We start from the raw sequence: 72,089 nt of genomic DNA, 5'->3' as shown, positions 1-72,089 counted from the left end.
TTCTACTTTCATCTCTGCTATTAATTCTGATAATATTGAAACATCTGAACCATTTGAATATCAATCTACTGAAACCCATGACCACCAAATTTCCAAACCTTGTCCATCTCAAACACTTGAACCAATCTCGCCTCAACAAACTTCTGATCACCAAGATCAAAACATTACACAACTGCTATCAGACATAGATAATTTTGAACCAACATCAGAACCAACTGAACCATCTCGATCACAAGAAACCAACACCATCACTCAGCAACAAGAAACCCCAATTCCAGCTTCCCATCTTCCAAATTCAACCACCTCAGAAATCATAGCTGAAACAGACCTTCAAAATCCCACACAGAGGGAATCCTCACCCGTACCATCTGATGAAACTCAAACAATAATTAAACCAGAAAATCAACCTGAAAATCCTGTCCTTGTTTCCACACCAACAAATCAAAATACATCAGAACTCTCACCCCCAATAGAAAAACAAATTTAACCCCCAAAAGAACAAGCAAATCCTCCACCAAAATAGAAAGTATCTCCTATTCCTTCAAAACCACAGACAACACCTTCACCAGAAAAAGTTCAACCAACTCTTGTTGAAAAAGCCTATCCAGAAACCTCTAAGATCAGACCAACACTTTCAAACCAAATCCCAAAACCTTATGAATGGCGTCAAGGTTCATGGAACATCCCTGGCATCACCAGTCCCCTAGCTATGATAATGCCTAATATTCCAATACATAACACATCTGTTATCCCTGAATCAATAACACACTTACAACCACACCCAACTGAAACTACCTCACCTCACTCCCCACAAATATCTCCATTCCATTATCATCTAAAGTACAAATTATCTCATCCTCACCATCACCACAAAATTCACCAGTCAATACAACATACTCACACTTGATCACAGCAGAAGTCTTCGCTCCAGAACCCCAATCAACTGAATTGCCTGAAGCTCATCAAGAAAAATCCGTTGAACCTGAACTAGAGCAATCTCTTGGACTAGAACCAGAACAATCCCCTGAACCTGAACCAATACAACCCACTGAACCCCAACATCCTGAACCTACCCCAATAGATGTTGACATATTATTTAAGAATTTTGAAACAAAGATACAGGGTTGGATTGCAAGACTAAAAGCTGATTGTGCAACAAACGAGAGCCCAACGGCCTCAGAAGCCCTTTGGGATGCGTTCAAAAGGAGATTCAACTCTGAATCTCTCAAACTCAAGGAAGTATGCCATACTCATGCTAATGAGAAATTTGCTTAGTGTCGGAATGATGTCATCACACTAGTGATGGATCTCTAGGCGTTAAAGCCTCCTCTAGTGATCAGCAATGCTCCCTGTTGCGCATCTTTTGAACACATGGATATCGATGATGATCAAGCAAATCCTTTGGCCATAGAAAAACAAAATTCTAGTCGAAGTGCCTAAAGATATCTGTGAAGAAAGAATACCAACTTGGTTGATAGATGCAGATCGTTTGTCTCCTAAGATTCTCACTATCTCCTATGTTCTTGCAACTACTGACAGTGTCTCAACTTCCGATCCATCTGCTCAAATGCTAAGCATGCTTAATGAGCTAAAAAAGGAAAATGCAGCAGTGAAGGAACGTCTAGACAGGCAGGACAAGGCCAACAAGAAATTCAAAAGTTGGATGAAGAGACAAGAAGAATCCACAAATGAAATAAAAAACCTTTTGCTCTCTCTGATCCCTAAAAATCCTTAGTTCATGCCGTGTGCTTTGGATCTTCTAATTATGATCTTCTTACTGTTTTTAATATTTTGTTTACCTTGTGAATTGTTTTGAACTTGGTATTTTGGATATTTTGTTTTTATATTTTGTATGATCATTCTTGTGTGCTTTATTGATTGTTTTATTCTTTACTACATCTTTTTGATTATGACAAATTAATTAACCTAAAAAGGTTTTCGAAATTTTGAAGTACTCATCATTGAAAAGGAAAAAATTGATATTCTAATTATTGAAAAAGCTTAACATGTCTGAACAAAATACTATTCTAAATGATCTGAATATTGCTAACAAGTACAAAGTACAAAAAGTTTCTTTCTGAAAGTCTACAGATAAACTCTAAAAAGAAAGAACTTCTTAAGAAGTGCACGAACTCATTGTGAATGAAATATCTTCCGAAACAAAAAGTGTTCTATGAGACATCTGAAAGAAAGATACTTTAGAACTTCTGGACGATGTAGAAATTACTTAGGGAAGTTATCATTTACATTTCTCTTCAAGTATTTATTTCAGGAGGGATTATACATCTCAGGGGGAGACCATTTCTCTTATATACAAAATTTCTAAACAAAACGTAAATGTTTTGTCATCATAAAAAAGGGGAGATTGTTAGAACATAACTTGGTTCTAATCATATTTGTGGTGTTTTGATGATAACAAGCAAATAAATTTTGTATAAGCAAATGCAGTACTCTAATTTTATGTTTCTGATTTCAGAAGATGACCCAATACAAGTACCATCAGAACTTGATGTGCAGAGATGAACAAATGCAAAGATAATAAAGTCTGATTCAAAAAGGAAGATACTGTTAAAAACACAATCATTAGCAAGGCGGCTGCAACACTAAAAAGTGCAACTCCCAAGGTTGATTAAGAAATTATCCCAAACCAGCCTGTTCAAAGTCACCATGAAACTGAATTTGGACAAAATAATCTAGGCCAAGCTTATCTTGACCAAACTATATCTGAACCATAACCCAAACCTTTTCAAGATCCTTGTTCAGCAGAAACTGGACATGGAACTAAAACAACTCTAGTTTCTTTATTTGAAGAAAGAGTCTCACTTAACCCTTATCAAGTATCATGTGGAAGTATATATAATTGTTCTTTTTGATAAAATGCAACAACTAATTGCTAAGAGACTCAAATCATCTGGCTATATGGCTTATGTTGCTAAGTGGGATTCTCTTACAACCTCCATGGTCTCAATTATGCAGAATTTGAAAAATCTATCTTCTAATTTTGTAGTCTTTACCAATCAGAAGGAAGATTAATTAGAAGTTAAACTTACTTCTATTACTGGCATCCAAGAAGACATGGCTACGAAGCAAGAAGAGATAGATGTTCAACTAAAGTTTCTGATGGGAAGACAAGATGCTATGGGGTTTGACATCAAAGCTATCCTGGATATTTTGAAGCAAAAACCCTAGGCTTTAGGATTCTAGTTAACTTTTTTTTTTGTATTTTCAAATGTTTTTGAATTTGAGCTTATTGCTAAATCTAGATTTTTTTTTGGTTAATGGAAGTTTATTATTTAGTATCTTTTATGTTTTTTTTTTATCTTTTTGTTGATGACAAAAGGAGGGAGAAAAAGGATAAGTATATAAGTATCTGAATCTAATTGATTTAATTTTGTTTATGCTTAACTTCTGAAGAATTGTTTATTGTATTTTAATGTTATATTTAATTAACTTTTCTAGGACTTCGGGGAAGCTTACAAACCTTTCCCTTAGGATTTTCTGACTTAGAAGGAACTTACATACCCCACCTTTAAGACTATCAGACTCAGATCCTAAAGTCAGAATCTTAATTAAATCAACAATCATTATTCTTAAATACTTGTGTTTGTCATCGTAAAAAAAAGGGAGATTGTAGGAACAAAATTGACTTATATCATATCTCATGGGTTTTGATGATAACAATATATTTAAAGAACAATTGGGTAGACTAATGTGTGTTCAAATGTGCAGGTATCAATATACTGATTGAAAGCCAGTTTTGAAACTGCATTGAACATTGAAAAAAAAGCTCTTAAGAGGCAGATTCAGAAGATCAGACTCTCAAGAATCAACTTCTGATCAAGTTGATCAAAACCTAAAGTCTCCAGACTCTGAACAAGCCATTCTCTAAAGAGTTAGAGTCTAAGGACCAGAAGCTAAGATTCAGACTTAGAAGGATCAAAATCCAGTCAAAGCTCAAGAACCAAGGATTTTCTGACACTTCACTATTAGACTCTGAGGTCATTTTTTTCTATTCTGGTCACATGATAACTCAATGGAAAGTTGCATAAGCCTAAAGGTTTATAACTGATAATTCCTTTTATAGCAAAGGAAGTTCAAATGAGTTTGCAATGATATTAACCATTTGAGAAAGCTTTGCAATAGATCCGTTGATATATCTCTTCAACGAATCTCTTGTGCTTGAAATTCTCTCCAACGACTCTTTCATGGAACTCCATAAAAGAAGCGAAAGATTTGGAGAAACATACAACACCGTGCCTTGACAAGAAAACGATAAGTTACTCTCTCAAAACAAAGAGAACAAGCTAACTTAGAACTTCTTATCAATTGTACATTCTTAGAAGTTCTTAAGTCTTAGAGTTTTTTGTGTTGTAATCTATTTACACTTCTGATTGTACATCAAGTGTAATTATCACTCTATCACTATCATTTATTTGTTAGATAGATTGTTAGAAGTCTCTTACTTGTGTGATTAAGCACTCAAAAGTCTCTTGCTTGTGTGCTTGAACGTTCTCCTTTCAACAAAACACACACTTGGAACCAAACTCCAAACATAAAAAGTAGAAATCACAAGTCACAAAAACATGCTCTAACCAAACTGTTGATCTCGCCGCCCGCCACTGTTATTGCTCTTTCTACTATTATTCTATTATATTATGACCGACGTCTCCGTGTTCAAATTCTCTTTGTTATTGGTTAAACTTTCAAATCTCGTCCAAACTATCTGATGCCAAAATTTGAAGATTAAAAGAAAAAAAAGTTTAAACTTAAATTAACTTATAATTTGTGACTTCATTGGTATCTTGTTTTTGAGTTTTAAAAATCATTAGTAAACTCTGCCTCTTTGAATACTACTCCTCTTACCGGACGTTGGGGAGACAAACAGAACACATGAAGACTCTAAATTTATGTTCTTACCCTAATCCTATGATTCTACCTCGCCGTTCATCATCTTCCACAACTCACAACAACGCTGTCTATGCTATTCCTCCATCTCCTTCTCTTCTAACTCAACAACACCCTCTCAGGTAATAGCTTCTTTCTTCCTTTACTCATTTCATCAATAACCAACCCCTCTACACTAACTACTTCTCTATTCCAGGTTCGCCGTCCTCGGTGCCGGTTTCGCCGGCCTTTCTGTGGTCTGGCATTTGTTCAAGGTACTCTCATCTTTCATCTCTACCATGAATGCTGTGTGTTGTGGTGTATAAACCCTAATGTTGGTGAGAATTAACCTTGCAGCATAGTCCTAAGGAGTTGAACCTAAAAATTGATGTATATGATGAAGTGGGTATTGGGGGCGGTGCTTCTGGAATCTCTGGAGGTCTTCTTCACCCTTATTCCCCAAAAGGTATAACATTTCTCATTTTTCATCTTCAACTACTGTCTATGGATGTAACGGTTTATTGTCATATTGTCATTGTTTTGAATATCCTGAATGATATAGTTAAGCCTCTCTGGGAGGGTGCTCAGTGTTGGAAAGAAAGCATCAAGCTTTTGAGTATTGCCGAAGAAGCTAGTCTTTCCAAAGACTGCATAATTCAAGACATGAAAGCTTTTGCGGTTAATAAAAGGTATTTTAGTTTGTTTTCCACTGTCTCGTCTTTGAAAAAGTTTTCCTTTTTAGTTTGAAAACTCCGTATACCGTTGGAATCTTAGAGTTTCTTTACAATGCTGATGATCAGCTGACTTCAGGGGTATCTTACGACCGGCAATGGATATGAAGAACATGGCCAAATTGAATGATGTAATCTCTCTGATTTCATACATCGCGGAAATATTGGTTATATTAGACTTGAGTTTCGTACTGATAATGGTCCGTTATGTTGTTTTTAGAATGCCAAGACTTGTTTTCCTTGCTGCAGAGTAGAAACGCTTAGTAATGAAGAGGCTCAAGGTCTCTTACCTGGTATATTATTACCATTTAACACAGCTTTCTTTATGCCTCAAGCGCTAAATATCAATCCTCAACACTACCTCGAGGTTTGCGTGACTAGTTCTAAATTTTTCTGCTGTGTGGATTCTTTCTTTTCTTTTTTCAGGTTACCTTACCGCTGACTTTCATTCATTTTGCTAATATACTATTAGGCACTTTTTCGAGCATGTGAGAATTTAGTGAAAGATTCATCTTGTCAAGGCTCTGGGGAGAAGCAGCTCAGTTTACACAAAAAATCTGTCCATGGACTTTCTGAGTTTGAAGGTAATAATGCTTTGTAATTCTTTTAGGTTTTCGTTCTTTACTCACTGTGTTGTTCTCTGAGTGTAAACATGATAACTACTTTTGGTTTTCCCTCTAAATTAGGTGGATGCAACAATTTGAATTTGGTATTTTTATGCAAGAGCAAGACGAATTAAATACTATGACGAATGAGTAGGGGGGATTGGGTAGTTAATCTCATATCGTATTGCGTAGCACTGACCCCCTAAAATGCTATAGATGTATAGCGGATTGGGATCTGTGTACAAAGTAAACATAAATGCTAAAAAATTGAAAAATACACAAGATTAAAGAGAACATCATACTTAATAGTGAAAGAACCGAAAGTATAGAGCAATAAAACTTAATCAATGAAGAAGAATATAACAAAACAGAGCTAAAAGTTAGATGAAGAACAAAACGATTGTTTGTAAGCAAGCAAATAACAGGATGAAGAATAGAACATCACCTTTAAAAGAGTTGGTTGGGACATGGGATTGAAATTTATGCCCTTAAAAAAAAGAGAACGATTTTTAATAAAGAGCGTGGGGAATTTACCCTCCGAAACCCTAATAGCAGACGTGTTAGCACTTTGGAACGGCATTAGCAACCACAAAAACCGTGCTGACGGCTTGCAGGCCAAAAGCGTCACGCCGAACCGGTAGACTATTACGCTATAGTGCACTAGTGACAACTGACAATATAGGTTTGAGCTAAGGTTAAAAGGAGTTGAAGGAGAAAATACTAACCTAACAACTAATGTCTGCGCCTACCTGAAAAACAAATCTATAAAGAATAGGTAATCATATTTAGATGGCATTGGATAGAGAAGCTCACCTCTGGTGGTTTTCTTGGAGCGAATCAACCAGAATGATAAATTCATCACCTTTGACTAGAAATTGATTGGAATGAAAAGAAGCATGATAAATTCATCACCTTTGACTAGAAATTGATTGGAATGAAAGGAAGCATGATTGAACATTGAGCACAGTTTGCAAAGAGTAAAGACTATTTTATGGGAAACAAAGGAACACTCATGTTAAAGTGGAGACAATCCTTACAAGCTGGTTTTGTAAAGATGAGTTAGACACAACCACAATTCTAAGATGCGATCCAAGCCTTGTTTAAGATTTGTTAGCTTTTTTATGATAACTTTTTCCTAGTCAGATCATACATTTAACCCGAGCTTTACATTCTCAAGACTGATTAAATATGTTTCATGTCTCAGGGGAATACGATGCAGTCATCATATGCCTTGGTGCAAAGGCGAACACCCTTCCTGAGATTTCTGGGAGGCTTCCTTTGAGGACATGTAGGGGTGTAATTTTAAACCTGGAACCACCTGACATTACGAGGTAAAGTTAAATGTTTAGCATGCTTTCAATCTGAAAAAGTCTTTAGTTTGGTACAATTGGCGTTTCATGAAACAACTATTAGGCCGTATTACTTCAAGGGTATTGTTTTCTCGGAAGGAATCTTTATTGAATACAACTTGCTAGTGATTGCTCTTAAGTTAATATCCCATTTAAGAATTATCTAGCCTTGTCTTCCAGGTATTATCCTGAGCACGGACCTTCCATATTATCAGATGCATGGATAGCCGTTGAGAGCTCTCGGAGTCTAAAAGTGGGCTCAACTTGGGAGTGGAAATCTATAAATTCATCACCGGATGTTTCAATTGACGAAGCTTCAAAAGCTCTTCACGAGCTCTTGCCGAAGGCATCTACTATATATCCTGGAATAAAGGATTGGGTTTTCACTGGAGCAAAAGCTGGTCTGAGGGCAATGCCTCCACTCACTCCCCTAGGATCGCTTCCACTTTTGGGTTGTATTAATGATTTGATAGGCAGAAATCATAGATGTAAGTATTGGTTATTTGGAGGGTTAGGTTCAAGAGGATTGTTATACCATGGTTGGCTAGGTAATTTGATGGCACATGCCGCACTTTCCTGTAATGAAGGAGTAATTCCATCTGAGTTGACTTCTTGGAAAAACATTAACCCCAAATTTTAGCATTCAACTGTCACTATTCAGAGGACATCATAGTTTTGCAGTATATTGAAAATATATTTTCCTTGGTGCCTTTCTGTTAAAAATATGGTTAATTCAACTATATGCATTAACCAAATTTATCATGTAAATCGAACTAATTATCCGCTCAATTAAATTAACCACATTTTTGCACATGATTAATCAGGTGTCACATGGGTGTATGAAAAAAGGGCAGCCACAAACATTTTTCTAAAATAAAATAGGATCAGGCATCTAAATTGTGACTTTATTAAGTCGAATCGACGCACTGAATCGTGATGAACAAAAATAGCATGTAAAAACTGCATAAAATTTTATTGCTTTATAAAGCTTAAACATAGTGTTTTCTAACCTTTCGATTTTATTTACAGCATTTCCTTTGCTTCTGCAAATAGCCATCTATGTTATTACAAAACCTAATTAACCTATGCTAAGTGTCAATGTGATTATCACATCCTTGTAAAAATGGGATTGGGAGTATATAAGATCTATCATATTTTTACTCAAATTTCGGAAGAACAAAAAATGTTGGACAACAAAAAAGAGGATAAATTAATTTCAAGCCAGAGGTATCCGACCACATCTTCATGAGCAGCCTAAGCTAGCCAGTTGTTTATACAAATATGAATCGGCTCTTTTCTTCCACTGTTAAAATATTTTTTTAGACTGTGTAGTGTTGTTGCATGGTTTCAACGTCAAGACCCTTCAACTTGACAACTGATTCAACGTGTCCCTTGAGTGTGTGTAGCTCTCTTAGCCTGCAAAATTCAATAAAACGACGAAACATCAGTGCATGCTCTTGTAAAAATGTTTGCAGAAACTCTCTAAGTAGCCTCTTTCCAACACCAAAGAAATTGCTAGTTAGTTTTGGAGTTGTTTCTGCAATAGGTTATGGTATAGATGCATTATTTTGAAGCCAACTTGTCAATACTCACCTAGCATTCTCAGCACGTCTCTTAGCTTGTTCAGCCATTTCAGAGTGGTCATGGTGGTGCCCGTGCTTCGGGGCCTCGTGGGATTGAAGGCCGTGCATTGTGCGTTGAGCTGTTGCCCACTGAGCCTCCCTCTCATCTTTCCCGTAGTCCTTCTTTGTTGTAAATGCAGTCTGCATCACCACACCAACAATATATGGTAAGTAAAATAGCATAATGATATTTGTTGCCAGAGTGTATCAAGAAATCATAACGAAATCTCTCATCGGCTATTTCACACAGCATACCATCTTCGTATTTATAAAATGTGGCTGGTTATTTCATATTCTTTTAAATGTGTGACATCTGAGCATTCACTATGTTTGTGAATACAACGTTATTGCTCGTAAAATAAAGGCTACAGACACATAAATAGAATAAAAAAGAAAGCTTCAATCTTTATGTAATGGTAATATTTGTTTTAGACCTTGTTTTGGAGCATGTTGTCCCAGGCACTGCCTGTGAGTCCCATGCGGATAAGAAACTTGAGGATGTCGAGAGGAATGTACGTAATGATGCTGTAGATCCAGATAACTCCAGCCCATTCCCACCCAACTCCATTGATTCTAGCAAAGTCCCAGTGGGCATACACAGCAATGACAGTTGCCACCTAGGTTGATAGCATTTGAATGCCAAAGTTAAAAACAAATGTGTGATGGAAACATTTTGGTTAAGAAAATAACAGTGTTTGATGGAAAGAAATGTTAGCTAACCAATTGTGCAGCAATGAAGGCTCCAAGAAGCATCAAACCGGGACGCTCGACAAATGACCAGCTCCTTGACCTAGTAACAAAGATAAGTGCCTGACTAATGATACTCACTTGGAGGTAGAGAGCTGAGTTAAGATGTTCCTCACTGTCCGCAATTGAGCGGACACCGAAAGTTTCCTGAAAAGAGAACATGTTTATTAGTTTCATTTTGTTATCGAAGTTGTTTCCTTTAGTGTTGGGTTTTCATGAGCTACTTACTGTGAAGAAATTGGTGTCATGAACTATAAAGAAGAAAGCTGCACTCATGATGGCCATATATGTTCCAAGAACGACTCCGGTGGCGAAGATTTCCTTAAGCTTCCATGAGTCAGGAACAGGAGATGGCTTCACCCTGTCCTTGGAGATGGTCATGATGGTTCCGTCATTCAAAATGGCGATGATCAAAACCATGAAAGGAGAAAAGTCAAATTGCCATATTAGAGCAATGAGCAAGAACCCAAGAACGATACGGATTGTGATGGAAACTGCATAGATTGTGTAGTTCTTCATCCTTTGGAAGATGGCCCTACTTGTCAACACAGCACTCACGATCACACTCAATCCTGGCTCAGTCAAGACAATATCTGAGGCACTCCTTGCGGCATCAGTTGCATCAGCGACTGCAATACCAATGTCTGCCTTCTTCAATGCTGGTGCGTCATTTACACCATCTCCGGTCATACCACAAATGTGCTTCCTATCCTGTAACCTCTTGACAATCTCGTACTTGTGCTCTGCATGCCACATGTCAAAGGTTTTTGTTAGCCAATTTTCATGTTTTTTAAAAAAGGTTTGTGAATCGTGACCACAAATTTGGTCCCAACATAATTTTTTTGATGTTTTTGCAATGTGAATGACTGCAATTTAAAACTTCACTTATTTTTCTGAGTTAGAGTGCTCGGTATCGGTTTAAATTAATGTCATTACCAGGGAAGACTCCAGCAAATCCATCAGCTTTTTCAATGAGCTCATCAATTGGAATTGTTGCAATAGATGCATCCTTGCATTGGCCAAGAAGGGAGGATGAAGGGTACATGTTGGTTCCCATTCCAAGTCTGCGACCGGTTTCTATTCCAATGGCAAGTTGGTCACCAGTGATCATCTTAACATTAACACCGAGGTCAAGAGCACGGCGAATAGTCTCAGCACTGTCATGCCTTGGAGGGTCAAAGAGGGGTAAGAGACCCAAGAACACCCATGGTTCTCCTGCACTCTCCTTGGTCTTTTCTGAAACAGTCTGCAAAAAGAAAAAGGTAATCATGTGCATTTGTTGGAAAATTTATTAATTATGCTTAGAAATAGAATCACAACCAGTCATATTTAGACTCTTTATTCACCTGGAAACCAACAGCCAAGGAACGTAGCCCACGCTCAGCATACCCATCGATGGTTTTGTGTGCCCTTTTCAAAGTCTCTCCCTTAAGTTCACAGAGCTCAATAATCTGATACATATAAATAAGTAGTTAAATATATTATGATATGCACTGTTATGTTATTATTTTTCAAGGAATAATTTGAATGCTATAATCAGGACATTTGATCCATTCGCTTACTTGCTCAGGAGCACCTTTGCTGCTTCTGTGCCAGTTCCCATTTTGGTCGATGAAGGTAATAGCTGTGCGCTTGTCCACAGGATTAAAGGGCAAGAAATGCACCTCGGTAATTCCCGCTCTCGCCTAACATGTCATAGTAATAAGCCAATTACAATGATATTTCATACAAGAATGTAAATCATAATAAATAACAAGTACCTCCTTGGGATCACCCAACATATTCACAATTGACGCATCAATGGCATCCTGGTTTTCAATTCTTGAAGCTCTTGCAGCATATAGGACAACACTGTCCTTGTCCATGTTAGCTGGAAAAACCTGCATTGATAAACAATTATGTAAGTTCTTGTTTGTCGATATTATCTTTTACGCGAGTCACAAACCTCAATCAAGTTCTTGTCCACGGAAAGCTTGTTAAGAGTGAGAGTTCCAGTTTTGTCACTGCAGAGAACATCCATTCCTGCCATTTCTTCAATGGCTGTCATTCTCTTGGTGATAGCTCCTTGCTGAGAAAGGCGGTGAGATCCAATAGCCATGGTCACAGACAAGACAGTTGGCATGGCAATTGGGATACCTCCAATGAGAAGCACCAACAAGTTGTCAATACCATCTCTGTAAGCTCTATTCTGGATTGGGTACATCACAAGGAGCTCAATAATCATTCCCACACCAATTGAGCAGATACAGAAGTTACCAATGGATGTCAACACCTGACGCGCAAAGCAATCAAATTAGTATTCATAGATTAGTCTATATTTGGATCATATGACACGAAAAACCGGACATGACATTGACACATCCATAATAATTTGAGAAAATAGATTAACTGAATGTAATCATATGTATCGATGTCATATAAATTGGTCCGTGTCTGACACCGGACACACATTAAAAGATATCATCACATATATGTATGTACCTTTTGAAAGTGACCAACATTGTTGGTGCTGTCAACAAGGTGTGCAGCTTTACCAAAGAAGGTGTGTACACCAGTGGCAATGACAATACCCTCAATTTCACCTTGTTTGCAAGTTGAGCCAGAGAAGACCTCTTGCCCAGGCATCCTTGTTACCGGCAAAGACTCGCCAGTGAGGGCAGACTGGTCAATCTTTAAGGGATCTCCTTCCAAGAGACGGGCATCGGCTGGGACAATGTCACCCAACTTGATACTGATGATATCTCCTGGTACCAAAATTTCAGCTTCTTGCTCACTCCATTTTCCATCTCTCAAGATCTACAAAATTAAAATTCGGTGAGTTTGAGACACAGCATTTCCAGTATTGTTTTCGTCAATGAAACTCATGATAAGCAAATGTTACCTTGGTTTTGGGGGCAAGACCAGCCATCAAAGCAGCTGCAGCATTTCCCGCATTGTTTTCCTCAATGAAACTAATGGTTGAGTTAATGACAAGCAACACCACAATACCAATGAAATCTTGCCAATCCGGTGGCTTTCCCTGTTATGCATACAAGTCATTATCCGAGAATAAATTAAACATGATCACAAGTGTTGCTGTCGGACACAGACACATACACACGTAATTTTTTTTAGAGGTATCGATACGAAACATTTGTAAATAATGAATGGCATACATACCCCTCCATTGGCCAATACAATGGCCATGATAGCAGCTGCCTCCATAACCCATGATAATGGATTCCACATAAAACCTAAAAACTTGAGGAGTTTGCTTTCTGTTTTCTCCTCTAGTTTGTTTGGTCCGAAAATCTGGAGCCTCTTCTCTCCTTCCTCGGACGAGAGACCCTCTTTTGTACATTTTAGCTGCTGAAAAACTTCATCAATTGGAATGTTTTCCTACACATGCAACAACAACTTGATGTCATTCATCATAAACAAACCAAATGATATATATCAAACAAAATCCAGAATACTATTTATATTGCTTACAAGGTCAACATTCTCGTTCTTCAGATCCTCGAATGAAATATCTGAAGTCATGATGAAAGAAAATAAGCTAAAATTTATTTATTTATTTAATAAATTTTTATTAAGATTTTTCTATCTCTCCACGTCTCTACCCACCCATAAAACAACAGGTAGAGAGAAATGGAGAGAATAAGGAAAAAACAGAAAAGAATATATAGAGATGATGAAGCAATGAAATTTGCTACACAAAAAAGGATGATAGAAACCAAAGACTATGGTTTCTTGGTATTATAGGCTGTTGGAGTAACCATTGATACCACGTGTTTGCTATTTCATGTTCCTCGCCCTTTGTTTTGTTAGTTAAACTTTGTTTGGCTTTTTGTGGTTTACCAAACTCCTCGGAATTTCGTGGGGTCTTTAATATGACATGCAAGCATGCACGTACGAAAATAACTCAACAACATCTCCTTGTTTATTTGACGTAGTTTTTATTTTTGTGAATAGGAGAAGAGAGAGGGAAAATAATATGCAAAAATAAAATTTAAAGGATTTAAAATAATTTAAGGATTTATTTTTATTTAAAATGTTTATAAATTAAAAAAAACATAAAATAAATTATTATGGTTGCAATAGAAAAGACAAAAATGTAAGTAATTATAGTTGTTGTCTCATATATCAATTTTATATTAAGTTGTCAATGGCTTGATCTTAATTTCAATATAAACATTCTTTAAAGAGATATGAATTAGAACTTCAAAATCTTCCATTCTACACTTCATTTCTATCATTCTCATGATGAATCACAAAGGCCTTATACAATATAAATAACTAAAAAATATGATACAAAATAATAAATACAAACTTAAAGAAAAAAAATAATTACCTAATTTCTATTATGAAGATAAAATTATTATTGTAAGTGTGATTGACGTAGAATTTATGATGTAAATAAGAAAAATATTTTTTTATAGAAACACTTTTAATAGCTAAGGTGTGTGTATGTATGTATATATATATATATATATATATATATATATATATATACTCTAGGTCTTAAATATTTTTTTTAATAATAATTTTCATTTGGAGGCTTTTTGATAATATTAATTGAATACATTATTATTATTATTATTATTATTATTATTATTATTATTATTATTTATAATAATGGTAGTTGTAGATTCTATTTGCCTCACTTACTGCAGAAGTACTGCTTAGGTATCTACTCTGTACTTCTTAGGTATCTAATTTATATTGATTAAATCGAGATTAGGAAGGATCCAATCTTGTTCAAAGAATTAATTCACCGATGTGATCACATATGTCCCTAACATATACCAATATCATTGTTGTAACATGCATCATTAATAATTATTTGTGCATTGCTAACTTCTTTAGTAGCTTGAGTGGCTTTAATATATATTTTTTCCAAATGTCTCTTTGTTCCATTTACTAAATTATAAGAGATATCAACTTAGCGGATAAAATAAACATAAGATAACGAGCGGCACCCGTATTCTAAGCATCAATAATCAATTGTCTACAACTATCATCTAGAGTCCAAGACTTCAGAAGTTTGAATTATCTAGCTGAATTAAACCAACCTTTGTCAAAATGGAGAAGAATATGGTAATGATCTGAGTAATTATTGATCAAAGTGGAGCAATTGACAATGTTTCAATTATCTAGACAATTCTGATTTCAAATATCTATGTCAAGCCTAACAAAAGAGTAAGCATCACTTTTTCTCCCATTGTTCCAAGTGTAATAGCTACCAACAGTATCAAGATGCATAAGTTCATTATGATTTGTCCAACTAAGAAACTCATCATTAAAAGGTTTGTTTGGAGGACATCTACTAAATTTCTCATGAGAATCAATACCTGCATTGAAATCATCTATCATGCACCGAGAGCCAATATTGATATGTTCAAGATTGATAAGCTCATTCCCTAATTGTCTTCGAATCACATGGGAGTTTCTTACATATACAGTTGCAATAAATAATTTAGTTTGATAAACTTTTATAGAAAAAGTTACATGTTGTTCAAAAAAACTCAACATTGAAGGATTCATATCTGTTACACAAAAAGCTCATATACTTATATCATAATCTTTTCTAAAACTTAATGAAAATACAATCATTTGAAGGTGGAGAAAAACACAAGAAAGGGGGGATTGAATTGTGTTCTTTATCAATTAAAATTCTCTTTGTTTTTTCTTTAACGTCTTTTCTTTCACTTAATCATTTATTGGATTATGTTTTAATGTTGCAGAAGCATGAAGATGTAGAACTACATAACCAATAAGATGTTCATTTTAACTTCTAAAGGATATCAAAACTTCTGACTGCTCAGTGCAGTTCTGGAGATTAAATCTTGGAAGTTCTGCGTTAAAATGACATGTGCAGAAAGTAAAAGACACATCCATATTTATCCTAGTTCACCTTGTAACTAAGGCTACCTCCAGTCCACCTTCTTCAAGTGATTTTCCTCTCAACAGAGGTCTTAATCCACTATAACCAAATCATGATTACAACTGCACGATCCTCCGCTGTGACTATCCATCATGCATAACAAACTGTTGTGACTAACCATATGGACAACGAACCGTTCAGTGTTCTTCGTGAGATATAACCTCCATTGAATCAAGAACCCTGCACAAGCTACCCGCAAGTGACTAACCCCTAGTTGACTGAACCGTTCAGTGACCCCAGCAGGATATAACATTCATCACACTAGTAACATACACAGTTACCTGCGGTGACTAACTCCTGCACAACCAACTGCTGTGACTACCTTCTGATAATGAACCATTCAGGGATCCCAACAGGATATAACGTTCATCAATCTTCTGGATATAATAGGTATGCTTCTTAATCAAGCAGACGGTCTCCTATTCTCAAAACGTATGTTTACGACTCACTGACTAGTAGTCACTTCTAGAGCCTAAACATTCTATCAGAATTTTCCTAAGATATAACACACTATGAGCAACAAATCTGTGTTTTACAATTAATAACAGGAACAATACATAGTTTTGTAGTCTTCTATTCCTAAACTTCCGGATGATATCTTCTTCATTTTCTGATAAGCATATTAAGAGACAACGCTCTTGTGTTGAATGCTTCTTGTCATGATCTTCATCTTCAAATCTTCTAAAGCTGATTTAGAGCAACAACTCCATTGTTGATTGCTTCTGATTTGATCTTCACCTCTTAAGCAGATTTAGAGCAACAACTCTACGTTGAATTCTCCTTGTGGTTTGGTCTTCTCTTATATGAGTAAGGAGATTAAAGCTCCAGCTCTTGAAATTAATTCCTTCTTGTAAGACCATCTTCTTCTCATCTACTTAAGCAGATATGGAGCATCAACTCTCATCTTGATTGCTTCTCGTGAGTAGATCTTCATATTTTTCTTGACTACTGATCATAAAGCTTGTTACATCTGATAACACATTTAATGATCATAAGCAATCATGAAACACTTTTTCGAGCAACAACTCAGTGTAATCAGTTTCTCAAGTCATCCACTATGAATAATGTATAAACTGACCAGGTATTACTAAACTTCTAATAACTCCAGTTGAGGATACTGCTTAACAGCAGAGATTAGAGATTTCTTCTTTGCTTATATTAGACATATGGTTAGTGTATCATAACACAATGGATTATCACATACTAATTATGTGTTGCCTCTTGTGGAACTTCTGATGCATGGTTTCATGAAGATACTTATCTGCTTTTTATGCTCAGCTTCTTTTATTGATTTCTTCTCAGGATCTCTCTTTTTATGCTTTCTGTAGATGTATCCTAGATACATATTCTGATGCTTACTCTGGATGCATACTCAGATGCATTCAAGAATACATACCTTCGAGTCTGAAGTTTGATCTATTTATAGAGCTTGGTATGTTACTGTTGGAATCTAGTCGTTTGAGATTTGTTTGAATATTGCTTTTAATGCTTCGTCTATATTGAGCCTTTTGTGACAAGTGTTGTTATAGGAAGAACCTTATATTTAACTTGATGATTATAGTGGATGGCGTGTTTCTTTTGGTTAAGCTTGTCTTTCCAATGTGCTGCATGTGGGTTGCTTCTTCTTTCAACCTTGGGAGTTGTTCCTTTTAAATGCTGCAACTGTTTTGCATATGATGATGTTTCTAACGAATCTCCCTTAGATTCTAAGCTCTTTATATTTTACTCAATTTGTATGCTGAGCTGTAGATTCTTTATTGGTTCACAAGTGACTCTTTTGTCGTTTGCGTTTTGAATATCGCTGCCTTGTGTCTTCAGAACTTTTGATCTTTCTACATGCGTGATCTTCTGGTCTCAACCAAAGCTTCTTATAGTTGTGTGCTCTTTCTAAATAAGCTTGTTTTCCATATTTGCTTGTTTTCTTCTTTATCTGCTGTCTATGACAGTTTGGTATGCTCTGGATCAGAACATCTGATGATTGATGTTTCAGCTTTGCTAATCTTCTGATTGTTTGATTCTTCATGTATTCTTTCATATCTGAGCCAGTTTTTGATGTACTTGTTGTATTCTTTTTTCTGATGAATCCTGTATAAGATTTATAACATAGCATCTGCACACTAAATGAAACCATTAGTAATAAAATTGTTACTCACAAAATATATGTTTGTTATCATCAAAACTAGATTCTGAACATAGATTCTCAATCTTGTTCTAACAATCTCCCCCTTTTTGATTATGATAAAAACCATGTATTTTGATGGAACAATTTTATGAGAGAATAATATTTAAGCAAGTAAACTTCATCTCATTTTTCATGTTCAATCAAGAAACTTTAATTTTCATCAAAAATATACTATTCTTTCTCCCCCTTTTTGTCATAGAAAGCGTTTAAGATGGTAGGATCAGACTTAGAAATAATTTCTCCCCCTGAGATATATACTCTCCCCTTGAACTAGATTGTCCTATTAATTCAGCTCCCCCTAAAATAGATTCTCATGATACATAGGTTAAAAGTGTATTTAGAAATCTTATTAGAACATGTTATGTTTTCAGAATTTATCTTTTAATTTCACTTTTATATGTTTGTTTATTAGAGTTCAAACATTTTGGCAAAGAACATAAAAAAGTTAAGCATAAATAAAAAGTTAATCAAAACACATATTTTCAATAAAGATTAACACAAATAATTAAAAGCTACACATGAGAAAGCTACAGACATCTTAAGCATAAAATGGTTCTAATTCTTCTTCCAGGAGAATGTCATCATTGTCCTCACATTCTGCGTTCCGGATAATTTGAAATAATTCAGCGGATACAAACAGAGCGGATAGAATTCTTCCGTAAGGAATTTGAAAGCTATGGCCACATCCAAAGGCAGTGAGAGATTCTTTAATATGAAAGAAGATAATCTTTGGAAGATGCAGTGGTTGGCCATTTTCGAGTTTATAAATGAGAAAGTGATCTCTATTTGATAGGATTTGGTGAAAGTTTCCTCTAGGAGTTATGTTGGACAAAACAAACCTAAAAAGAGACTGTCTGAAGGGAGTCAGAAACGCAGCATTGTTAAAAAACCGAGTCACCTCTCTATTTAGATAGTTTGAGGTATTCCAACCATCCAACTCTTCTAAGTCTAGGGCAGAGGGATTTGGCTCAAAACCGATTAAATCAGCAATGACTTCTGCTGTGATGATAAGAGGAATGCCAAGAATGTTAGCATATATACTGAGGTGATCATCACTGATGGATGCATTTACCTAGAGGGTCTTTACTAGATTTGTAAAGATGGGTCCGTGAAGAAGAACAACATACTTGTAGCAGCCTTGAGCTACAAGAAGTTCTGCCAAATGCTGATTAATTGCAGCCAAACCTATGAACTTTTCTTTGAGAATGGTGAGGCTAGGTTGGACATCCATTTTGAAGAAGGAAGTCGGTTGAAGAGGAGTAGGAGATGGGTTTGAGAAGGAAGTTTATTGGATTGAGAAGAATTGGTGAAGAGATGAAGGCTAAAGAGTATATTAGGAAGTATAAATAATGGTAGAGGAAATTTTGAAAAAGGAACCCCTAGTTAGACCTAATAATTGTTTGCAATTGATGATCCTGACGGTTGGGAGGAGGTAGCGTGGTACGAAGAGATTTGGAATAGATACCTAGGACATAGGACTAAAAGCTACGCCGACTCCTCCGTTTAGAAAAATATTTGAACACATGTTCAGGATCCAAGGGTTTTGCGTGTATGAACCATCAAAGGTTAGAATTTAATCGCCAAAGGTTTTAAAAACTCATAAATACTGAAAACTTTAAACACCTTTTAAAATATAGCTAATCCTTTTATGCCTAGTTTTCTAGAAATTATGTGAGATCAGAACTTCTGATAAACTTAAGAGATCTTCATCATTATTAATCTTGTCTATAATATTTAGGTGTTTTAGCAAAACAATATATCTAGTTAACTTTATTTTCAAAACAAATTTGATGAGAACAACTTATATCAGACATTTTGGTAAGATGATAAAGAGGTGTTAGCCATTTATGATGATACAATTGTGAGCATGTAGGAGTAGATACGCTAAGATCAAAGAGATAGATTTTTAGAGACAACTAATAAATATGTAGTAATTAATGTTAGAAACAGAGATGCAGCACATGCATGGATGATGACAGATAGTAGATTAGGTAGTAATTAAACTAAGTATACAGAAGAAATCTATGTACATAATCAATAAACTCATTTTGAAGTTTGTAGAATGATAAAAGAGAGAGTTTTAGAAAAATATGACCGTATTGGGTGATAAGCCTTCCTTATTTTTTTTGTCTGAGCTTGAGAATCTTCTAAAGAAGGGGTTCTGTCTTTCTCTACTTCTGATCTTTGTCTTGAAGTGTCTCCATTTCTTGATCTTGATCTTAACTGAATGGACTCGATCAATTTGACTTGAGTCAACTTTGTTTGTTTATCTCTTGATTGAATGTCTTCATTTAAGAAAATATTCTGCCATTCCCTGCTTTAGAAACTTCGTTCTCACAATGTCTTCTTCTTTAGATTAGATTCTGATGAGTTGAAGTTGACTGTCTTGGCATTGATCAGCTATGTTTGACAATCCTTGATCTTGAATGTCTTCAAATATTACAATTCAGTACACATTCCTATTTCCGATGTCTTGAGCTGTTTGAGAGGATTGATGTTTATCCATAAAACTCCTTTAACATCTTCTGATTATACTGAGTGTTTGAGTTTGACTTTGATTTCAACTCAGCGTGGTTCTTCTTCTTCTTCTAGATCTCTCTACACGGTAAAGTGTTTGATCTTGAGATCAATACAGAGCCATGCTCTAATACCAATTGAAGGTGGAGAAAAACACAAGAAAGGGGGGATTGAATTGTGTTCTTTATCAATTAAAATTCCCTTTCTTTTTCTTTAACGTATTTTCTTTCACTTAATCATCTATTGGATTATGGTTTAATGTTGCAGAAGCATGAAGATGTAGAATTACATAACCAATAAGATGTTCATTTTAATTTCTAAAGGATATCATAACTTCTGACTTTCTCAGTACACTTCTACAGATTAAATCTTGGAAGTTCTACGTTAAAATGACATGTGCAGAAAGTAAAAGACACATTCATTTTTATCCTGGACACCTTCTAACTAAGGATACCTCCAGTCCACCTTCTTCAGGTGATTTTCCTCTCAACAGAGGTCTTAATCCACTATAATCAAATCATGATTACAACTGCATGATCCTCCGCCGTGACTAACCATCCTGCACAACCAACTGCTGTGACTAACCATATGGACAACGACCCGTTCAGTGATCTCCTCGAGATATAACATCCATTGAGTCAGGAACCCTGCACAAGCTACCCGCAAGTGACTAACCCCTAGTTGACTGAACCGTTCAGTAATCCCAGCAGGATATAACGTTCATCACTCTAGTAACATGCACAGTTACCTACTGTGATTAATTCCTGCACAGCTAACAGCTGTGACTAACTTCCGATAATGAACCATTCAGGGATCCCGGTAGGATATAACGTTCATCTATCTTCTGGAGATAATAGGTGTGTTTCTTAATCAAGCAGATGGTCTCCTATTCTCAAAACGTATGTTTATGACTCACTGACTAGTAGTCACTTCTGGAGCCTAAACATTCTATCAGAAGTTTCCTAAGATATAACACACTATGAGAAACAACTCTATGTGTTTTACAATTAATAACAAGAACAATACATAGTCTTGTAGTCTTATATTCTTGAACTTCTGGATGAGATCTTCTTCATTTTCTAATAAGCATATTAAGAGACAATGCTCATATGTTTAATGCTTCTTGTCATGATCTTCATCTTCAACTCTTCTTAAGCTGATTCATAGCAACAACTCTATTGTTGATTGCTTATTATTTTATCTTCATCTCTTAAGCAGATTTAGAGCAACAACTCTACGTTGAATACTCCTTGTGGTTTGGTCTTCTCTTATCTGAGTAAGGAGATTAAAGCTTCAGCTCTTGAAATTAATTCCTTCTTATAAGACAATCTCATTCTCATCTACCTAAGCAGATATGGAGCATCAACTCTCATCTTGATTTCTTCTCGTGAGTAGATCTTCATCTTCTTCTTGATTACTGATCATAAAGCTTGTTACAACCTATAACACATTTAATGATCATAAGCAAACATGAAACACTTTTTCGAGAAACAACTCAGTGTAATCAGTTTCTCAAGTCATCCACTATGAACAATGTATTAACTGATCAGGTATTAGTGAACTTCTAATAACTCCAGTTGAGGATACTGCTTAACAGAAGAGATTTCTTCTTTGCTTATATTAGGCATATGGTTAGTGTATCACAACACATTATAATATCACATACTAAGTATGTGTTGCCTCATGTGGAACTTCTGATGCATGGTTTCATGAAGATACTTATCTGCCTTTCATGCTCAGCTTCTTTTACTGATTTCTTCTCAGGATCTATCTTTTTCTGCTCTTTGTAGATGTATCCTAGATACATATTCTGATGCTTACTCTAGATGCATACTCAAATGCATGCAAGAATACATAACTTCAAATCTGAAGTTTGATCTATTTATAGAGCTTGGTATGTTACCATTGGAATTTAGCCGTTTGAGATTTGTTTGAATATTGCTTTTAATGCTTCTTCTAGATTGAGCCTTTTGTGACAAGTGTTGTTCTCGGAAGAATATTATCTTTAGATTGATGATTATAGTGGATGGCGTGTTTCTTTTGGTTAAGGTTGTCTTTCCAATGCGCTGCATGTGGGTTACTTCTTCTTTCAACCTTGGGAGTTGTTCCTTTTAAATGTTGCAACTGTTTTGCATGTGATGATGTTTCTAACGAATCTTCCTTAGATTCTAAGATCTTTATATTTTACTCAATTTGTATGTTGAGTTGTAGGTTCTTCATTGGTTCACAAGTGACTCTTTTGTCGTTTGCTTTTTGAATGTCATTGCGATGTGTCTTTAGAACTTCTGATCTTTCTACGTGCGTGATCTTCTGGTCTCAACCAAAGCTTCTTATAGTTGCGTGCTCTTTCTAAATAAGCTAATTTTCCATCTTTTCTTGTTTGCTTCTTTATCTGCTGTCTTTGATTGTTTGGTATGTTCTGGATCAGAACATCTGATGATTGATGTTTCGACTTTGTTAATCTTCTGAGTATTTAATTCTTCATGTATTCTTTCATATCTGAGCTAGTTTCTTATTTATTTATTGTATTCTTTTTTTGATGAATCCTATATAAGATTTATAACATAGTATCTGCACACTAAATGAAACCATTAGTAATAAAATTGTTACTCACAAGATATATGTTTGTTATCATCCAAACTAGATTCTGAACATAGATTCTCTATCTTGTCCTAACATCATTCACTTAATTTTTATAAACATACACTCTTTGAATGTTAAATCATTAGTTTATTAGGCTCTTATAATTTCTTTTTTAAATTGGTTAAGTTTTTTTGTTAGATATTATTATATTGCTAAATTTGTACACAGTAATACCCCATATTTCCCATTTATTAATTTAATTAAAATTTAAATTAATTATTTGGATTACTCTATATTTTAATTGGATTAAATTGAAGAAATTGAAAAATAACGTTATTGGGCCATAGTTGTGGTTAGTAAAAAGGAGGTGTTAAGTTTTAGGTCTTACTAAAGTTGGATTTTATTTTCATAAAACAAGGAATTAAAGAAAAAAGAGGAAATAAGAAGCAAAAAAGAGAAGAGCAAAAGAGGAAAAAAAAGAAGAACGTGAAAGAGCTTTGTTTCATACCCCAAAATTTGCCCATCACATTTTTATGCTCAAGCTCATCCAGGTATCAACAGCTCAAGATCTAAGTGGATGCACACTCTTCTAAACAAACAACCCATAACTAGGGTTTTTGCTTCTCTTCAAGAAAAAATCAAGTTCTAACAATTCAGGTGGACCTCATAACCTCTCATATGCCTCAAAGGATCTTCATGCCAATTTTCAAGCTCTGATTCAAAAGATTGCTCACCCAATGGCCCAAACGATCAATAATCGACTAGTTGACCTAAAAGTCAAACTATGGTCAAACCACAGTCAAAACTTATGATTTTTGGTCAACATCTTAATTTCCAAGTATCATTCATCATTTGATCAATAATTGATCATGATTCATCAAGGAAAGTTCAGAAATCAACAAAACCTAAAGTTTCTAAATTAGGGTTTTTGACTTAAAGTCAACTGAACTTTGACCAACCATAACTTCCACATGGAACATCAGAAATTTCCCATCCAAAGCTCAATTTGAAGTAAATTGAATTATCTACAACTTTGACTCTCCCAAGCCAGGTCCAAAAATGCACCGTATGGGAGATATGAGCCAAAACATGAAAGGTCCTTCTAGAAGGTCGCAAAAAGCAGTTTTTTGTCAGGAGCCATATCATCAAGATAAAGTCTCCAAATGCAAAAAAGTTTCCAAAGTGGCTTATACAGGACATCTTGAGCTTTCCAAAAAGTCCTAGAACATCTCCATATGATAAAAATTGAATGAGTTATGGCTTGCACGAGTTGGGCGGTTTTTGAGAAAATGCATAAATTGCAAAGTGGAGAAGTTTGAGATTTTGAACTATTGGGCCAAACTTTTGGAATTCAAACGTATCCATGGGAAAAATAAATATTCTTGAGCCAATTATTTTATTTTTATAACACTTATTTTTATTTAGGTGAATTTTATTCATTTAAGTATTAATAAGTCACATAAAAATATGAAATAATTGAATTAAATCATGAGATTTATTTTCCAATCGTATCAAGTGATCCAAATATCATATATCTCCTTAAAAGTTCAAGGCCTGATTGGCATTATATTGGACTCAAAAAACTAGTTTTAGAAAGATTTGTATACAAATTTCTAATCAAATATTTCACCATGATCATAAGAGATTTGTTTGAAGATTGTTAACCTAACTTTTTCTATTATATATACTGAGAAAACACAGAAAATTGGAGGACGAAAAACAGGGGTTGGCAGCCTTAAGAACACCTTTCAAAATTCTTTGAAAAATCAAGCAAACTAGGGCATGAGCAAGAACGAATTCTATGAGGATTCAAGGCCATCTATTTGTCTCAATCAACTTCTGAGATATTATAAGGTAAGATAGGATCAGAAAGTAAGTGGAATCACGTTCATAACTTGCATCTCATGTTCTTCATATGGTGTTCATGGTTTATTTTTGTAGGCTTTATTTTCTTCTGTTTTAATCAAAACTAACCACGTACATGAGTTCATGATAATGTTTAGAACAGGTTGCAATCATCGCGAGTGAGATTTGGTGTGTAAACGAGCCATCACCATTGTTAGGGCACTATGGAGTTTCTTTTCGGATTCGCCCTCCCTTGTGCTTTTAGGAAAAACGAGCACCATATTTAAACTCAGGGGGGCTTAATTGTTAGATCTGGGCTTTTATCCGCTCTTGTTGACAACGTTATTGCAGGTTTTAAACTCCCAAGGATTTTCCGCAACAAAATTCGCAGGAAAATCCATGGATGAATCCGCAGGTATAGTGGGGAAGAAGACGATGACGTGGAGACTTGACCCTTGAACCATGCTCTGATTCGTTGGTCAACTGATTCGTTCTCTCTCTCTCTCTCTAATTCTCACTGGTCCATTCGCTTGCTTGTGGGCCCTGGTTTGACTTGCTCCACTAACTTTTTATCTTTTCAATAATTTTAATATTATTTAATAGCTTTTGGGTGTACAGCGAATATACATAGCACAATTGGCATGCGTCCTGAACCACCAATGACTATCAGGACATGAGTTCGAAACTTAGCTTAGGTCACAAATATTTTAACTTCTGTTTGTTTACAGATCACGTACACATACCCACGTGTATGCAGGGTGCACTCTCTCATCCTGGCCACTGGATCTCCAATGAAGGCCAATTTGAAGGATCAGAAACGCATGCCTATGGTACATCCTCAATGAACCGCCACACTTGATCCCAGCGCCCATGTTCTTTAATTCATTTTATTTATTTATAATTTTTGTTTTATAACTATCCTCTTTTTGTATTTTCTTTTTAATTAAATGTTTTTAACTAAACTTTTTTATTTAATCCTTTTAAAAATAAATTAACCTTTTTTTTATATATAAAATTTATTTATTTTTAATTAATAAAATTAGCTTTTAATTTAATAATTAAAACAACTTTAATTAAGTTTAGTTTAAATTAGGTTTATTAGTTAGGTCAAATAATTAATTAATTAAATTAGGTTTTTATGTTAATTTAGATTTAATAATTTTAATTTAATATCATTACGTTTTTTAGCCATTAACCTTAACCTTTAAAAATGACACGTTAGGTAGGTGTTGTCCGTCAACTAGGATTTTACCCTTAGGTTATTTAGCCATTAACTTTTAAGGCTTAGGTTTGCCTTTTACAATTAAACATTGAATTTCTTAATTACCTCGTGAATTACTCTTCTCACCCCATACCCTGTGATTGTCGCATGCCTTTAATTTTAATTATCTATTTTATTTAAAATTTTCATTTTTTATTTAAGTTATTTGCATTGATTTTATTTAAAATTATCTGCCTTTATTCAATTTTTGCTTTTATTTAATTTCTGCTTTAAATTTCTGTCTTTATTTTTGCCTTTTTATTTTCGCGCCCAACTCTTCCTCTATTATGTGACTGCACCAAAAGTCATGTACGCAAAAAGTTTTGTACCTTTCTTTCTCCCTTTTATTTTCTGCTACCCTTCAAGGGTTTTATTGTAATAGTAATTAGGTTTATTTTTCTGCCTTTATTTTTTCTGCCCACATGTATTTATTGTAATAGCGTAGGAACTTTTAAATTCTGCCTTTATCTTCTATATTTTTAAACTGCGTGGTTAGTAACCCTAGAGAGTGATAAACCATGAATTGAACATAGAATCACTAACTTTACAAGATAAATGTAATCGAAATTAACCACGTGATTGTGCACCCACACACCTTTAGGATAATCCCTCTTGTTGCCTTATTGTTGCCTGTTGCCTTTAAATTGTTAAAATAGTCAAGTCCCTCGATTCTGAGGATACCTAAAGCAAAGGTTGTCTTATTCATTGATATCATCAATTTTGTCCCTCGAAGCTGCCTCGGTAAAACATGATGATTTTCCCAATTGCAAAGGTATCCTCTCCTATTGCCTAAATATTAAATGACTATTTTATCCTTTCCTTAGACTACCTGCCCTCTTTATGGCAGAGTCAGTCTTATGGCGAAAGATAATTTTGATGACCCTTTACATCCAATGAAAAGACTTCCTACTCTCTTACGGTATGGATAGCCTTTTCAAACTGAAAAGGTAAAAGAACGAATTTTAAAACTTAGGGTAGTTGCTACTAATTGCTTGCTTTAAATTCAAAATATTTTTTCCCACTTTTTTCAAAATCAAATTAAAAAAGACTACGCTTATTTACAAGCTAAAGTTCTTGTTCAAAATTTCTATTCACACCCTATTTTTCAAATAATTCAAACATTTTGAAAACAAAGTGAGCTAAGCAATTAAGAGCCCATGGAAAACCATGGATACAAAGGGTGCCTTACACCTTCCCTTTGTATAACCTACCCCCCGAACTCAAAATATTTTAAAAAGTCTTTTTATGTTCTTTTAGCCTTTCTTATTGGATGACTCTTGCTTACCGCGACATTTCTTTAAAGTCAGTTCACCGTATTACACTTTGGAAGAAGAAGAGGAAGAACCAAGAACTTTTTCTAAGGTAAGGGGGACTATTCCAATTATCATCTATTATGTATTTATGAATGATAAGATTGAGTATATATGTTTTTTATCTCAATGGGATGTATGCTAGGTTTTGGGATTTTAGGATAAATGGTGTAGATTAGATGTAATTGATGAATTAGAATGGTTATGAAATATACTTGATGCTAAATGACCCCTAAGTATGTTAGAAATGTGTTAGAGTGTGTGATTTGATTATGTTTTGGTGTTATAATTATGTTGGTACGAATTAGATTGAGTTGGAGATGAGAAGGTGATGTCAAAATGGAGATTTTCTGCTACTGGGTACGCTGTAACCGGGTAACAACCCTGCTGTAACCGATTACCGCGTGGGAAAATAGAGAAACTGAGATTTTTTGAGTGCTTTAACCGGGTAACAACCATGCTGTAACCGATTACAGGGGAGTTTTGAAAATAGCGAATAGACTTACGTAAACGCGTAACCGGGTAACGTCCTTGCTGTAACCGGTTACACCTGACAACTTTTTAAAAATTTTAATCTCTTAAATAATTCATAACTTTTGATCCGTAAGTCCGTTTTAGTCGTTGTAAAGCTAATGAGATGTTTTATATAATTAAATGATGTGATGAGCGCTGGCTCTATTTTATTTTAAAACTCGATTTAATTATTTTGGAGAAGTTATACACTGTGTATATATTGCCAATTGTAACAATGTAGTAATGTGGTGATGATATGATTGTGTTGTGATTGTTATAATGATGTATGATGTGATGATTTAATGATGCTGAATATGAACATACTAAATTTGGTGATGTGGGTTGAGATGATTTTGTTCATCGTGATCGGTGACGATGGTAAGTATGTGTTATACCGCAAAATTTGCCCGCATTTTTTTTCAAAGAGAAGGCAACAGACTTCTGTCTAAAAATTGGGAGTTTTATATAATCTTGGATTTTATTTCATAAATATCCTGATTTTATGAATACTCAGTTTTTTTAGAATATTTTTTATACGGTATTTTGGTTCGCTGTTGAATTTATTCTAACACAAACGCCAAGTACTGTTTATCACTTCACACACGCTGTTTATTTGAGATTTATTTTTAGATAAATAATACTAACACAGTTGGTACAAAATTAAATTTTGCAGGCACAGAGTCTGGGGATTCAGATTATACTGGTAACAATTAAATTATTATTGGTTTTTTGTTTCCCACTAATTTTTGTACTATATTATTTTCAAATCTATTCCTTTCTTTTCAAATCTCTTTCTTTCAAATCAAATCTTAACTTTATTCCATACATCTTTTTTTTCAAACCCTACCATACACTTTCTTTCAAAACCTACTATCATTCAAACTTTCCTTTTTTGTACGGTATCACTTCAATCCCCAACGTCTCCATCCCTCTTTTCACTCTATAAATACTCCTCATTTTTTCCATAAAATTTCACATCAAATTTCATTCATCTCCCAAATTTCTATCATACTATTTCCTCTTCTTCCCCGGCAAAAAATGGCAAAATGGGTGGATACACTTTTTCTTATAGTCATCACTGTTTTACGGTGATCATGTCCCTTTTCTGTCTGCATAGTCCCTTTTCTGTCTGCATAGTCCTGAAAAATGCGGACCTGGGATGCTTAGACTTCTGTTCATCTATTTTCTGTTGTTTATAGCATGGGTTTTTAATCGTCATATTTAATGTTTGTCGTATCTTTCGCTTTTAGATAATGTACCGTTCATTATGTTTGTCATACTGTTCGCTATATTTTTTTATGTAATATTTGTACTGTCAGTATTAAATATTGTACTATCTGTTGTACCGTCGTTTAATTAGTAAGATAATATTATGTGTGTTTATTGCTAGTTAAATATTTATATTTCTGTGCATTAAATCCTTTTCAATCTTATTATTGACGGTAATTTCGTTCGCGTGCGGTGTATTTTAATTATTTATTATGTTTATGCTTTTCTAACAAATCATGTAAATAATTTCTCACCATTAACACAACAAAAACAAAAAGAAAAAAAATTAACTTTAACTGTTAAGTTTTCACTTTAACTGCTACGTTAATACCCGGACAGCCAGTTAACAGTCAAACCCGGTGACAACACGATTCTCTGTGTTTGTATCATCAGTCAAATGAATCTTTCACATTTCAAAATTCCAAGATTTTTGTTCTAGAAGTCTTCTGATAATCACAGGTTCAGCAAAGACTCAACACTGTGCAAAAATCAGGTACGCTTAACTGTCTCCTACACAAACAGTCCCTAACTAGGGTTTTTGTTTTTTTTCTAGGAGAACGAGTTTTTGAGACCTCAAATGGATTTCATGGATCTCAATATGTCTCAAAGTACCATCAGACAAATTTTCAAACTTCGATTCGCTCGAACGCACAGTCGACAGCTCAAACAGTCAACAGACGACCAGTTTGACCGAAAAGTCAACAGACAGTCAAAAATGAAATTTTTTGTCAACATCCATATTTTGTCAAAAGATTCATCATTTGATCAATGGTTGATCATAATTCATCAAGAAAAGTTCAGAAATTGGCAAAACTCCAAGTTTCAAAATTAGGGTTTTCTTCTGAAAAGTCAACTGAACTTTGACCGGCCATAACTCTCTCCTCATTCATCCACAAAATTCCAACCAAAGCTCATTTTGAAGGAAATTCAATTATATTTCAAATGAAATTGGTCCCATGATCATTGGGTTTACCATTTGGAAAATATGAGCCAAGACATTACAGGTCATTTTCAAAGTCAACAAAAAGTGCTTTTTTTTCAAAGCCCATAACATCAAGATAACTTCTCCAAACTAAAAAGTACAAGAACTCCTTCATAGGATCAAAATTGAGGGAGATATGCCTTGTTGAAGTTGGCTATTTTTTGGGGAAATGCATGAAACCAACATTGATCAAAATTGTTTTTTTTTTCAAAAAAGGCCAAGTTTTCATGATCCAAACATGATCCTAATAATGTTAAAGGCCTCCCACGACCAACCTAAGGCCCATAACATTTTTATTTCTTTTTTAGTTTAATTTTATTACATTTAAAGTTAAATTAAAAAAGAAATGGTTCAAGACAATTATCCAAAGCTTTTGTCCTTAGCTTGAGTCACCAAGATAGCTTAACTTTTGCAACATAGAGGCACAGAGAACCTATGGCAAGAGGGGTGAAGAAAATTCAAGCCATGGCCAAGAAATTCAAAGCTTTTTATATTAAAAAATTCAAAAGTTCAAAAGCAATCAATGCTTGGTAGCTTAAGTTTGCAGCACTTCTATGGCCTATAAATGGACTAGGACACTTCAGCAAGAAGACACACATGAATTCTGAACTAATCCTATGCTTGTATCACTCTTGTAACAACTTGAAATTTTGAAAGAAATTTGAAATTTGAATTTTAAGTTTAAGCTCATTTCAATCCAAACTAAACACTCAAACACGTTCCCTAACCTCCACTGAACATAACCAAATCAATTTCAAGCCTTGAAACCTCAAGAACACGTACATATAACTCACGGTTTGCACTTTTAAAAACTTATTCGATTTCAATTATACACTCATGATACATAAATTCTAATGGCATATTCATGATTGGTGTTACCTTGTGAACGTTTTTGGAGCTTTAATTGAAGTTTGGTCACTTGTATGAGTACTTACCATTTTAGGGTTTTTGAGTTCAAAAAGAGGGATTCATGATTTAGGCAAAATTACAGGTTCTAAGTGGTACCATTAAACTCGTATGAACTAGACGAATCGAACCATGACCTCGCGCCAAATTTCTTTGGTGTCTAACCCCTATTCGTGTTGCACAGGTGTAATAGATTGAAACCTTTTACAGCACCCTGTAAACGAGCGGTGTAAAAGACCTTTTTGAGGAAGAAGATGAGACGTGGCTCCCCCCATTGGCCAGAGCACGTGCGTTTTATTTTTAAAAAAATCTCTGATTCAGTGCTTTGCAGGTCCTATACGTGTCATGCATCCTCGCTCCAGCCACCATCAGATTTACTTAGTCATTCAATCCAACGCATACGCTTCGCTAGTCCATGCTATGGACTTACCAGCCAACCACACCTGATCATTCTTTTTATTTATTTTATTTTATTTAGTTTTCTTTGTAAAAATTATTTAAAATAGTTTTAAAAATCAGAAAAATACACAAAAAATATTTTTAGGTTGATAAAATACTATATTAATTTTTGACATAAAAATATTTTATTTTTCTTTATAATTAAAATATTTTGTTTAATTAATTAGTATATATTTATATATTATCTTTTTAATTATTTCAACCTATCAAAAAATCAGAAAAAATATTTTCTTTTTATTAAATTAAGTTTATATATTGTGAACTAATTTTGTACATAATTAGTATATTTTTCTCTTTAAGTTTAATTTATGTCTATAATTATTTGTGTAATTATATGTTAATTAACTTAATAATATCAAAATCATTTCAAAAATCACAAAAAAATTAATTTTATTTTAAAATTAATTAGCAAACAATTTTGACAATTATGCATTAATTTTAATTAAAATCAACCATCCAAAAATCCAAAAATATTTTCCCTTTATCATATTGCAATTTAAATTCTTAGATAAGTGTATAGGTTGTCAAATTCATTTAAATAGCGTAGTTTACATCTCTCGCACAATCGATGTAATAGCGTAGATTTACTTTCCGCATTTTACATTCCCGCACTTTAAATTCCTGTACATATAAAATTGCGTGTATGTCGAGAATAATAACTGAAGCGCTATCACTAATCTCAAAGATAACATATCTGAAACAAAACACAATCATACTGACACCTCTTAGGGTAATCCCTCTATTACTCTTTTCAAAATCAATTATACTGTTTAAAATGCAAAACTTCAAATTTTTTTCTTATGTATCCAGTCAAAGAAAACTTTCTGAAAGAAATAGGAAAGAACCTTGTAAACTTAGGGTATACCTCCTAATTGCTTGCTCAATCAAAAACAACAAAAGCTTTTACACATCATTGTTTTTTTAAAACAAACTTTCAAAAGAATACACTTTATATATATCCAAACAAGGATCATTACGAAGTTAAAAATATTTTTCGAACCATCAAAATATCTTTCGAAAGATAAATACTTTGTATACATCCGCACAAGGATCATTACAAAGTTAACTCTTTACAAAATATTTAAAACCACATACAAGCATTTCAAAGCAAGAAAAACGATTCAAACAAGTGAGCTAAGCAATTAAGAGCCCATGGATAACCATGGATACAAAGGATGCTAATACCTTCCCTTTGTATAACCTACCCCCGAACCCAAAATCTCTTAAAGGTCTTTTTCTGTTTCTTTTATAAACCTTTCCTTAATTGGATAAAATAAAAGTCGGTGGCGACTCTCTAATTTTCACAATTCAAAATAATAAAAGAAGAGTCAGTTCGCGTCCCAAAAAAACTGAGGCTTATAGTATGTCATATGTTATGCATGCATTCATACTCATTTTGGTGGCTGAATCCAGGTGATGTTTTGGATAAGTGGATAGCATAATTCTAATTGTGTGGAATTAGTGCTGACATGGCCGTATCTCGGTGATGTTTAGATCGGTCAGATGGGTTAATCCCATGACGAATTGGTACCACATGCATAGTTTCAGTGCATTGTATATATATTTCTATAACATGATTGGAAGATTTCCAGTGTTATTTCATAGTGATGTGGTTAATTGTATTTGGTGTGGTTGATGAATGTTTTCTGAAAATCTAAATATATTGTAGTTGGGTGAATAATGTGCTTATGATGTTTTATTTTTTATGAACTTATAACATTTGTTAATTCTGAATGAGACTCATCCTTATTGTTAACATTTTTCAGATTGAGGAGTAGCGGCTATTGAGCTTGATAAGGATAGGGTATAGGCTAGTCTGTTAGTTGCGTCGGTGTCATACTCTGATTTGTAACACTGGGGAACGCTAGGTTAGAGTTGATTTTTATACTCTTATTTTTGTTGGTTTTGGATTATGTTTAATTGGTTTATGCATCAGTGAAGATTATGCTACTTCGTTTTAAATAAATTCCGCTGTGATGAACATGATTTATTAAAATTAGTATTTCGTTCCTCGTGAAGCATGACAATCGATTGGGGTTTTGTTTATTTTAAAATTGTGACATCCTTGTTTTCATGTTTACTATGAACATTATATTAATTTATGTGGGGATTTATAAGGGTGTTATAATAGTGGTATCAGAGCATAGTTGGTCATTGTGACTAGTGTCTTATTGTTATTATTCCCTTGTATACGACTAGTGTGATGTTTATACTGTCGATACTTGTGTTCTAATGGAAATTGTTTTGTGATTACAGAACAATGGCTGGAAAAGGTGGAAGAAACGATGAAGCGATTGTCGAAGCTTTGGGCATGATTGCTTGTGTGCTGGGAGGGAATCCAACAGAGCTGGACTTGGTGCTAACAGACAGCTGGGAGAATTTCAGAGGAACAATCCTCCATTGTTCAAAGGCACTCACAATCCTGATGGTGCTCAGAAGTGGATAAAGGAAATCGAAAGGATCTTTCGGGTGGTTGATTTCACTAAGAACCTGGAGGTGAGGTATGTTACTCACATGTTATCTAAAGAAGCTCATGACTGGTGGGTTGCTACTAGAGCTGAACTTGACGCTGATGGTGTAGCAATCACTTGGGTTGTGTTTAGGAGAGAATTCCTAAGGAGGTATTTTCCTGAAGATGTTCGGGGAAGGAAGGAGATTGAGTTCTTGGAGCTGAAGCAAGGTAATATGTCTGTTCCTAAGTATGCTTCCAAGTTTGTGGAACTTTCTAAGTACTATACTCACTACTATAATGATGGGGCTAGAAAATTATCGAAGTGCATCAAATTTGAGAATGGTCTTCGTGATGAGATCAAGCAAGGTATCAGGTATCAGAGGATTTGTCAATTTGCTAATTTGGTGGATTGTAGTAGGATCTTTGAGGAGGATAATATCAAGGTGAAGTCATCTCACTCTCGCGAGTTGGTTGACAAGAAAGGGAAGAAACATATGGACCGAGGTAAGCCATATGGTAGCGAAAATCCAAAAGCTGGTGATTGGAAAAGGCCTAGTGGTGGAGATTCTAGTGCTCCTGTTAGTTGTTTTAAATATGGTGAAGTTGGACATCGTAGGAATGAGTGCAAGAGTGAAGAGAAGAAGTATTTCAATTCTGGTAAAATGGGTCATATTGCTTTCGATTGTAGAATGAAGAGTGTGACTTGCTACAACTGCAATGAAGAAGGTCATAACAATCCACAGTGCACGAAACCGAAGAAGAATCAAGCTGGTGGAAAAGTCTTTGCTTTGTCTGGGTCCGAGACTACTCCTGAGGATCAGTTGATTAAAGGTACGTGTTTTATCCATGGCACACCTTTAATTGCTATTATTGATACCAGAGCGACTCATTCGTTTATTTTGTTGGATTATGCTACAAAAATTGAATTTACAAATATCTGATATATATGGAAGTATGGTTATTGACACTCCTGCGTCGGGTTTAGTGACTACTTCGTTTGCTTGTTTGAATTATCCGATTGATATTTTTGGTAGAGATTTCAGAATGGACTTTGTGTGCCTTCCGTTGGAACAACTTGATGTTATTCTGGGAATGAACTGATTGGAATTCAATCGGGTTCATATTAATTGTTTTACGAAGACAATTATTTTTCTGAAAGCTGCTGGTGCTAAGGACTTGGAAATGACTGCTAGACAGGTGGGCGAGGCGATTAAAGACGTGGCTGCTGTGTTTATGCTATTTGCATCAATGGAATTGAAAGGAAAAGTTGTGAGTAGTGAATTACCGGTTGTACGTGAATATCCAGAGGTTTTTCCGGAAGACGTTAGAGAATTTCCACCTGAGAGAGAAGTGGAATTTGCTATTGAATTGATTCCTGGAACTAGTCCTGTGTTGATGGCGCCTTATCGTATGTCGGAATCTGAGTTGGCTGAATTGAAGAGTCAATTAGAAGAGTTGTTGGAGAAAGAATTCATTCATCCTAGTGTGTCTCTGTGGGTGTGTCGATGTTGTTGGTAAAGAAGAATGAAGGTTCTATGAGATTGTGTGTAGACTATAGACAGTTGAATAAAGTTACTACCAAGAATCGGTATTCGTGACCTAGAATTGATGATTTGATGGATCAACTGGTTGGAGAATGTGTATTCAGCAAAATTAATCTGAGTGTAATACGGTGAACTGACTTTTAATCGAAAAATGTACGGTAAGCAAGAGTCGCCACCGACTTTTATTTTATCCAAATATCGGAAAGGCTAAAAGAACAGGAAAATACCTTTTAAAAAGATTTTGGGTTCGGGGGTAATTATGCAAAGGGAAGGTGTAAGGCACCCTTTGCATCCATGGTTTTCCATGGGCTCTTAATTGCTTTGCTCTTTTGTTTTCATAAATGTAGAAGAAGAAGGAAAGTGGACTTTAGCTCGTAAATGAGCGTAGCCATTTTTGAAGAATTTTGAGAAAGAATATAAAAAAAAACTTTAGAACAAGGCAAAGCAATTAAGGGCAATTTACCTTATAGTTTTGAGAATTAGTTCTTTTAGCCTTTCAGGGTGAAAGGGTCTATCCTTGCCATAAGAGGGCAGAAAGCCTTTCATTTGGAGGTTAAACGATCGTCGTAATGTCGTTCGCCATAAGACTGACCCATGCCATAGAGGGGCAGGTAGTCTAAGGGAAAGACCAGAATAACCTTATTCGTAGGCAACTAGAAGATACCTCAGCCTTTTTCATAGGCAACTTCCGAGGGTCGAGGTCATGTTAGTGTATCGAAGGCAGCATCATTAGGGTCACATGACCTTTATTTATCGAGGCAACATGGCTGAGGTATCCTCGTATTCGAGGGACATGGCTATTCTGCAAAAAACACAAGGCAACAGGCAACATGCAACAGAGAGGTTACCCCAAAAGTGTGTGTGGGTGCAACAATCACGTGATTAATTCAGATATTTTATCTTGTAAATTTAATTATCTAATTCAATTGACAAGGCTTGCACTCCCTAGGATTACTAACCACGCAGTTTAATATGGCAATAACAATAGCAATATGGGGAAGGGGAAAATGAAACCAGCGGATCCCTAATAGGGTTTGGCATAAGTAATAATTAAAACAAAAAATATTAGGGTTAGGGTTTAAGGTTACCAATACTCGTAGCTTTGGCAGTCGACAAACCCTGAAAATTGGACAAGAAAGAAGAAACAGAGGAGTGAGTGCGTTATCGGTTCGAAGGCAAACACAGTTGACCCTAAAAATAAAAGAATAAAGAAATTAAAAGAAAACAAATAAAATAAACAAAATACTTAGCTCGGCATTTGATCTGATATGGTTGGCGATCGGTGGAAGCCTCGGAGGTAAACCCTGAAAAAGGAAGGCAAAGGCAGAAAAGAAGAGGGTGAATGTAGGCACAGTTCAAGAAAAGTTAAGGGCAAGCCCTAAAATCAAAAGGAAACAAAATAGACTTTTAAAAATAAATAGGGTACTTAGCTTTGAGTCTTGATCGGGCGCGTAGTCGGAAGGTATTTGGAAAGTCGACCCTGAAAAGGCATAGAAACAGAAATATTTTCAGTGTAGGACAGGATCTTCGTAAACCTGATTAGGGTACAAAGTAAATAAGAAATACGAACCATTTAATTAATTATTGGTCTCGCGACCTAATTAATTAAATCGGGATAATAAAATTAAATCGAGTGTAAAAATAATTTTTATGGATTTTTTGGAATATGAATTTTATAAATAATATAAATAATTAAATATAAGAAAACAAATAAGTATATAATTAGAACAAACATGTAATTTAAATATTAAATAAATAAATATTTAATAAAATAAAATTATTATAAATAAAACATAATAATAAATATATTATAAAAAAAAGAAAAAAAAATTATATAAATAAATTAAACAAAGGAAATAAAATAAATGAAAACTATGTAAAAGAAAATAAAAATAAAAAATATAGGAAACTCAGCTTATGATTGGATGTGGGCAGGCGTGTGAGGCTTATGGTGCACTGGCGTCCTAGCATGCGTTGGATTTGATGGCCCAGTAATCTAACGGCTGGGAGCGAGAGGTGTATGGTGGTCCTTTTGTATGCGAGCTGCGTGAGATGTTGTAAAGAGAAAATACCAAAAAAGAATGCTAGAGGCAAGGGTCGAACCGCTGACTCTAGGGTGATCAGCAAGCGCTTCTCACCACTCCGACAAACTGCGTTTCACGTTTATTAGGTGCTCCCAACGAGTTATAATAGGAAGCGAATGAGATGGTGAATTTGTGCGCGAAAATTCAAAACGGACCAATGAAACGAAGACAGCACATCATCTTCTTCGCTGTCACCTGCAGTCTCATCTTTTACAGCATTTTTTACAGATTAGCTGTAAAAACGTATATTTATTACACCTGCGAATTATCAAAACCTCACACATGCGCAAAAAACGAATTCTAACACCATAATCCGATTCGTTTTGGCCATACGAATTCAACGACACCTATATCAAAGCCTAATTCGCCCTAAATCAAAAAGTCCCAAATCAAAAGTACCGAACCCTAGCATGGTGAATTCTCGGATGCACACATAACAGGCAAATTACTTATCCAGAATCATTCCAGGCATGGTAACAAACACAAATATACAACTCAAATTCATTGATGAGGCATGAAACGATGTAATCGAAGGATAAAAGAAAAAACACAAACCGTGGGATAACGATAATGATTCTGAGCGCGTTGATTGTAGGTAATGGTCTGGAAAGCTTCAAGAAACACAGGAGAATGTATTGCAATGCTTGGAGCGCTTGGAATTTTCCTCTAACCTTGAGTTCGGTTTCAGAATTTTTGAAAAGTTTAAGAGCTTCACCAAAGCTGTTCTGGCTGCAAAACCGTGTCCAGCAAAATCCTCTAATCCTTGGTCATGTTATGCTTATATAACAAACTGATCTAGGTTAACAAAATTGGAGTGAATCCCTTTAAATCTTTGATTGGGAAATTGATTGAAATATGATTTTTCAATCTTTCTACTTTTGCCAAATTTCAATATTTTTTATCACTCATGAGGAGCACGAATTTGTGTGAAATATGGGATTAAATGATGATTGGATTTGATTCAAATAAGATCTCCATTTGAATATTTGAATTTCATATGATTTATATAAATTAATCATCATTTTAAATGATAAAAAATTCATAAAAAATCAAATAATGTTCAAAATTTCGTGGTGATTGATTTTGAGACTTTAAATGACTTGTCGATCAAGATTGGGTAAAAAGAACTTGGGCCCATTTGCAAAAAGTTTCAAGTTTCTTCACATTTTCCCCTCAAAAATAGTCCAACCTTGACAAGGCCTATCTCTCTCAATTTTTAAGGTATGGAAGTGTTCTAGGGCTTTTTAGAAACCTTAGAGAGTCCTCTAACCAGTGTCTTTGGTCTCATATCAAAACTATTTTCCATGCTCATTTTATGTCCTTTTGAAAAAAGTGTCTTTTTGTTGACTTTTGAAAAGGATCTATAATGTTTTGATCCATATCTCTCAAATGAAGTATTTTTAGACTTGGCATGTGAGACACAATTTTGTAGAGAATCAAATTTACTTTAAAATGAGCTTTGGATGGAAAATTTTGGATGTTCCATATGAGAGTTATGGCTGGTCAAAGTTCAGTTGACTTTTCCTATGCAAAACCCTAATTTAGAAACTTTCTGATTTATTGATTTTTGTTCTTTCCTTGATGAACCATGATCAATTTTTGATCAAATGGTGAATCATACTTCAATATGAGGATGTTGACAAAAAATCAGGAGTTTTGACTGTGGTTTGACTATTGTTTGACTTTTAGATCAACCAGTCGATTATTGATCGTTTGGGCCATTGACTGAGCTATCCTTTGAATCAGGGCTTGAAATTTGGCATAGAGGTTATTTGAATCATATGAAAAGTTATGAGGTCCACTTGGGTTGTCAGAACTTGATTTTTCTCTGAAGAAATCAAAACCCTAGTTTTATAGCCTTTTGTAGAGGAATGTGTCTAGGAGCTTTGTGTATTGATTTGGATTTGTATCAGAGAAATAGTATGGGCAAATTTTGGGGTATGACACTGAGGTCTGGGTTGTAAGTGCAAGCATATACCCATCAATAGTTTTTTATTCATGGCAAACATCTTCATTGAACAAATATCAAGCTACAAGTGAATGATATAAGGAAAAGCAAGATTTTGGCATGTTTGGACATCTTAGGTCGACTCAACACAAGCCTAGGTCGACCTAGAATACTACATCCATCTTGTGGAAGAAATTGGTCCAGTTAGGTCAACCCATTATGTCTCTAGGTTGACGCAAACTGAAGGAAGTAAAAAGGTTTCACTTCTGCTTTATATAGGTCGACTCAACAAACTGCCTAGGTCGACCTAAAACTGATGAAAACCAAAAGAACCAAAGTCACCTGATTTTAGGTCGACCCAGAGACCCATCAGGTCGACGCAACTGAATACAATTTGGAAACTGCTGAATCTGTTCCATTTAGGTCGACCCAAGCAATCGAGTAGGTCGACCTATCTCCTCAAAATTTGCCAAATTATGTGTCTGCCTTCATTCAACTGTGCTAGCACCTATATATATATATATATATATATATATATATATATATATATATATATATATATATCATTTTCAGCTAATTATTAAAGAAAACACCAACAACTGAAATATACACAAAGTCTTCTCATCTTCTATCTTCTTCTCAACTCCAACACAATTACACACAACAATTCTTGTGGTCAGGGTTTGTGATCAAGATTGATAACGTCCTTGGAAAGGAATTGAAGGTTCCTAGTGGGTGAATATTTGTGGGGTTATTGGTGAATAAAATATGCGGATTTTGTCCTCCAAGATTGGTGAATTTTGGGGGTTTTTGTCAAGAGGCTTCATCAACGATTCAGCTGAGTGTAGAAGTTGAAGAACAAGGGTTAGATCAATTCACAACACTACAGAAAGGGAATCAACGACAAGCTCTTGGAAGATACTTGATCTGGCTCAAGATCAAGGGGAAGAAGATACAAAGAATCAACATATTCAGTTTATCATTATTGCTTTGTTATATTCTTTGTATAAACTCTTTTCAATCATAGTGAAAGACATCCCAATTCCCCTTTGGAATTGGGGGAAGATGTAGTCGTAGCGAGGACGATCGACGGACTGCCTGAACAAATATCGTGTTGTTATTGCTTTTATCTTTTCGTTTACGTTGTGCTTAATTCTGGTTATAATAGCAAATCAATCAACGTATCAAAGTGTTAAACTTGTGTGATAAGATTCTGCATAAACATCACAAGTCACCACACATTGATTCATAATTCAATTTGGTCATTATACACGAAGTGTTTGATATATTGCTTTCTTCATTAATCAAAGTCATTGGAAACAAGGTTATCCAAGTAAACACTTAAACAATTTATCGCATTATAACTTGTTGATTCTCTAATAGTTTTCATCTTCACATCATAATCAGTTTTTGGTTTAAAAACATATCTGATCCTTCCCATAGCGGTTCAGAATAGATGCGAGTCGATCCCTAAACGCTCTCGCCATATTTTTTAAAGAAAATCCGAATAAATTCTGAAGTATCTATTCACCCCCTCTAGATACGTAGGCCTAGCGTCTAACAAGTGGCATCAAGAGCTCTGGTTTATTCCTTGCTTCGAGAAACACTTATCAGACAAATATGGCTTCCGGACCTAAAGGGGCTCACAGTAGAGCTCCAGTTTTCAACGGTGAAAACTATGGCTATTGGAAGGATTGTATGTGTGTTCATATCTACTCCATTGATAGGAACATTTGGACAACCATCGTTAATGGTCCTTTTTAAATTACTATGACCAATGTGGCTAGTGCTGTCATTCCTAAACCAGAAACTAGTTGGAATGCTGAAGATGAAAAGAAGTATGGATACGATTGGAAAGCGATAAATATTCTGATCTCAGCTCTAGGAGTTGATGAATACTACTGTGCTTCCCATTGTAAAACTGCTAAGGCTATGTGGGACACATTGAAAGTTGCACACGAGGGCACGAATGATGTCAAACTTGCTAGAATCAACACGTTAACTCAAGAGTTTGAACTCTTTCATATGGAAAGTGGTGAATCCATTGAAAATATGCAAAAGAGATTCGTACATCTTATAAATCGTTTAAATTCTCTTGATAGACCTGTTTCCAATGCAAATGCTATTAACAAAGTTTTAAGATGTTTAAACAGGTAATGGCAACCCAAGGTTACAGCTATAAAGGAAGCAAATGGTCTAAATACCTTAGACATCACCACTCTCTTTGGTAAACTTGAAGAACATGAGCAACACCTTAAATGCCTTGACATGCATGAGAAAAAAGGTAAAGAAGGATAAGAACATGGAGAAAGAGGTAGAGAAGAAGTCAATAGCTCTAAAGGCTTCAAGCTCCAAGACCTCAAAGCAAGAGAAAAAGGATAGTGATACAAGTGATGAGGAAGACTCGAATGATGAGGAAATGGGACTGTTTGTGCGAAGATACAACAAATGCATAAGGAGAAATGGAGCAAAACACCCCGACAAAAGTTTGATTAACTATAGGAAGCAATTCAACAAGTCCAAACAAGATGATAACAACAAAGGAAAATCCAAAGGTCCTTGTTTCAATTGCGGCAAAGTTGGTCATTACAAACCGGATTGTCCATATCTCAAGAAGGAGAAAGACAAGAATCAAAGCAAAACTCACAACAAACCTAGAAGAGCTTATATATCATGGGAAAGTGATTCCTCAAGTGAAGACTCATCAAGCGATGAAGAAGAATCTGCAAACTTATGTCTTATGGATCATCAACACAAGAAAAAGAAACGTGTAAGTCATCTTAAACCTGAAATTATCGATAAGGTATCGCATGCTCAATTAAAATTAGCTTTTGAAGAACTACATAGAGAAGCCTTAAAACAATCTATGTTAGATATTCAAAAGAATAAAATTGAGGAAGATCCTCCATCATGGTTTGGTTGTGAGACACGTCACATTTGGCAAAAAGAGGTAAGAGATCTTAAGGGGAAATTAGATAAGGCTCTACAACCAAAAGTGACTTTTGCGGTTGATCCTAATAAATTCAAAAGATCGTATACTCCTTTATATAGCAAATACACTTTTGTACCAAAAGTATCAACTAGCAAAACACCATATTCTCATCATATTACTTGTTACTATTGTTGCAAAAAGGGACACACCATTGAAAAATGCAAATTTAGGAGGATTCTAGTTTATAAAGGAGTATTTCAATGGTTGCCTAAGTGCAACAATTTATGTACTCCCTACTAAGGACCCAATGAAAATTGGAGACCTTCCACTCTAAATTAATTTTGCAGGAAAAGTGTCTTGACATTGCCGAAAGGTTGTGATTCCTTGATAGCGGATGTTCAAGACACATCACGGGAGACATATCACTTTTTGTTGAGTTTCATGCAAAGAAAAAGGGGTATGTCACCTACGGAGACAACAATCGGGGAGCTATACTTGGTAAAGGAAGTGTAGGTAACCCATCTACCACAACCATATCTGATGTATTACTAGTAGAAGGTCTTAAACACAATATCTTAAGTATTAGTCAATTGTGCGACAAAGATTTCAAAGTAACTTTTACAAATTCTGTTTGCACAATCGAACATATTAAGAAAAGAGACATTGTGTTTAATGGCACAAGAGTAAACAACATTTAATGCTAAAGCGGACGAAGGCATATTTCTTAGTTACTCTCAATCTAGTGATAAACTTGATGAAAACAGAATTATCACTAGAAACAAAGCTAGGTTGGTATCTCAAGGCTACAATTAAGAGGATGATATTGATTATGAGGACACATATGCTCCCGTAGCACGTCTTGAGGCAATTCGCCTCTTACTTGCTTATGCTTGCTCAAAAGACTTTAAGCTATTCCAAATGGATGTTAAAAGTGATTTTCTAAATGGTTATATTAATGAAGAGGTCTATGTAGCTCAACCACCCGGTTTTGAAAATTATAAGTATCCAACACATGTTTACAAGTTGAAACGTGCTTTATACGGTCTCAAACAAACCCCTAGGGCTTGGTACGAGCGTTTAAGCAAATTTCTACTTAGTCAAGGATACTCTAGGGATAAAGTTGATACTACTCTTTTCATTAAAAGAAAAGAAAAAGATATAATTTTGGTTCAAGTTTTTGTAGATGATATAATATTTGGGTCAACTAATGCAAAACTTGTCAAAGAATTTTCTAAGCTTATGCAGAGCGAATTTGAGATGAGCCTCATGGGGGAATTGAACTTCTCCCTTGGTCTACAAATCAAGAAGCTAAGTCATGGAACTTTCGTTAGTCAAACTAAATATTGCATAGAATTTCTAAAGAGATTTGGGATGAGTGAGACAAAGGAGATTGACACACCTATGGCCACAAATGGTAACCTAGACAAGGATGAAAACGGTAAGGAGGTTGATGTAAAATTATACCGAGGCATGATAGGCTCTCTATTGTATCTCACGGCCTCAAGACCGGACATTATGTTTAGCGTATGCATGTGTGCAAGATACCAATCGTGCCCAAAGGAATCACATCTAAAGGATGTAAAAAGAATTCTACGATACCTCCGTGGAACTACCACATATGGTCTATGGTTTCCTAAGGAAAATGAATGCTACTTGGTGGGATTCTCCGACTCCGACTTTGCAGGATGCTAATCTGACAGAAAAAGCACTAGTGGCACATGTCATCTATTCTCAAATTCATTGATAAGTTGGCACAGCAAGAAACAAGTATCAGTCGCGTTATCTACAGCTGAAGCAGAATACGTAGCTGCCGGAAGTTGTTGTGCACAGATATTGTGGCTCAAACAGCAGCTTATTGATTTTGGCATCAAACTTGACCGAATACATATCATGTGTGACAACACAAGCGCCATCAACTTAAGCAAAAATCCTGTTTTACATTCACGAACCAAGCATATAGAAATAAGGCACCACTTCTTAAAAGATCATGTAGAAAAAGGGGAAGTTGTGTTTGAACATGTTGAGAGCAAGAAACAATTAGCGAACATCTTTACTAAACCTCTTGCAACCGAGCCTTTCTTGAACATTCAAAGAAAATTAGGGATATTGGATATCTCTAATTTGAGCTAAATTTGGTTATGTCTATCTAATTATTTTCTCGTCTATCTATTGTTTATGTTCATGCTAACATTCTTCTTTAGTGTGAAGGTAGTACGAAACTGGTCAAGGATCGTGCTACATTGATCAAAGGAACATACTATCTCTTATACCATGATGGCAACATATATGAAAATCGAGAAAGCGGTAACATGTTTGTTGTTCACTTCCAAAAATATTATTGATTCTGTAATATGCAATCAATTAACATGATTATAGTGGCATCCTATGTGCTTCTCAATAGTTCTCAATTACATATAGATTGTTCATCATGAGCATAATGTGTCAAGTTTAAGAATCATAACAATCAACATTACATGTGGTAGATTAAGCATGCATATTCAATTCCTGACTATTTGTTGCAATACATGCATTTTGGACCATTTTGAGTCGACCCAAACTGACCTTACGTCGACCTATTGAAGTTTTTTTAAAAAAAAGGAGAAAAGGATTGCCAGTTATGTCGACCTAATCTATCTATAGGTCGGCCTACTCTACTGTCAATTAAAAGATGAAGCTACTGCTTCATTTAGGTCGACGCAACCTTCTCCTTGGGTCGACGTACTGAGACTTAAATTCCCAAATTTGGGACTTTAGGTCGACCCGGGCCATGCATCTTTTATCTTCATTCATTCATATTGCATCTTCCTCTTCCTCTTCCTTTTCCTCACTCTGGATTGCATGTTGGAGCAACATGTGTTGACGCATGGCCCTGTTCAGGTCGACGAATGACATTTTGTGGAAGCCTCTAGAAGCCTCAGGTCGACCTTGAGGTCGACTCATCAACATATACAGGTCGACGCACACTTCTCATAGGTCGACACACACTTCTCATAGGTCGACGCTCACTTCTCATAGGTCGACGCATGGTTCCTTAGGGTTTTGTTCCTCCAATATCAAGCGTGATTTGGGTTTTTTTACGACTGCTTTGCTTCACAATTATTCAGCTGTGCTTAAGGGTTTGAGGGATCGGTGATCCGCTCAACAAGCTAGCAACAATCGGAGAATAGGGAAGGAAGGATCGAGGTCGAGATTCATCAAGATCATCGACATACACTTGGTTCCACTTGAATCAAGGGAAGAAAAGATTTTAATTTTACTGCATAATTGTAGTTGGTGATTGATAATTTCTTCTCTTGTGAACAATTTGTATTCGATACAATTTATCCTAATTCTATTTCATGTTCTTCTTCGTTATCACAATTTTCTGTCAATTTTAATCTAAATAAAATATAGCACAAAGATATTTTTGGGTTCCTGTGAAGTGTTTAGCGAAGAGATTTGCGGTGATTAAGTGTTTACAGTGAGAGAAGAGACTTGTGTGAAAAAGAGCTTGAAAAAAAAAGGTTTGGGTTTCTCTGATGTGTATTGGAATGATTTAATTATTATTCTATTTTTGGCATATTTTTTAATCAAATTTTTGTCAATTATTAATTTGATATAAAATGGTTGTACGATGAATAATGAGTTCGATTCCCTTATGGTACACACTTCAATTAATTAGTTATAAGTAAATAAAATTTCTTAGGTAAAATGGGCAACGCCTGACTTAATAAGTAAACATGTTAAGTCAATTAAGGGACATAAACGACTTAGGAAATTTAACATGAGTTAATTTTATTATTTAATCTTTGTTAAGTAAGTTTTAAATGCATCCGACCTAACAAAATTATAAATATTTATGAAATTGCCACTGTGTCACTTCTTAAGTCAGGTGGTAGGTGAACTGACTTAACAACCTCTGCTAAACATGTATGTTTATACTAGTGTATAAATAGCAACACTCCCCCTCAAGTTTAAGCATATCACTCAAATGCACCAAGCTTGCCACATATATAATTAGTTCTGAACTTCATAGGGATTTTGTAAACACATCTATTAATTGATCATTAGAGTTGACAAAATTTGTGACAATGTCGCCTGATTCAGTCTTCTCCTTGAAAAAGTGACAATTTATCTCAATATGCGTAAACCAATGAAAAATCAATGAATTAGAATTTTGCAATTTGACGAAATTATCAATTATTGAAGATGCACACTAGTCGTTATTACTCACAATATACTGTTTGTTAGAAGTGGTGGCAAATGTTGTGTTTGGTATTTTGTCATAAATACCATTTTTCGTATACAAAAATATTTATATCCATAATAGATTTTTCGTATATAAATATTGTTTTTGTTTAGGCATCACTTACAAAAATATCTGGATCAATAGTAAATTTTCATATATAAAATTATTTAGATCAATGATAGATTTTTTCCCGTATGTCATTTTTTAATAAAAAATATTTGGATCATAAATACCTTTTTTTGTTTAAAAATATTAATTTAGATCAATAATAGATATTTTCCTGTATACAAATATTATTTTTGTTTAGGTATCGTTTACAAAAGTATTTCGATCAATAATAAGTTTTTGTGTAAAAAAATATTTAGATCAATAGTAGATTTTTTCTTGTATACCATTTTTTAATAAAAAATATTTAGATTATAATTATCATTTCTCGTATATAAAAATCTTTAGATCAATAATAGATTTTTCCCCATATACAAAAATTATTTTTGTTTAGGTATCGTTTACAAAAATATTTGGATCAATATTAAATTTTCGTAGAAAGAAATATTTAGATCAATAATAAATTTTTTCCCATATATCATTTTTTAATAAAAAATATTTGGATCATAAATACTTTTTTCATATATAAAAATATATAAATCAATACTAAATTTTTCTTGTATACAAATTATTTTTGGTATGGATGCCCTTACGTTTGTACGGGGTACTGATGTATGTATTGTGCTCATATTTTTAAAATGTAATAAAAATAAAATATATTTTCGATTTCTCTATAATATTAGAAATTTTATTTTTAAACTACTTCAACTTATAAAATAATGAGTGAAGTCTCATTTTAGTCCATCACAAAAACTATACAGGTCAGATTAGTCTCTGAGAAAAAAAAGTCCATATTAAATCTCTTACAAAATTTAACCAAGTCATATTAGTCCCTCTACTAATTTTTTTTAAGCCGATTTTTTTTACCTTTCAACCGTGAGTGGACCATCAGTGAAGACCCATTTTAGTCCCTCATAAAAAGGGAGAGTCCAAATTAGTCCCTGAGAAAAAAAAGTGTCTATTTAATTCCTTACAAATTTTAACTGAGCCATGTTAGCCCCTCTTTCAATATTTTTTAAATGATTTTTCGTATTTTTAAACTATGACTGGACTTGACAATATAGACTTGCTTTCAGAAATTGAATACCGGTCAGATGTTGAGTTCCTTTGCACATGATCTTCAGAGTCTAAGTTTCTACCAAAAGCTGGATTCCCTAGATCTGAGATAGTAAAATCTTATCATTCAGAATTTGAGTTATCATATTCTGATCTTTCATAATCTGAGTCTCAAGTTTCTCTTCATATGTTCCTATCAAAGTCAGAGTCCGGTAAATTCTTTTACTAATGACCATGCACACTTGAACATATGTTAGTGTGCCTAATTGTTCATTAAATATTTTGTTATCATCAAAACCTAAGTGATATGGTATAAACCAATTTTCTTCAAACATACAAAGTGTATTATTTTCGCCACAACATTATTTACAAAAGAAAAAAATTATCCTAAATCACCTTAGTAACAAAACTAAACCATCCAAAAAGATTATTAACAACTAAAACAATAACGATACCTAATACAGAAGAATACATAACAACAAAAATTATAGTCACCTACCCATAAGCCTGATAATAAACCAAACAAAGAAAAGAACGCTGTGGTATTGCGATGACTTATCTACAACCCCTTCATAAATAATTTCAATTAAACAGTAGTAAAATAGGAGTCCTGTCATAATTTAAAAATAAAAAAATCAATTTGAAAAAAATACTAAAAGAGGGACTAACATGGCTTGATTAAATTTCATAAGATTAAATTTTATAAGAGATTAAATATAGAACTTTTTTTCTTAGGGACTAATTTGGACTTTTCTTTTTTTTTGGAACTAAAATGAGTCTTTATTAGCAGTTCCGTCACGGTTCAAAAGTAAGCAAAAAATCGATTTTAAAAAAATGTTAGTTGATGACTAACATGGCTCGGTTAAATTTTGTAAGAAATTTAATAGAGACTTTTTTCTCAGAGACTAATTTGAGCTCTACAATTTTTGTAAGGAACTAAAATGAGATTTCACTCTAAAATAATAAACTAAACATATAATAAATTTTTATTAATGATATATCATAAAAAAGTCATTACAAATACGCAACATAAAATTTATTATTCAATCAAAATAATTTATTTATTGTTATTATTAGATTGCAAACATAGATGTACCGCTGCTGAGGATAAATTCCCTACATTATAGTGTCAGAAAATATAATTATTTAGGAGCTTGGCTAATATGCATAAGAAAAATCCTTATGCACCGTGCATAAGCCTATATAAGTCATTGGATCATGTTTTTAATCCAGTATTGAGTATTGAGTATTGAGTGGTGAGTATTGAGTATTGAGTAATAACAATTGATATCTAGATTTTGATCCAATAATTCAGAGGTCCATAATAATCTATGCACGGTGCATAGATTTTTATCTATGCACGGTAACTGCACCCATTATTTAGTATGAGAATGTAATTATCTTAATAAAGGTTTTATTTTTATTAAAAAAAAATTATAATAATGATTATAAAACTACTATAATTAAAAAAACCCATTTTCCCGTTTAAGTATAATAACTTTTAAACTTCAAAATAAGACATAAGATACAACATTATGTATTAAGGGGAGTTTCAAACAAAACAAAAATGAAAATTTTAATATTATTTATATAAGTACAAATTATTGTTGTTACAGTTTTATTTAACAAGAAAATACACAAATTTATAGTAAAATAATATGGAAGCATATTTAATTTATAATAATATCGTATTTAATTTGATTTTTAATAAAATAAAAATAAAAATTATATATGTGAAAAATTCTATATTTATTTAAAACCAAAATCAAATACGACATTTTTTGATATCCTATTTGTTTAAATTTCATTCCGATGAGAGTGAGTATATTATTATTCTAATGTTAGTTATCACCACTAATGCATATTAATGTTAATAAATAATTTTTTATTTTGTTCCATTTAACATGGTAAACGATAAAATAAATGAAAAAAATTATGTCCAACTTATTAATAAATTTATGAATTTTGATATGTAACCTGCATGACAAAACAAATATTAACATTGACAAAAACAAAATCTTTACCATGCAAATTTCTTTTTATACATCAATATCAATTTTTTATTTATTTCAAAGACACATATTTCTTTTTATTTCATGTTTATATCACATTTTTCATTAAATTAATTTCATGTATAAAAAACAAAGATATTTTTTATATTTGAATTAAGACACATTATTTATACTTGAAAAACTATCATTTTTTCCAATAATTAGTGAAAATGAATACTTATCTATAAATTGTAATTTTTATAGATATATATTTTTTAAAATAGTGGTTAATGAAAATATAAATTTATTAATTTAGATTTTTAAATAAAAATATATTTTTTATTTTATGCATCAATTACAAAAATTAGTTGATTATGCCTTTTCTGTTTAATTTTTTAAATATTTTTTTATAATGATCATAAATGAGTTAATTAATTGTTTTAAAATATTATAAATCAGTCTATTTAGTTAATTTAAAATATAATAAATATAAATAGTTTTAAAGAGAAAAAAATCATGCAAATAATAACAAATGTATTCCCAATAAAAATAAATGGTACACCTGAAAGACTTTTTGCATCTGCAAATCCATTATATATATATATATATATATATATATATATATATATATATATATATATATATATATATATATATATATATATATATATATATATGTATATATATATGCTTGATGGATAGAGATTGGAAAATAGATATTGTCTATTGTTTCTGAGAAGCTAATCGGTGTGCGGATGCGTTGGCTACTTGGGGATGCAACCTAGATATGGATCTTAGAGTCTTCGACGATTGTCCGGAGTTGATTAAGGAGAGTTATGATAGCGATTTCAGGGGTATTGCTACTCCTAGGTTAATCGTTGTGTAATTTTTTTCTTGGGGCGTATGCCCTCCCTAGTGTGTATAACTTGACCAGAGAATGATCTCCCCTTTAATATTAATAAAGATATTTATAATAAATAATTTTAACTATTCCCTGTTATAATTTAGATCAATTTCAAAAGAAAAACAAAATTTTCTCTCTCATCTCTTGTTATGTAGCTCTCCATACTTCTCCGACAAGTTTTTTAGCACAATATTTTCTTTGTTGCTTCATTTATTAATAGAAAAACACCAAATTAGTAAAAGTTCAACAGGTTCATAACCATAGAACCCTCAAGAGATGACAACTATTTCGAATTCGACCACAACCACATTCGCCGTCGGAAATGCTTTGCCGCCACTATATATACAACCGCAAAACTATGCAACACTATAAAAAATCAGCAAATCAAAAACATAATTCAAATACATAGTAACAACTCACCTTCCTTCTATCAAATCCTGTTAATACATGTTGAGATGGATGATTTTGAGTTATTGTTAGCTGAAGATTTCGTTTTATAGTATTTGTCCTTCGAAGAAGTAGAAAATCGAAGGAAAGATGGTTACTGATGGTCATCCCTTAAAAAGTAAAAGAATGGCTACTGATGGTCATGCTTCGAGAATAAAGACTTTTAAGTTCGATATGAAGATAGTGAATACTGAAAGACTAGTGAAAGTATGTGTCTTCGGGACTTAGACAAAATTTATAAAATATATTTAAGTATTACTACTTAGCGTGTTTTCGTAGTGTTTTTAATACACTGCCACGCGTCGAAGACGGACTCAGGCGGGAAGATTTGAAATTCGAAGACGGTTTCGTAACTGTCCAAGTAACAGATGGCATCGCTGGAAGTTCTTATAAGAAACGTGGCAGCAGATTAGTGTAGGACCGTTAAGGTCGAAACTAGTATAAATAGGAGTCTTAATGTTAGGATTCTGTGTGTTCATTTTGTACAAATCACTCACATATTTACTCAAGTATCAAGCGTTAAGAGAAAGAGTTCGCTGAGAAAATGTACGTATGACACCACCATTTTAATACATGAGTATTATCTTTCGTTTTCAAATATCTTCCAGAATTGCTGCATTTCATTTACTTCTTGCCATTTACATTTCTGTATCTTTACTTTAACGTCATTTACTTTCGAATTACTTTCATGTTATTTACTTTCAAAGTCTTTAACGTTTCTGCAGTTTAAGATTCTTTACGTTTTAACAGCCTTTTTAGTTTCATATGTTATGTTACTTATCTTTTCGTTGAAGTCACACTTACATATAACAAAGTGATTATCAAGATTATTTGTTCTTTAATCGAACAATACTTATTGACAAAGACGAATCATGAATATGGTTCGAATGAACATTGATAACAATCTTTTTGACTATGTGTCCTAGGATCAATCTAGTCGATCCTGCGAGTAACCAAATCATATTTATTATAGTTAGGAAGACTAGCGGTTGTTTACCGGAAATCACCGTAAAGAAATTGGCACACCTGGTGGGATAGTGTCAAGCAGATTGTTTTAATCAATTGCTTTATTTTTGTCTAGACAATATCAAGATCTTGTATGAACCTTAGGAACGGTAAATTAAAGAACAGTGCACAACCGATTCCCAAACGAAGGTACAACAAGAAAACGGCTGCTACGGCCAGTGCAGGGGGTGATCGAGATCCCCCACAAGGTTCAGGATCAGGAGCGGCAAATTCGACTTCCACTCAAGGAACACGAGATGCAACGGGTCCAAATGGATCGAGACCTGCAGATAATTCCCAGGCTATGCCTGAAAATAATACAGGGCCTTCAGGGACTATCCCAATTTCAGTGTCGACAACCGCACCCTCATCCACAAGCGCATAAGACGTACTGTTTTCCTCGACAAATGCTGCAAATAATTTGTCTGGTCAAGGCACGAATTCTGCTTTCGAATGGAGACCAAATAGTTCATATGGAATGCCATACCCATTTGGAACAGGCGTACGAGGGGCAGGACCTATATATGCCCCAACTAACAATGCGACATTTTCACCGAATGTTAGTTCAGTGGGTCGAAGTGCACACAACACTAGTTTTTCTACCCATGTGCCCCACTTTACCACAAATAACCAAGCAGCATTTCGACAAGAAACGGATGCAAGCAACCATGATATGGTAGGGGTTTTGGCCAGAGAATTGACTTCAGTTTTAAGCCCACTAATGGCAAATGTTACTACTACAAATAGAGAAAACGTGGAGATTTTCCAAAAGATATCATCTCAAATGAATCGAATGGCAGAGTTCATGGGAGTAACACCACCTAAAAGGAAAGACAAACAACCTTCGAACCAAGAAGAGAGGCCCATTTTGGAACGTGTACAAGATATAGTTCCGCCATCTAGGACAGCCACTAGGGATGTAGGCCGCTCACGAAGAACAGAGACGTTCGAAAGAACTCCAATAATTAACTTAGAGGCTTCAAATCAAAGAACCGCCCCCGTTCGACAGGAAACGGAGGAAGAGCGACCCAGATTGAGGATTGTGGGTAGGGACGAACACCCAGATGAGGTTGTCCAAAGAGTCAGAAGAGAAAATCTGGCTATAGAAAATAACTTAACTGCTATGATAGAAAGGGTGATGGCCAATAATTGCCTTAGTACTGGACTTAGACGTCCAAATTATACATCCCCTATATCAGATTATATCATGCAGACCGAATTGCCTAGGGGCACTAAGGTACCCAAATTTACAAAATTTTCAGGCGAAACTAATGAGTCAACGGTGGAACATATTGCTAGATATTTGACAGAAGCGGGAGACTTAGCGGGAAACGAGGATTTAAGGATCAAATATTTCCCTAGTTCGCTGACAAAGAATGCCTTCATTTGGTTTAATACTTTGCCACCAAATTCGATAGATGCATGGGCATACTTAGAAAGGCTTTTCCATGAGCAATTCTATATGGGCCAAACTAAGATAAGTTTGAAAGAATTGGCCAGTGTTAAAAGAAAATTCACAGAAACAATTGATGACTACTTGAATAGGTTCCGTCTGTTGAAATCAAGATGCTTTACAACAGTCCCAGAGCATGAACTTGTCGAAATGGCCGCGGGTGGTCTAGATTATTCAATAAGAAAGAAACTAGATACCCAATACCTTAGGGACATGGCCCAATTAGCAGACAGGGTTCGACAGGTCGAACGCCTAAAAGCATAAAAAGTTAAGGCGAATAAAAGTTATAAGAAAGAAAGAGTAGCGTACGTCGAAGCCGAGGACGCTGATGATGAGTCTTTCAATGACTCATATAACCCTGAAGAAGTCGAAATAGACTTGGCTGAGTTGAAAGAAGCGCCACCTTATGCCTGCAAATTGCTAAATCCTGCAAATGGAAAAAACCCAATAGAAAACGATAAGAATGATAGGTTCCCTAAGAAAACTTATACATTCGACATTACCAAGTGTGATGAAATATTTGATTTATTGGTAAAGGATGGCCAAATGATACTACCTCCAAATTCAAAAATTCCTCCGTTGGAACAACGGAAGAAAAGAGGTTTTTGTAAATATCATGGGTTTTTAGGCCATAAAACTTCTCAATGTTTTCTTTTCAGGGATCTAATTCAAAATGCTCTCAATGATGGAAGGTTGAAGTTTGCTGACAAGACCAAGAGTCGTATCAGGGTCGATACCAATCCCCTGAACATTGCTGACGCTAGCCTCTGTGAGGTAGAAGATATCAACATGGTGGAGGCATCTGAAGTTGAAGTTGTGGAAACTAAAACAATGTTCAATGGAAAGCAGGCTACTGAAAGCCTAAATGGTGACATAGTCTTCGACACTGATGTTGAAGAATCTTCCAAGACAGAAATGATTGAAGCATCGAAGGAAGAAAACAGTGAGGCCACTGAAGACCTCAGGATGAAACTCCAGAAAATCCAGATCTCTGAAGTTCCTCCAGTAGCGGTTAACATGGTTAGCGCCAGACGCCCAGTGTCTGAATTTGGCGAACTAGAGACATGGCTGACAAGGAAAAATGGGGGCATCGAAGTTCCTCTAAAAACCGAAAGCCTCAAAGAATATCTCTGGAATTGCCACGAGAGAAATGGCGGTAAGCAATGGATGTGTCCAAGGTGTTCGATCATGCTGAATCGAAGGGTCGAAGCCAACTTCGAAAGGGTTCGACGCGAAAGATGGGAACACCCAGGAAGAGAGCCAAATCCCCTACTACAACTATACCCAAGGATGGAGGAAAGCTTAGTAGGATTTTTGGTCAGATGCCACAAAGGAAACACTGAAGTTGCTCTGTGCCCAAGATGTAGGGCAGTCTATGATGAAATGCTAGCACGATCATTCGAACGTGTGTACTGCTACATGAATCGAGAAACTTAGGGGTTACGTCCTAACCTGTACGGTTTCGACATATGGACTCCAACAAAGAGGCCTGATAGCCCACGCCCCAGAGCTCGAAGGGTAACTTTCAAAATTCCTGCAGATGCACCCAGGGATAGGTGGGTACAAGCTGATGCAAGAACCAACAAATGGCGAAGTTGGGACCAAGGTGGGAGAACTGCAATGGCATATAGGAAACAATTTCAAAGACCAAATCGAGAGGCGTATCGATTGGAGAATTATAAAGGAAAAAATCCTATGTCTCGGTCCCAGTGGAGAAGGCATCAGAGAATAAAAAAGGCTCAGAAGGAATACAGGCCAAGAGAAACTGGAGAATCTAGTAGCAACCAAGTCCCATACCAGGGGGAAAAGTCAAACAAACCTCCGGTGGAACGCAGATTATTCGAAGCTGAAAAACTCTTGGATGAAGAAGAAAAGATGCGTTCAAGTTCCTGGAAAGAGGAGGATAGAATGACAAATGATTTTGATTCTGATGGAGTATCATCTATAAACTTGAATTGCAATGTTGTTTCCGTACTCCCTCACGAGTTTAATCAGGAAACTGAAGTGGAAGACTGTGAAGAAGCTGATATCGAAGAAATGGCAAAACACAGACCTGTGTGTTACTATGTGCTGAATAATGGTGCAGTAGAAGAACAGAATGCTTTCTTCGAAAGGCCTGATGAGGGCATGCGAAATCATTTGAAGCCACTCTATATCAGGGCTAAGATTGAGAACGTTGGCATTAATAAAGTCCTAGTTGATGGGGGAGCAGCAGTGAACCTAATGCCTCAATACATGCTAAAAAGAATTGGTATGTTCGATACGGATATAAGGACACATAACATGGTTTTATCTAACTACGAAGGCAAAATAGGACAAACACTGGGAGTCGTTCAGGTCAATTTGACAGTAGGCTCAGTTACCAGGCCAACCATGTTCATGGTTATACCAGCAAAAGCAAACTACAACCTTTTGCTTGGTAAGGAATGGATTCATGGGGTAGCAGCTGTGCCCTCAACAATGCATCAGAGGGTGACAATTTGGAGAGAAGATGGTATAGTGGAGAATATCGAAGGTGATCAGAGTTACTACATGGCTGAAGTCAACCAGGTGAATAAAACCAACTTCGATAGGAACCTGGCAAACATAGGCCCTTGTCATGCTGCAGAAGAGGTATATACCCCAAATAAGAATGCATTGTACTATTTAACTTTACACCCAAATGGATTCCAATGGGATAGAGAGATCATGGATGGTCCACCAGACACAGCACCATTGGAGAATTATCCAACAGTACGGCCAACAGGCTGGGACGATGACATTAATCATGTCTGAGTCTTCGTTCTTCGAAAATATTTCGGCCTATGTGGCCGAGAACAAAAGGAAGGCGGCTCTCGAAGCCGAACTATCAAATACAAAGATAGATGCAGTTCTAACCAAAGAAGGAATAACAGAATTGGAGATACGTACGAGTTTCGAACTCCCTGAAGACACGGCTCCAGATGGAGAAATCGTAAGAGAAGAACCAAACCAAAGGTTGGATGCAATATACGACGAGGAACCTTTGGGATTCGAAAAAGACCCATTGGCGTCGAACATAAAGATGTTGGCCCAAGATCCACTTGAAGAAGTAAATCTTGGAGACAATGGTCAAAAAAGGATAACATATATCAGCGCGAAGCTAGAACCAGAATTGAAAGCAACGGTCATCAAAATGCTGAAAGAAAACAGAGATTGTTTTGCTTGGGATTATGATGAGATGCCTGGTCTAGAAAGAGATTTAGTCGAACTAAAATTACCAATAAAAGAAGGGAAGAAGCCCATAAAGCAAACTCCCAGAAGATTCGCGCCAGAGATTCACTCGAAGATTAAAGCAGAGGTCGAAAGACTCTTACGTTGCAAATTTATCCAAACTACAAGGTATGTTGAGTGGATTGCTAATATAGTACCTGTAATTAAAAAGAATGGCTCATTAAGAGTATGCATAGACTTTCGTGACCTTAATGCAGCTACTCCTAAAGACGAGTATCCCATGCCTGTAGCAGAAATGCTAGTAGACTCAGCCGCAGGTTTTGAGTATTTGAGCATGTTGGATGGATATTTGGGATACAATCAAATTTTTATAGCAGAAGACGATGTATCCAAAACAGCATTTCGTTGCCCAGGAGCAATAGGCACTTACGAATGGGTTGTGATGCCTTTTGGTTTGAAAAACGCTGGGGCAACTTATCAAAGAGCAATGAATTCTATATTTCATGACTTTATAGAAACATTCATGCAAGTGTATATAGATGACATTGTGGTAAAATCTACCTCGGGTATGAGTCATCTCGATCATCTGAGCCAATCATTCGAAAGAATGAGGAAATATGGCTTGAAGATGAACCACCTCAAATGTGCTTTCTTTTTGCAGGCAGGTGATTTCTTGGGCTTCGTAGTCCACAAAAAAGGGATAGAAATTAACCAGAACAAGACAAAAGCCATTAGGGAAACCAAGTCTCCATCCACGAAGAAAGAACTACAATCGTTATTGGGTAAGATAAATTTCTTAAGGAGATTTATCTCTAACTTGAGTGGACGCACGCAAGCTTTCTCACCTCTACTACGGCTTAAGCAAGGAAAATTCGAATGGCGTGCTGAACATCAAGAAGCTTTCGATCAGATAAAGCAATACTTGACTTGTCCACCAATTCTGTCTCCCCCAAATGGGAAGAAGCACATGCGCCTATACATTTTAGCATCAGATAAAACAATAGGCAGCATGCTGGCCCAAGAAGATGAGAATGGCATCGAAAGAGCCATTTATTACTTAAGTAGAGTACTCAATGATGCAGAGACTAGATATACTGATATAGAAAAACTCTGCCTTTGTTTGTATTTCTCCTGTATCAAACTTAAGTATTATATAAAGCCAGTTGATGTTTACGTTTCATCTCATTGTGATGTTATTAAACATATGTTATCTAAGCCAATACTACATAGTCGAATTGGCAAGTGGGCTTTGGCCCTTACTGAATATTCATTAATATTTCAGCCTCTCAAGGCAATGAAAGGTCAAATTGTGTCAGACTTCATTGTCGATCATGCGGTGGTTGAGAATCATCAGCATTATGTGGACTTAAAACCTTGGAAGTTATACTTCGATGGTTCAACGCATAGAGAAGGTACTGGAGTTGGAATGTTGATAATTTCTCCTGATGGAATTCCAACAAAGCTCAAGTATAAAATCGAAGGTCCATTATGCTCCAACAACGAAGCCGAATACGAAGCATTAATTGCTGGACTTGAGGCTTTGTTAGAATTGGGGGCAACCAGAGTCGAAATTAAAGGAGACTCCGAATTGGTCATCAAACAATTGACAAAGGAGTACAAGTGTATCAAAGAGAATTTGATCATGTATTTTGTCATTGCAAATAGGCTACTCAAGAAATTCGAATATGTGGAATTAAAACACGTATCAAGGGTGAATAACCAGGAAGCAAACGACTTGGCACAATTAGCTTCAGGATACAAAGTATCAAAAGAAAAGTTGGAAGAGTTGATTGAAGTAAGAGGAAGAGCAATGTTTGCTAAACTTTTGCCAAGTGATCTAGAGAACTCACAATTGGGTTATGCCAACAAAGAACAATTCGAAGTACTAAATATAGACTCGTTGGCAGACACAGATTGGAGGAGTCCAATTATTAACTATCTGAAAAATCCTTCGACGAATACAGACAGGAAAATCAAGTATAGAGCCTTGTCATATTTTCTGATGGGAAATGAATTGTTCAAGAAAACTCCTGAAGGGGTGTTGTTGAAATGCTTGGGTGAAGCAGAAGCATATTTGGCTCTGTCGAACGTACATAGTGGGGCATGTGGTGCACATCAAGCAGGGCACAAAATGAAATGGCTCTTGTTTTGTTATGGGATGTATTGGCCTTCGATGTTAAAGGATTGCATAGAGTTTGCGAAAGGGTGCCAAGAGTGCCAAGAACATGCAGGTATCCAACACGCTCCAGCAAACGAATTAAGTACGATAGTAAAACCATGGCCTTTCAGGGGAGGGGCATTAGATTTGATTGAAGAAATTCACCCCAAGTCATCTAAAGGTTAAAGGTACATTTTGGTAGGAATAGACTATTTCACAAAATGGGTCGAAGCAATACCGTTGGCAAATGTGGATCAAGAGGCTGTGATTGAGTTTATTCACAAACACATTATATACAAGTTTGGAATTCCAGAAAGTATAACAACCGATCAGGGATCAGTCTTTACTGGACGAAAAATGCAAGACTTTGCCAGAGAAATAGTGTTGCACCCCAAAATTTGCCCATTTAATTTTACTGCTACTTAGCTTAAGCTTTGCATTCACATACATACTTCCATTAAGCCATTAGCATGTATCATGTATTCATTTAAGTTCAATTAGATCAAAATTGGCTGAGATTTGTAAGTGTGGAAGGATTCTCAAGGAATAAGTCGCCAGTTACAAGACATACTCCAGACATGATTTAAGATTCAAGTTAATTCATCATTTAATTTCTCAATTTTATGGGTTCAGGATTGGTCCAATACAAACAAGATCAGTTTTATATGCCCAAAGTCATTCAAGTGCCAATTATGCTTCATTCATGAAAGGGTTCTATGCAAAGTTTATAGTAAAGATGAGATCCATCAGAGATCATTGTGTCAAACGCAAGCAAATCATATTAAGACATGTCCATGGTTCCAAAACGAGAGCCAAAGTTAAAGAAGGATGAAATTTCAAGTTTATGGAAAGAAAAAAGCTTACTGTATTGAAGTTAGTTGAATTCAAGATTGTATATTTGAGCTCAAGATATTATTTATGGCTTTGTATCTAAAATTATCCCATGGAGTATTGAGATTTATTTGGAATACGCTATGATACAAGGCATTTCATTTCGGTTTGCTAATGATACATGAAAATTTCATAGGAGCTCATTGTCATTGTCATTCAAGAGGAAGCAAACTAAAGCATTTTATGCAAATGAATATTATATGTTTCCAACAGGGATTTACAATGCAATTAAGCTGTTATAAAAAAAAGCATCAGTGCACAAAAAAAATAAATAGCAATATATTCCACCGGATAACTGTGAAACATTTGACATAATGAATCTCCTTGAAGATAGACTCCAGCATGCAAATGGTGTTGTTGTCTTGGCAACTATAAAAGTATTCCTGCACTTGACTTTGTCTATGGTATATGAGCGTATCAAGGCCCCTCTCTTAACTTAAGCGAGCTCAGGAAGTCCAGAACAACCTTATGCAATTCTGAGCCACCTGCATCTCTTGTTGCAAATGAAAGCAATACCTCCATCTACCGCCTACAACCTATCTTAACGCGCCGCCGCCATGGCTAATGAGGGCCCTGTTAACACAAAAGGAGAAAATCTCAACATGATCAGTTTTAGATATCAATGCAGCATAACATTCAAAAACATTCATCCATACACACACACTTCAACTCTAACAATTTCCCCAGCTGCCCTTTAACTAACTCACAACACCCTGTTTCTCTTCTAAAACAGTTCAGCAAACCTATTTTTACCTTAACCACTTCCTTTCTAACTCAGCATAAAACCAAACAACATACCCATACCAAACCATTTCCAACAGAATCTTAACAAACTTTCTCCATTCATTAACTGCCTATAACTAACAAGTAACAGAAAACAGAGTCATAACTAACTTCATAACAGATTTCTAACTACCCTAACAACCTCCAAAAAACAGTTACACAACTCCTAACAGATTAACAGAAGAAGAGAAGGGGAGTTACTTCAGAAAGTCAATCTCCTCCATCTCTATAAATCAGAACTCGGTTTCACACTTCAAGTTCTCCACCACTTTCCCACAAATCATCACAATCATTCTCAAACCACCACTTTTCCACAAATCATCACAATCATTCTCAAACCACCACTTCTCACCCTTCATCTTCATCATTCTTCAGCTCCACCATTCATCACCTTCACAAGTTCATCATCTTCACACTCCATTCTCCCTCTCCTCCAACTCCCTGCAATTCCCACATTCATCAACACACAATCTTCTCCAATTCAATCAATAAAGTGTAATAAGAAAGGAGCATGAGTATAATCGAATTGCACTGACCTGTAAAAACGATTCTCTCTGCAATCTTCCTTTGGATTCGAGCTTCAATCCTTCTCCTCTTCACCATCAATAATCAGCATCTCCAACGAGTTCCTGGATCTTCGCAGCCTCATACATAATCATCTTCGTCATCACATCAACCTTCAGAGCGAGGCAATCTTCAAGCAATGGCATCATCACGCAGCAATAACCATGACAAGTCATTCAAAAATCAGAAATAAGAGAAGAAGGAGCAAGAAAAGAACTCAACTGAAAAGAGAGCTCAAAGATTTACCTCTGGTTTTCCTCAACAACTATCATCAAGCTTCATACTCTCCAGGTAAACGCTACAACTTTCCGATTCTTGCATTCTTTTCATCTACGAGGTGTTAGAGCTTGTTCTGTTGACCAAAACCCCTATGGTGGTAGCTTCTAATTGGATCGAAATTGTTGTGTAAACCGGTTGATATCACTTAGGTTTTCGTTCGTTCCGTTTTGAGGATTAGAGAGTGTGAACGAGAGGTTAATGAGGAATCACGTTAGGCTAGACTTGAAATTAGGAAGAAGAGGTCGTTGGTGATGTGTTCATCACGGCGGCGCTGTAATTTTTGGTCGGAGTAGCTCCGGCGCCGTCGTATTCGAGCGAGAGACGGAGTTGAGTCTGAGAAGAGAAGTTGAAGAGTCATAAGATGAACCCTAAAATCCCCTATATATTTTAATTTACTTAACTTAGGCTTTAATTTGATTAATTGAAATTAGTTGTATAAACAGAGATTAATCATGTTTAACATAAAGTTTGAATTTCGATTAAGTGTTTGATTAAGCCATTTTTGTCTGATTTTGGATTGGATTCATAAGTTCTAGAACACCACATTTCTTGGGCCCGCTTCTTGTTCGCACCCCCTCGGGCCCATGCCTTTTTTGGCTGTATAAAAAATCTGTAAACAAAAACATCCTTTGGGCTGGGCCCTGCGCCCTGCTGCTAATAACACCAACAATTCAAATTCTCACCCCTGTTTACATTGTTATTTTAGATTCTATTAGATTTTTGCCCATTTCTTTTTGGTAGTTAACACTAATTTTCCTCTATTATTTCTTAGACCTTTAATACAACTTTTCCGACATATAAAAAATAATCAACAAAAATATTAGTTTAGGCTTGTATTTTAATTCTTTTGCTTGATTAGAATTCTTGTTCTTTGTCATATAAAAATCAATAAAAATAATAGTCCTTTAATTCACTTTTGGTACTATATTTTGCACCATTTGCTTCCATGTTTTGTACCATATTTCAAGTCATTCTTTTAGTCATTTTTGCACTAATTTTGTATCATTGTTTACTTGTAATTTTTACTTGTAATTTTGATCTTTGCTTGTGCGTGTAATTTCATTCCTTTAGACTTAAGACCTATAATCTTCATAATATTAGGCTTAGTCTTTTCCCTTAAAATCTTACCACTTAGGTATAATCATAACATTAAGCTAGTTATTCATTTTAGGCTAGTTTTCTTCTTCTTTTTCTCTTTCAACATTAAAACATTAACAAATAGAGATGCGAATCACATTAAGAAAGTGATAGAGAAATGAGTGGGATTTATTCCCTAATCTGTTTCTCAATCACTTAGTGGCATAGAAATGAGTGGGATTCATTCCCTAATCTGTTTCTCGGTCACTACTTAATGGGAGAGAAATGAGTGGGATTCATTCCCTAATCTGTTTCTCGAACATTAACTAATGGGATAGAAATGAGTGGGATTCATTCCCTAATCTGTTTCTGGAACATTACATAATGGGATAGAAGTGAGTGGGATTCATTCCCTAATCTGCTTCTCAATCATTATACATTTTTATGTGATTCGAATCGCAAAGTAAACTCCCTTAAAAAGACACCTAACCAAAAACACTTCAAAATATCTAATAAAGGCTTAGACCTAAACAAAGTAAGGAAGTGATGCGAAGCCTTGTAGTGGGTTTTCGTCCATCATGGAAGTACACCTAAAAGACACAAACCAATTTTCTCTCTTCTCTCTCTTGCCTCCGAGGCATTCTTTCTCTTGCCTTCAGGGCATTTCTTTCTCCTAATCGGACACGTTATTTCCGCTCCATTCCCAGCTTAAGACTCCAGAGGTCGAGCAGCGGAGTGCGAATGTAACTGTTCAACTAAAAAACACAAAAACAAAAAAAAAAAACTAAAGAGCCGAACTACGGCGCTCTGATTCCTGAAAAGGATACGTAGGCATTAGGTCGCGGGGCCTAAGCGAGCACAACTATTTAAAAACCTTATTTTCCCCGTGTTTCTTTTCTTTCATTTGCATACATTCCCTTAGTAATTAAGCTTTAGATAACACACCCTTAGAATAGAACAAACATAGGTGGATACCATCGAGTACGATGGGCGTGAGGGGTGCTAGTACCTTCCCCTCGCGTAACCGACTCCCGTACCTTGATTCTCTGGTCGCAAGACCCTGTTCCTTCCTTTGTTAGGTTTTCTGATATTCCTTTCCCTTCTGGGATAAATATATTGGTGGCGACTCTGTTCATTTTTTCGCGAGCGTGCGACAGCTGGCGACTCTGCTGGGGATGTGATAGACCTTTGCTGGTCCATTCTTAGCAAGTCGATCCTAGCCTTTGTTTGTTTCTTTTATTGGGTGTTTATTTATTTGTTTATGTGGTTACATTTTGTATATATGTTTGTATATCATGTCTATTTCCTGTTTGCATGTCATATTTACTTTCCGCATGCATCTGGACTATATTATGGGTCCCCGTGGGGACCACATATTTTCTCTGTTTGCAGGTTGGGTGGGATGTTCTATGAGGTAAAAGGCCCAATACCCAGGCCATGAGTGATACCTTAGGAACTAGGAATAGAGTGGCCATGACGGACAGAAGACGTATGTCTGATTGATCCGATCATGTATCCACGGGCAGAGCTTGGTTGAACGAGGCAATATCGTATGATTGCGCCTACTTTCAATCCTCTGTTGGCTTTTTGACCTACCATATACTAGATCCTACCTGTGAGAGGGGTTGGGAATTTTGTTTTGCAGGAAAACGTGCCTCCATCCTACCTTAAACCATTCAGACTATCTATCATAATCAACGTCGAACCTCTGAATCTGGAGGTTTGACCTTATGTGACTTTTGCAAAGGTTATCTATCAGAATCAACGTCGAACCTCTGAATCTGGAGGGTTCGACCATCTTTGACTTATGCACAAGTTGTTTATCCAGAAAGCAACGTCGAACCTCTGAATCTGGAGGATTCGACCATATCTTATTGACCATGAGAAGTTGTTATCCAAGAGGCCTTGATCCTTGATCCTGATTTATGATACATTTGCATCTTCATTGACATTTTTGCATTCATGCATGTGCATCCATGGTTACCAAGACTCTTACCACTCTTCATCTCCATCAGATCAGTCAAGACGATTCCTCCACACCGATATCTGACAAGAGCTCACAGAAGAAGAATCATGGAGAATTACGAACAAGATCAAGCTGCCATTAGAGAAGAGATGGATCAAATGAAAACTAAGGTCGATGCTATCCTGGAAGCTATCCAAGCCTTGCGAACTGAAAGGGTTCCTGCTACACAAGAGATTCCCGTTGTTGGTAACCAAGCTGCTGCTAGCCAACTTGAGGTCGTTCCACCTTCTTCTACTCCATTTGAGTTCCAAGCAAGGACTAATGCTACTCTTGGGATGCCATTCAACTTCATGACTGTTGATACCCTTGGAGCTCCAAACCAAGGTGGGACTATACCCGTGACTTCTGGAGCAATGACTATGGCTGATCCCGTCTTCCCACTCCCTGTGCCACCTTCTCAAACAGAGATTCCTATTCCTGCTTTCTGTGGTACTCGTTCTGCTAATCCAGAAATGCAAACAATACCAACTGCTGAAAGAGCTCGACACGTTGAGAAATCTGCTGAGAAGTACAAAATCCTTGAGGAAAGAATTCGAGCCATTGAAGGATTTAGTGCCTATGGGATGGATGCCGAGGATATGTGTCTAGTTCCTAATCTGGTTGTCCCTCCTAAGTTCAAGACTCCCGACTTCCAGAAGTACAAGGGTTTGAGCTGTCCGAAGAGCCATATCATCATGTATTGTCGTAAGATGGCTTCTCACATCCACAACGACTCATTGCTCATTCACTGCTTCCAAGATAGCTTATCTGGGGCATCTCTGAACTGGTATATGAATCTGGAGCGTAATAGAATCCGATCTTGGAAGGATTTGTCTGATGCTTTCCTCAAGCAATATCAGTATAACATTGACATGGCACCGACTAGGGTGCAACTTCAGAATCAAGCACAAAAGACCAATGAGACATTCAAAGAATATGCCCAAAGGTGGAGAGAAATGGCTGCTCAAGTTAATCCACCACTTTCTGAATCCGAGCTGGTTGACATGTTCATGAACACTCTTCAAGGACATTACTATGAGAGAATGGTTGGTAGTGTTTCTTCTGGTTTCTCCGATCTAGTCAGGATTGGTGAAAGAATTGAGAATGGTTTGAAAATTGGTAAGATCCAGAATCCCGCCAATGCTGCTGCTGCAAACCAATATGGGTACAAGAAACCTCAGGGTAACTTTGTCAAGAAGAAAGAAGGCGAGACCAGTGCCACCTATGCTCAAGATCAAGCTCCTTGCTATCGAGTGGCCGCCACCGCCCCTCAAGCTTATGTGGCACCTGTTGGTCAACAACCTTGGGTCCCTTATCAACAATATGTCCAACAACAACAACAAGGTTTCCAACAACAAGGTTATCAGCAGAGACAAGGTCAACAGAGGCAGAATAGGCCTAAAAGGGTGTATGATCGTGTACCAATGACCTATAGCCAACTTCTCGCCGCCTTGCTTGATCAAAAACTGATTCAATTAGCTGAAGCGAGGCCTCCTCCTGATCCTCTCCCTCCAAATTACAAGATTAATGCCAAGTGTGAATTCCACTCTGGAGGATCTGGTCACACCACTGAAGAGTGCAGAGTTCTCAAAGACAAGGTTCAGGATCTGCTTGATGCAAAGGAGATTACATTCACACCTGCGGCACCTAATGTGGTCAACAATCCCATGCCACCTCACAATGGAGCTTCCACCAGTGGAACATGAAGACTTTTATGTTTGTCAGAAAACATTTCATTTGCATTAGAATAAGGCCAAACTTGCCATTGTATAGATTTCTTTAGTATTTTCAATTGTACTACTTTTGTTGTTATCAAGTACTATCCATTGTAAGAAACTCATTCTGTTTGAATAAATAAAAATGTAATATACATGTTTTTCTCAAATCATTTCATCTTTGTTATTATGTTCATTGATACTTCACTCATTTGTCTTAAGCAACTAAAAAAGGAGAATGATGAAAAATCAAAAACACATGAACTACTAACTGTATGCTTTTGGAACAAAGATCCTGCTGATGATGTACAGGCATTGTTTCGATTCCTAAACACCGGAGTTATAAGGGAGTGAAACCTTCGTCAACCCCTTTGAGCCTATGGAGTAGTAGTTTCTTTTCAAATATATAAAACCCTCAATCTTAACCAGGGGCAGGGTAGTCTTCAGTTAGTGCGACCGAGCGTTCAACTTTCAGGTATTCCATCAGAGGATCAATCATATTTCAGATCTCACAACAAAAAAGGGAAGAGCACAATCCACAACGGATGTCTCCCATTCACTGAGAAGAAGGCAGTCACAACCTTTTCATCAAGTCAATCACCAAAGTCATACAACTTGTTCCCGAACGAGACAAAAAGAATGAAAAAAGAAAGTTATGAATCATGATAAAAAAAAAAAAGAGACAATAGCCCGCTAAGTCAAAAAAAAAAAAAAAGAGAAAAAAGAAAAGCTTTGAAGCACATGACTTAGGCAAAAATTAGGGCATATCCCGCTGGACAACGAACACCAATATCAAAAGAAACTTTCTGTCCAGGCAAAAGTTAGGGAAAGCAAAAGGCAAAGCACAAGAAAAAAATCCTCCAAGGGACAAGTTGTTGTGACCATCAACAAAAGAATCAAAGGGTGGCTGCCACCTCCGCCAAAGCCATAAAGGATCCTCATCCATCACAATCCTTCCTGAAAAGTGAATACTCGTGTCGAACTAGCTGAACGTAGGACTGGAGAACATCACGAAGAAGGGGTGGGTTAAGTAGAACTTGAGCCTTTATCCTTTGTTTCTCAAACCGTGAACCCGGCCACGTTACAACCCTCAAAAGTCCTAATTGAAGCAGGGTTCGTTCCGAAAGCATACAAACTGTAAAATCATGTCAAACTGACTCCTAATGTTGCTGTGTCATTTGTGTTAGTATCAGTACAACATTTTGACAAATAAAAAACTTCTACTTTGAGATTAACATGTGCATTGCATTCTCATTATCTTTTCAAAACAGAATTGCCTCTAATCAGAAAGTAAGTACTTGATACCAAGGAAAGTTTAACATCGAAAGTCAGTCAAGCAATCTTACAAAGGCAAAGGTTGGTCATCCGCAAAGCAAATCTCTGAAGCACCCATCTGGTGGAAGAGTTCCCTTCAATCTGGGGCATTCATCCCTTCATCCACACTGGGGCAGACCATTGCACATCTCCATGATTCAAGCATGTCAAAATTCTATCTCAAAAGGTCATACAAGCGGGGGCAAGCTAGTAACAAGTCATTTTTTTTTATCCCCAAGCAAGTGTCAGATATGGATACAAGTGTCGAGGAGTCAAGTCAACACCTCACCTTCACAAGTTCTATTCTTCAAGCAACAACCTTCCACAAAGGCATTCTCCATCCACTCCTGGTATCTTGGAGACAATCATCCCATTCATAATCATACAATTATCATGCATATCATTGCATTCTCATTATCATTTCTCCCGCATGATCCAATCATCAACAAAGCAGGGCCATCCACCCCACCTCGATTCTCAAACAGAGTCTTAGAACTCCACTTAATCTACTCCACACAAAGCAAAAACCCTGACAAATCAATCAATACACTACATATAGAATCCATAACATTGCATCTCCAGAAGTGCACAAATAAATCATACATTGCATATGAAGCATAAGCCAAGTTACTCATCAGATGAGGTCCCTACAAGCAATCAATCGATATTCCACTGGATCACTCAGAGTTACCATTGTGGTGTCATCTCCCAAAGCCAATCATGGTCATTTTTCTTCAACCCAGAGTTGATGTTTTTGAGTTCAACCCAGAGTTGACTTTCCCTCCATCTTTTAACCGAGTTAATTATCTCCTCCCACTCAACCCAGAGTTGACGGTTGTCTCTTTTCTTTTCCCGCTCAACCCAGAGTTGACGCTTATCTTTTACTCAACCCAGAGTTGATTCCTTGTCTTTTCCCACTCAACCCAGAGTTGATGGTTATTCTTTATCCTTTTCCCCTCTCAACCCAGAGTTGATGGTTATCCTTTATCTTTTTCCCCTCTCAACCCAGAGTTGATGGTTATCCCTTATTCAATCCAGAATTGATTTCTCTTCCCCTCTCAACCCAGAGTTGATGGTTATCCTTTATCTTTTTCCCCTCTCAACCCAGAGTTGATGGTTATCCCTTATTCAATCCAGAATTGATTTCTCTTCCCCTCTCAACCCAGAGTTGATGGTTATCCCTTATTCAATCCAGAATTGATTTCTCTTCCCCGCTCAACCCAGAGTTGAAGGTTATCTTTTATTCAACCCAGAGTTGATCCTTGTCTTTCTTTCCCACTCAACCCAGAGTTGAAGGTTATCTTTTATTCAACCCAGAGTTGATCCTTGTCTTTCTTTCCCACTCAACCCAGAGTTGATGGTTATCCTTTATCCTTTTTCCCACTCAACCCAGAGTTGACGGTTACCCTTTTATTCGATCCAGAATTGACTCCTCCTTTCCCATTCGACCCAGAGTTGACCCACGTTTCTTTTTTAACCCAGAGTTGACGTTTATTTCATTTCAACCCAGAGTTGAATTACTTTTTCTCAACCCAGAGTTGATATCCGTCTCTTGTTTTCAACCCAGAGTTGATGTTCTTACTTTTTACCTCAACCCAGAGTTGATGCCTATATCTTGTCCCATTAATATTGATTTCCCGTTCTATTCTCAACCCAGAGTTGATGTTTATATCTTGTCCAACCCAGAGTTGACTTCCCTTTATTCTTCGACCCAGAGTCGACCCACTTTTCTTTTTCAACCTATAGTTGATATGTATTTCATTTCTAACCCAGAGTTACTTTGATCAATCCCGAATTGATACATTCTTCCTCAATGGAGTTGACACCATGTCCTCCCCAGTGGATCCTATCTTGTCAGGCAAATTTTCAGGTTTACTTGGTATTTAATCTTCTTCTACCTTGATTGCTCGAAAGGCTAGTGCCAATCTCCCATCCAGGTTTAAGACGATTAAATAGGGGCAGCTGTTGCACCCCAAAATTTGCCCATTTAATTTTACTGCTACTTAGCTTAAGCTTTGCATTCACATACATACTTCCATTAAGCCATTAGCATGTATCATGTATTCATTTAAGTTCAATTAGATCAAAATTGGCTGAGATTTGTAAGTGTGGAAGGATTCTCAAGGAATAAGTCGCCAGTTACAAGACATACTCCAGACATGATTTAAGATTCAAGTTAATTCATCATTTAATTTCTCAATTTTATGGGTTCAGGATTGGTCCAATACAAACAAGATCAGTTTTATATGCCCAAAGTCATTCAAGTGCCAATTATGCTTCATTCATGAAAGGGTTCTATGCAAAGTTTATAGTAAAGATGAGATCCATCAGAGATCATTGTGTCAAACGCAAGCAAATCATATTAAGACATGTCCATGGTTCCAAAACGAGAGCCAAAGTTAAAGAAGGATGAAATTTCAAGTTTATGGAAAGAAAAAAGCTTACTGTATTGAAGTTAGTTGAATTCAAGATTGTATATTTGAGCTCAAGATATTATTTATGGCTTTGTATCTAAAATTATCCCATGGAGTATTGAGATTTATTTGGAATACGCTATGATACAAGGCATTTCATTTCGGTTTGCTAATGATACATGAAAATTTCATAGGAGCTCATTGTCATTGTCATTCAAGAGGAAGCAAACTAAAGCATTTTATGCAAATGAATATTATATGTTTCCAACAGGGATTTACAATGCAATTAAGCTGTTATAAAAAAAAGCATCAGTGCACAAAAAAAATAAATAGCAATATATTCCACCGGATAACTGTGAAACATTTGACATAATGAATCTCCTTGAAGATAGACTCCAGCATGCAAATGGTGTTGTTGTCTTGGCAACTATAAAAGTATTCCTGCACTTGACTTTGTCTATGGTATATGAGCGTATCAAGGCCCCTCTCTTAACTTAAGCGAGCTCAGGAAGTCCAGAACAACCTTATGCAATTCTGAGCCACCTGCATCTCTTGTTGCAAATGAAAGCAATACCTCCATCTACCGCCTACAACCTATCTTAACGCGCCGCCGCCATGGCTAATGAGGGCCCTGTTAACACAAAAGGAGAAAATCTCAACATGATCAGTTTTAGATATCAATGCAGCATAACATTCAAAAACATTCATCCATACACACACACTTCAACTCTAACAATTTCCCCAGCTGCCCTTTAACTAACTCACAACACCCTGTTTCTCTTCTAAAACAGTTCAGCAAACCTATTTTTACCTTAACCACTTCCTTTCTAACTCAGCATAAAACCAAACAACATACCCATACCAAACCATTTCCAACAGAATCTTAACAAACTTTCTCCATTCATTAACTGCCTATAACTAACAAGTAACAGAAAACAGAGTCATAACTAACTTCATAACAGATTTCTAACTACCCTAACAACCTCCAAAAAACAGTTACACAACTCCTAACAGATTAACAGAAGAAGAGAAGGGGAGTTACTTCAGAAAGTCAATCTCCTCCATCTCTATAAATCAGAACTCGGTTTCACACTTCAAGTTCTCCACCACTTTCCCACAAATCATCACAATCATTCTCAAACCACCACTTTTCCACAAATCATCACAATCATTCTCAAACCACCACTTCTCACCCTTCATCTTCATCATTCTTCAGCTCCACCATTCATCACCTTCACAAGTTCATCATCTTCACACTCCATTCTCCCTCTCCTCCAACTCCCTGCAATTCCCACATTCATCAACACACAATCTTCTCCAATTCAATCAATAAAGTGTAATAAGAAAGGAGCATGAGTATAATCGAATTGCACTGACCTGTAAAAACGATTCTCTCTGCAATCTTCCTTTGGATTCGAGCTTCAATCCTTCTCCTCTTCACCATCAATAATCAGCATCTCCAACGAGTTCCTGGATCTTCGCAGCCTCATACATAATCATCTTCGTCATCACATCAACCTTCAGAGCGAGGCAATCTTCAAGCAATGGCATCATCACGCAGCAATAACCATGACAAGTCATTCAAAAATCAGAAATAAGAGAAGAAGGAGCAAGAAAAGAACTCAACTGAAAAGAGAGCTCAAAGATTTACCTCTGGTTTTCCTCAACAACTATCATCAAGCTTCATACTCTCCAGGTAAACGCTACAACTTTCCGATTCTTGCATTCTTTTCATCTACGAGGTGTTAGAGCTTGTTCTGTTGACCAAAACCCCTATGGTGGTAGCTTCTAATTGGATCGAAATTGTTGTGTAAACCGGTTGATATCACTTAGGTTTTCGTTCGTTCCGTTTTGAGG

At 35.7% G+C, this 72,089-nt stretch overlaps 4 protein-coding genes across 4 annotated transcripts in view; 3 read left to right on the top strand and 1 right to left on the bottom strand.

Annotated features, from left to right (window-relative positions):
• Positions 1 to 487, top strand: part of LOC131597151 (uncharacterized) — a 621-nt gene extending 134 nt beyond the window's left edge. Inside the window, exon 1 of the mRNA XM_058869862.1 lies at positions 1 to 487. This exon is cut by the window's left edge and continues 134 nt beyond it. Within this exon, the coding sequence (XP_058725845.1) occupies positions 1 to 487 (487 nt within the window).
• A 4,316-nt stretch (positions 488 to 4,803) lies between these two features.
• LOC131594776 (uncharacterized) lies at positions 4,804 to 8,236 on the top strand. Its single transcript, XM_058866981.1, has 9 exons — positions 4,804 to 5,027; positions 5,102 to 5,159; positions 5,242 to 5,350; positions 5,447 to 5,573; positions 5,695 to 5,746; positions 5,836 to 5,982; positions 6,088 to 6,199; positions 7,425 to 7,551; positions 7,750 to 8,236. The coding sequence occupies exons 1-9, from the start codon at positions 4,891 to 4,893 to the stop codon at positions 8,207 to 8,209; spliced, it is 1,329 nt and encodes a 442-aa protein (XP_058722964.1). The 5' UTR covers positions 4,804 to 4,890; the 3' UTR covers positions 8,210 to 8,236.
• A 285-nt stretch (positions 8,237 to 8,521) lies between these two features.
• On the bottom strand, positions 8,522 to 13,631 carry LOC131594775 (ATPase 8, plasma membrane-type-like). The gene is made up of 14 exons (XM_058866980.1): positions 13,410 to 13,631; positions 13,098 to 13,316; positions 12,820 to 12,957; positions 12,420 to 12,734; positions 11,884 to 12,210; positions 11,699 to 11,818; positions 11,501 to 11,623; positions 11,285 to 11,389; positions 10,875 to 11,184; positions 10,167 to 10,681; positions 9,912 to 10,085; positions 9,626 to 9,808; positions 9,163 to 9,332; positions 8,522 to 8,985 (listed from the first exon to the last, which is right to left on the bottom strand). Exons 1-14 carry the CDS (start codon positions 13,458 to 13,460, stop codon positions 8,889 to 8,891), a joined length of 2,847 nt encoding a protein of 948 aa, XP_058722963.1. The 5' UTR covers positions 13,461 to 13,631; the 3' UTR covers positions 8,522 to 8,888.
• Positions 13,632 to 34,637: 21,006 nt separating this feature from the next.
• Positions 34,638 to 70,465, top strand: LOC131597150 (zinc finger protein GIS2-like). The gene is made up of 3 exons (XM_058869861.1): positions 34,638 to 34,974; positions 35,303 to 35,451; positions 70,427 to 70,465. Exons 1-3 carry the CDS (start codon positions 34,638 to 34,640, stop codon positions 70,463 to 70,465), a joined length of 525 nt encoding a protein of 174 aa, XP_058725844.1.
• Positions 70,466 to 72,089: the final 1,624 nt, after the last annotated feature.

This window comes from Vicia villosa, linkage group LG4 (assembly GCF_029867415.1).
Source record: "Vicia villosa cultivar HV-30 ecotype Madison, WI linkage group LG4, Vvil1.0, whole genome shotgun sequence".
NCBI classification, from domain to species: Eukaryota; Viridiplantae; Streptophyta; class Magnoliopsida; order Fabales; family Fabaceae; genus Vicia; species Vicia villosa.
Note: the sequence above shows the minus strand (reverse complement) of the source record. Positions and strands in the feature narration are given on the sequence as shown.

What these genes read in the sequence shown, in the direction of transcription:
- LOC131594776 (XM_058866981.1), top strand. Translation starts at nt 4,891, where the DNA reads ATGAAGACTCTAAATTTATGTTCTTACCCTAATCCTATGATTCTACCT. An exon ending in GCTTTTGCGGTTAATAAAAG is followed by an intron (nt 5,574 to 5,694) that starts GTATTTTAGTTT and finishes AGCTGACTTCAG; the next exon opens with GGGTATCTTACGACCGGCAA. An exon ending in GAACCACCTGACATTACGAG is followed by an intron (nt 7,552 to 7,749) that starts GTAAAGTTAAAT and finishes CTTGTCTTCCAG; the next exon opens with GTATTATCCTGAGCACGGAC.
- LOC131594775 (XM_058866980.1), bottom strand. Translation starts at nt 13,460, where the DNA reads ATGACTTCAGATATTTCATTCGAGGATCTGAAGAACGAGAATGTTGAC. An exon ending in TGTTGGGTGATCCCAAGGAG is followed by an intron (nt 11,624 to 11,698) that starts GTACTTGTTATT and finishes ATGACATGTTAG; the next exon opens with GCGAGAGCGGGAATTACCGA. An exon ending in CCTTCATTGCTGCACAATTG is followed by an intron (nt 9,809 to 9,911) that starts GTTAGCTAACAT and finishes CTATCAACCTAG; the next exon opens with GTGGCAACTGTCATTGCTGT.
- LOC131597150 (XM_058869861.1), top strand. Translation starts at nt 34,638, where the DNA reads ATGGACCGAGGTAAGCCATATGGTAGCGAAAATCCAAAAGCTGGTGAT. An exon ending in TGAGGATCAGTTGATTAAAG is followed by an intron (nt 34,975 to 35,302) that starts GTACGTGTTTTA and finishes TTTTTCTGAAAG; the next exon opens with CTGCTGGTGCTAAGGACTTG. An exon ending in TTGTACGTGAATATCCAGAG is followed by an intron (nt 35,452 to 70,426) that starts GTTTTTCCGGAA and finishes AAAATTTCATAG; the next exon opens with GAGCTCATTGTCATTGTCAT.